The sequence below is a fragment of the Puntigrus tetrazona genome, chromosome 6, assembly GCF_018831695.1.
Source record: "Puntigrus tetrazona isolate hp1 chromosome 6, ASM1883169v1, whole genome shotgun sequence".
In the NCBI taxonomy this organism is placed as follows: domain Eukaryota; kingdom Metazoa; phylum Chordata; class Actinopteri; order Cypriniformes; family Cyprinidae; genus Puntigrus; species Puntigrus tetrazona.
In genome coordinates, this window is record NC_056704.1 from 15,068,256 (window position 1) to 15,140,344 (window position 72,089).

Genomic DNA, 72,089 nt, shown 5'->3' on the forward strand with positions numbered 1-72,089 from the left:
ACATGTCCCTTTGGATCCTAAACAAGGTTCCACTTAAAGATCACACGTGCTTTTCTTCTGACACAGTCTGTGCGTTTCTCACTTCCCTCTCTTTGTCTCTTTCTTTTTCTTCTCACAGCATACTTGTTCCTGATGGACTGCTTGCACCCACTGCTAACTGTGTGGACTTTGATTAAATATTTAAAAGTCCACAGTGGAGAAAGGTCTCTCCCTCGTGTGTACATGGACACACACATAAAGGAAACATGAGGTTGTGGAGGGCCTTTCTTTTCAGCCGTTGAAAATGTTCCTCTTTTTAGTAAAATGTTAAGTGAAAGCAAATATATTTATAATGTTACCAAAAATTCTGCTAGTTAAAAAAATATATATGTTCCATTGTACTCTCGATTTTTTAAAGAATAAAAAATCACAGTTTCTACAAACATTTTTGGTCATAATACTGAAAGTACTGAGTAATATTAATGAACTACATGTACTGAACATATGGTTAGGGTTCGGCTTAGGGTAATAATTACATGTAACGTGTAACGAGGACACCTTAAAATAAAGTGTTACCCATTTTTAATACTGCTATAAGAAATATTTGTCGAGCACAAAATCAGCACATTAGAATGGTCTCTGAAGGATCACTTGACTCTGAAGTATGGAGTAATGGCTTTAAAAAAAATCTGCTTTGTAATCAGAAGAATCATTTACATTTTAGAATATATTATATAGAAAATAGTTATTTTACACTGTATAAAAAAAATTAAGTTTAGGCTTAACTTAAAATTTCAAGGAAACTTGCTGCACGGCTTTTTGGAGTTTACTTAAGTTACTCACTCACTAAGTCACTGAGTAAAGTCACACAGGTTTTTTTTTTTCATCAGCTAATGCACTTTATTATCTTGAATGTTGATGTAACAAACGTTTAATGGGTAAGTAAGTCTAATATGTAGACAATATTGTCTTTGTAAGACAACTTACAAGACATCCATAAAAGGGACATAAATGGATGAACAAAGTCTAGACCAATGTCTAGACACACTAACCTCAAGAACGGCGAAAAAGATCAGCTCTTTACATCAAAGTACAGCAATAATGATAAAGCAACAACAAAAAGTTTAAATGAAAACAGCAAAACAATAATCCTATAACAGTAACTGTCTAATTTATTCCTGCTGCAATGCATGCTGGGAACCCACAAAGCCTTAACATTTCAACAACATGACATTCTTTGTTCAAACAACTGATGGGACAACACTTGTGTTAATTTTGTTGGTTTGATGCATGTTAAAAATAGCATTTTTTAGTATTTCAGACTCGAAAGGTTTTGTTAACTGGAAAACATGCAGTTCCACTTTTTACAGCATAGATTAAATAAATGTAGTGAGCGTAAGGGAAATCTTGCAGGTACAACTACTAATAGCTATTGCTAAATCAAAGCAAAAAAAAAAAAAAAAAAAAAAGTTTTCAAGAACGGCGCAAGTTGTTGATATTTGTCCATCTGCTCTGACTTCAGTGGCACAGCTGGTTCTACTCTCTCACTTTCTCACAGCGACAAGTGAGTACTCTCTCTCTGGCGACTGTTGACACGCATGTCTCACTGAAACACTTCACCTGACACCAGGCTGCCTGAGAACTTACAATCAAGCAGTGGTACATGCAGACGAATAGTGTATAGTTTTCTCATCCTGTTGAAGGAATAAATACTAAGCACATCGCACAAGCACTGCACAGCCTCTCTCAGCTCATGTATTGTACTACTCAGGTCTCATTGTTGAAAAAGGACAACATCGGTCTACTATGTGGTGGGCATCTGTTATCCGAACCACCAATCTAGTGTGTATTTATCTATCCATTATTTCCCCCCTTCCAGCCATCAATCATCCTTAGCATAAAGCATTTATGTTGTTTTCATTGATCTATTAATCAGACCATTTACTTAGTTTCATGAAAAAATGATTGAGGTCTAATTATTGGGATATAACATCTGTCAAAACTACACAAAAATTCTACATTTCTATTACTAGCTAACATTTTTCTGACAAGCCAAAGTCCCGGTGTTCCAGAGGGACAGAGAAGATTTATCTGACTCATCAGAGCCACTCGGTTCCCCATCTTCAGGCGTGGATACATCGGGTCCAGGGGAATTTCCCCAGACAGGTTTGATGAATATCTGTATTCCCCCTCAAATTGTAGACTGGGAGTTTCTCCAAAGTCTTTTTGGGTGGAAATGCAAGAGGTGTATTCAAGAACACCGTGACACAATGACTTTGCTCGTCCCTCTCATTTGGCTTGGCTAACTTTCTCATTGCTTCTGAGTGTTAAAGTTTCTGTAGATCTGAAGTACAGTACAATAAAATTCAATGAAAAATTTATGAACAACAAACGAAACATTTACAGACTTGGATGACCATAGTCAACTAAAAAAATGAAATTAAATAAACATACATACATACATCCATCCATCCATACATACACACACACATACACACACACATATATATATATATATATATATATATATATATATATATATATATATATATATATATATATATATATATATATATATATATTACCAATGTGTCCTGGTGTGACTCCAAAACCAACAAAAATCTGAAACATTGAACATCTTCCCTTCGTGCTTCTTGTAACTCAAAGAATGAAGATACACTTTTTTCATGTTATTCATATGTTAAGTTTTTTATTTTTATTTTATAAACTTCAGTCATTAATATGTGGTATGACACGTAATAAAATCTTTCTGGATAGCATAACATCACTAATTAGATCATAGGGTACAAGTGATGGTGCAAAGATTAGCTAATATGTGACCTGATCTGTAAAAGGACCTGGCATCCGCCCTTAAATGTTAATAAAGGTGGCATGCATATTTCAGAGATGTAAACAGAAGCAGGTGAGGCTGAGCTGAGGAGTTATTTATTTATAAGGGTCTGACTTGTTAAGGTGGGGTTTACAGGGGGCCGTCCTGTTTGTATATGCACATGTGTGTGTTTATGTCAGCTCGGGAGCAAGTGTCAGTGTGTCTTGAGTTTGCTTCTGGAGGCATGCTAAGGGTGCACAACACTCACAGCTACACAGTTTACTCAAACACAATCACACTACATAAACAGCGGCACTCCTGAGTGTGTGTGTGTGTGTGTGTGTGTGTGTGTGCTTATGCGTGATTCCTCTGGGAATGTGTGATTTGATAAGAAAAAGGCAATTTTCTCTTTTCAGAAGAAGCCACAAAAGACTGCTTTTCATTGAGAACAGTCCCACAGGAGCAGCAGCAGCCCTCCTGCACCACATGCTTTACATGCTCGATCATGTTGCCATGAATATATTCACCCTTCTAAAATGGCCTTAGACAAGACAGGTAGGTAAATTGTCTGCCCAGATGGATAAGAAATCAATTGTGCAACGCAAAGGCAAGTTCATGTACTTGACAGCTTCGGGAAGGCTTGACTTTCAGATGCAGGAGAGAACGAAAGGGGGAGAGTGCTAACAAAAAGAAGAGGGAAATGTAGGATTTATGAAAGAATAAAAGAATTGATTAGCATGGAACAGCTCTTGGGTGGGAAATTCAAAATGTCAATGGCTTAAATTAGGGTCATCGCAACAGAGAAAGGACTTAAGTGAGGTGTCTAAGACACACACACACACACACACACTGTACACACATGCAGTGAGGTCCAAAAATCTGAGGTTACCAGTAAATATGCTTCTAAATCTTTGCAAAATTAATCTAATGTAATTTCATTTAATAATTTAATTTCATTTTTAATTAAATGTTTAATTCAATTTAATTTTTTTATTTGCTTTAATTGTGCACATAAATATAAAAAATTTGTGGTCATTTGCCAATAACAAAGTTGCTGATCAATGACTGCCACAGAATTTTTTTCCCCACATTATGTGCATTTTTTGTGTGTATTCAACAGAAAAAGCTCATAGAAGATGAAATAACTCTTTAATAATTTTTAGAATTGGAATTACAATTTAAGTTAAACAATTAGATTTTTCTGTTGTTGTTTGTTAGTTTTTTGTTATTTAAGTTTTTAAAAAGATTTTCTGTTAGCAACACTAAGGCAGCAAAGAAGGACAATATGAATACTGCAGAATTTAATATTAATTAAATATTAATCAATAAATAAATGATCTTACATAAAAAATTGTCCTTGTTACATTTTACATGTACTTACTATTATAATAACAATAAATGATCCATAATTACATGCAAGTAACCAACAGTAAACCAAACCCAATTTATAACTCTAACCATACAGTAAGTACACGTAGTTAATATTCTGCAGTACCTAAAAGTATAATTACACTGTAACTATGAAATCTTAAATGTTTCTAAACGTTAATATATCTAAAATATATTTATTTCCAAATTTTAAATACCAGACATGTTTACCATTCCGTTGGATATAAGTAACATTATCAGCTACCAGTATTAATATTTGTAGACTTAATATCTGATATATGACGGTATTCAAAACAGACATTCTATAAAGTTACAACATATCTGCTTATTCCACTACTAACAGTTAGCTTCCTATGTGAGAAATAGTTGACTATTGAATATTTTCACCCTTTTAAAATGGCCTCAGACAAGACAGGTATGTAAACTTTGTGCCCCAATGGATAGGAAGGGGGTAGAGCGAACAAAAAGACAGAAAACACGAGGAAAACTCAAGATTTATGAAACAAAAAAGAACTTGGGTGGAAGTTCCAAATGTTAATGGCTTAAATTAGGGTCACCGCAACAGGAAATCGCAGACGACTGGGGTGTCATAATTCATCATAGCCGCGCTCAGTAATGCAGTGTAGGAATAGGATATGCAGGAAAGTCAGCCTTTCTTCCACCATGACCTCATACTGCCAATGCGTCTCACCACAAGACATGCTCTCCGCCATTTAGACCAGAGAGATGATTTGTCAGTCTCTCTCGCACGCTAACCAGCAGCTGGTGCTAATACACCTCCTTCTGTCACTATGTGCCGGTTTCATGTCATTTGCGCGACTATTCATACCACAATTTCTGTTTTCTCTCTCCCTCCATCTACAACTGTTCGGCGGGAGCCAAGCTGAGCATGCAGTCTTTAGCGGAAAACTTTCTGCCCCGTTTTGCTCTCTTCTGTATTATTAGGACCTGTAAAGTGGAACAAGGGTAAAGTAGGACATGAACTGGAGGCCTTTCAAATGAGAGGAGAAATTATACATTTTTTATACCAAACATTGTAATTGATTCAGAGTTTCTTCCATTATACGCATCTTTTTAGCTTGTTAGTGGCACTTTCTGTGTCGTGTTATGGAGCGTTTGGCCGCGATCTCCTATAAATCTGTCAGTACGTTCTTAAAAATAGATCGAGGGAGGGAATGCCAACAACTTTTCTCGGTTCATTGACAAGATTACTGAAACAAAAACAATTGAGGGTCTTAAAGGCACATAAACACTGGCGGATAATGCAGTGCATAACGTGTGGCAGTTTGTCAGGGTGTGTTAGAGAGGACCCTCAGGGCTGCAGTATACAACAGAGACTGCCAACATCAAGACAGAGTATCAATCCAAGAGCCTGGATATTGGAGCATTGTCTGTCAGCAGATATCAAGTGCACTAAATCTAAGATTACCAAATTAAGAGGAGGCACTTAAGTGAGATATCTATTAGACACACACACACACACACTGTGAGTCTAAACGTCTGAGAGAACCAGTAGAAATACTTAGAAACCTTTGAATTGTTAATGAATTGTTTTAGAATGGCAATAATCAGCACTTATAGATGCAATAGATCATTATTTTTTTTTTTTTTGGTTGTCTCTAAAATTGAGTGCGAAACCACAGAAATGTAAACATTATTACTTAACATTAAATAACTTTTCACTATTTTAGAGACCTATTATATTACATGAAGCTGAATATCAAACTTTTTTTTTTTGGTCTGTTTGTCAATAAGGGACTTGTGGACGCATTAAAGTTTTTCGATTTATGGAGGAAAAATGTATTTTAGATGTCTTTGCTATTAAAACTATTAAAACCATTCAATTTTTACTCCATATTGTTGCTATTCAAACATATATCCAACTAAAATATAGGCAATAGCATATTTAGAGACCGACAGGTCTGCCATTAGACACTCAATTACTCAAACTAATTTTCAAAAAGCAATTTTTAATAGAATCGTTTATTTTATATTTTTGACATGAACACGAATCTTTCCCCCATTCCACTGCAAACAGAGAACCAAAGCAGATGTGTGTTCAGGAAGAGTTAGAGAGAGCATAAAGACTTGACTTCAGTATGGACGAAATCGTCGTGAATGTAGTTTGAGATGGAGATACAAGAAAGTGAAGACTTGTGAAGGGTTGAGTCGTGTTTCTGTCCACTCACACCAAATCTGTGTAAAAATAATCTGTCAAAACACTGCTCACTCAAACCCCTTCCAGAACGTCATTAACTTGTAATACTAAAGGGATGTTAGGAAAATAATAGCTGTGTTACCCTGGTCCGGTCACTTCCTGGCGTCCTGGACACATTAAGAATTAACGAGCTCCTTGTCATGTCCTTTCTTTCGACTACAGATCCTTTGCATATATTTATAACTATAAGAAAGACACTTTTAGAAAATGCTTTTTATTATTTCACACTTTGAAGTGAATTAAAAAAAAACAACTGCGTGGACGGCGGAGAGTTCCTGCTTTCTGCTGAAGTGCACCACCCGATGGAGAGGCGCATCAGAGGAGTGCAGATGGAGCGTATGATTGTCCTGAGCATCTGTGCTTTAAAGGCAGAGAGAGGGAGAGAGAGAGAGAGAGAGAGAGAGAGAGAGAGAGAGAGAGAGAGAGAGAGAGAGAGAGAGAGAGAGAGAGAGAGAGAGAGAGAGAGAGAGAGAGAGAGAGAGAGAGAGAGAGAGAGAGAGAGAGAGAGAGAGAGAGAGAGAGAGAGAGAGAGAGAGAGAGAGAGAGAGAGAGAGAGAGAGAGAGAGAGAGAGAGAGAGAGAGAGAGAGAGAGAGAGAGAGAGAGAGAGAGAGAGAGAGAGAGAGAGAGAGAGAGAGAGAGAGAGAGAGAGAGAGAGAGAGAGAGAGAGAGAGAGAGAGAGAGAGAGAGAGAGAGAGAGAGAGAGAGAGAGAGAGAGAGAGAGAGAGAGAGAGAGAGAGAGAGAGAGAGAGAGAGAGAGAGAGAGAGAGAGAGAGAGAGAGAGAGAGAGAGAGAGAGAGAGAGAGAGAGAGAGAGAGAGAGAGAGAGAGAGAGAGAGAGAGAGAGAGAGAGAGAGAGAGAGAGAGAGAGAGAGAGAGAGAGAGAGAGAGAGAGAGAGAGAGAGAGAGAGAGAGAGAGAGAGAGAGAGAGAGAGAGAGAGAGAGAGAGAGAGAGAGAGAGAGAGAGAGAGAGAGAGAGAGAGAGAGAGAGAGAGAGAGAGAGAGAGAGAGAGAGAGAGAGAGAGAGAGAGAGAGAGAGAGAGAGAGAGAGAGAGAGAGAGAGAGAGAGAGAGAGAGAGAGAGAGAGAGAGAGAGAGAGAGAGAGAGAGAGAGAGAGAGAGAGAGAGAGAGAGAGAGAGAGAGAGAGAGAGAGAGGGAGACTCTTACAGCAGATGAGCGGTGATCCTGGTCCTTGACTCTGTGTGTGTTCATTCAGGAAAAGCGCTTCTGGCCCACTTACTGACGTACACGAGTAATGATAGTGTCAGTGGACTCGGCTGGTCGCTGGCTTCATTCTGTCTCCATACTTCCCATCTCCTCCTTGCTCTGCATCCAGATAAATTTATTTCGCGCCTCTTCGTGGTGTATTTACACTGCGAAACTAAATTCAGATTCTAATTGTTAAACGCATTTTGGTAAATATTTGTAGTGATATAATAGAGAAATTAACGTTTGGATGTATATTGTGAGAATGAGTGAGTGGTCGGGCAACACAGGAAACCATTTCAATGAAATGCACGATGGTGCCATTCTGAGAAATGAATTGTTGTAGGTCCATACAATGAAGCAAATTCATTAAATATAATGTTATATCTATATGTACACTACAGTTCAAATATGATTTTTTTTTTATGCTTTTAAATGATGTCTCTTATGCTCACCAAAACTGCATTTATTTAGTGGAAAATACAGTAACAACAGTAATGCTGTGCAATATTGCAACAAATTCAAACAACTGCTTTCTATTTTAATATACTTTAAAATGTAATTTGTTCCTGTGATGGCAAAGTTATCCTTTCAGCAGCCATTACCCTTAGAATTCATTTAAATATAATTTAGAGCTCAAGAAACATTTTATTTTATGCTTACACCTATTAGTTGCTTACTAGTATGCACATCACTACAATATTAGCCATTTAATAATGATAATTAAGAATGCATACACACAAAAACAGCTTTGCCACTTAATTTGCATTCATGAACAAAGTTCAAAAGAACTGAATTTTTTACTTTGAAAATTGTTTATGAATGTATCGTGCGTATTAATTTCTAGTTGACATTATAAACAAATCTGTCTTGTTATTCTTCAATAGTTTAATGATCATTTACAAAGCTATCTTGAAGAACCTTCTATTTACTAACTATTAACCATTCTGGTTGAAAATACAATTTCTGCGTCCTGTTTAACAAAGAGAAAGGAAGGGGGGCTGAGATGGAATTAAAAAAGCATTATCTATTCAAACTTGAACTCATTTCTAAGTGACGTAAACATCTCTATTCAGCAAATATGACTGAATCGCGACAATCAAACATTTTAATTACATTTCACTGCTATTAAGTTCGTAATATTTCACAATAGCCAACTCTCAATAACTATTTTTTAATGTACAGCCATTGTTAAAAAAAATACTCAATGTATTCAAAAATCAATTGCAAATGGGATACGCAGCAAAAAATGCCGCCTGTGTAAAACAACGCAAATCTCTTGCTTCTCTCGCGCATGTGGTGTGAAATAGGCCTCAGGGTATAAGAGAGGGGGGGAATTTGTGGTTGAGGAGTCCAAAGTGTGTGTATGTGTTTGATGGCTGTTGGCCAGGTCCAGTAGAGTAATGGAGCAATTGATTGCTGATTGACCCCAGTGTCACTAAGGACACTTCTTCCTGTTCAGCCACTGCATTACTTTTATTTTCATTATGGCCACACAAGCACCACCCGCAGTGTGACAAAGGGAACACAATGAGCGTGCGAGACTAAAGAGGGATGGCGTACCTGTAGTCTTAATGGCAAGAGTCACCGCTTTAACCGACCTGTTCTGAAGAACTACAGCTGGGTGAGAGGGAAAAAAACACGTGTGATCAAGGCTGCAAACACAGCAGACTCGTGTGGAGAACTGAACGATGGATCAGGGTGAATCAGCGAAAACACAACCTCTTTCTGAAGGTCACTGCAGGTCAATTAAAGCCTGTAAAACAAAGAGCGAGACGGATACATGAATCTCAGTCGTTTCATAATTCTGCTGCAATGTGATGGCCACACTTTCTCTCCAAAGTGAGATGCAATAATATAAGCACTTTTTTTAAATTATTTTGAAAAGACACCAGTACCTACAGTACCACTATAAGCCAAAATTTTACAGATGCTTTTTGCCACGTTTTATTAACAAAATGCACCAAAAGAATCAGAGAGCTGACTTTAAGGGTGGATGTTGTATTTATGAATAAAAACAGAGCAGTACATTATAGATGTATAGACTGACATTCAGCCGATGCAAATATGTTTTTATAAAATGTTTCCCACATTCTCAGAAATGAAGGTACAAAAGCCGTCACTGGGGAAGTACCTTTTCAAAACATAACGGTACATATTAATACTTAAATTGTACATATTTGAATCTAATACAAAAGTGTACCCTTTGAAAAGGAAAGGTACCCTTGCACCTTTGTTTCTGAGAGTGAATATAGTAAACTTCAAAGAAATGTGGTGTGATAAATATATGACAGTACAGTTTGCATTCATGCATTAAATATGGTGTCTATCACGACTACAAGAGTCTGTTGGATTTGAACCAACAATGTCTGAATGAGCACCACCACTACTTCTCAAACCATTTTTAATATAAGCATTTTACGGCAACCACCCAGAATTCCCTGTTTAATGTCATTCAGCATGTTCACTAAAATAAACCCCCCTACCCCAGCCCAGGTGAAAACTTTTATGAAACGAGCCATTTAGAGCAGCTGTGTGTGCTTGAGCCCTACAAGAGCGCCAATACCAAAACTTTTCTTTTCTGGCAGGGCTCCACAGGCCGGACGTTCACCCCAGCCCTACACTCTTCAGCTGAAGGCTGTCTGCGTGGCACGTGACTGACAGGAGCTCTTTCCACGCGCTAATTGGCAGGGAGGGACAGTCGGAAAAATGCTAATCTTCTCTCCGTTTTCACAATCAGGCACGGTTTCAACATTAGGAGCCATTTGTTTGTCTGTTTGTTTATTTATTTGTTTATTTTCGGGTGCACGGGAAAAAACCGAGGGGGAAAAAATCGCTTGCGTTGCAGATTTTCTCCCTGTGATAGCATGTTTTTCGCTTTGTCTATTCAGCACACAGCGTGTCAGCGCGAGAGCGTGCGTGCCGGCGCGCGCGTTTGTGTGTGTGTGACAGCCGGTTTGCAGCGGCGAAGGGTCGCTCACTCACCATCTGTAAATTGCTTTTTTTTTTTTTTTTTTTTCTTCCAGCGGGCCGGTGCTGCGCCGTGGCTCCGCTCGCCGCGTGGAGGGGAGCCGTTCCGCAGTAATGAGTTTGTCGGCGTTTGGGGATCGCGCACGGTGCGCGCCCTGGGTCACTAATTCAATCCTGCGAGCGTTCTAAATAATTATTAATACCTGCTAAGCGTTAATAGAGCTTCACAGGCGATTCATCAAGCTGTCGATTTATTTTAGGGGTTGCGACATTTTGTGTCTGTGATTTCGAACACGTCCAATAAACGTGGCCGGCGTACAGACCTCTAGAGGGGACGCTTTTTATTGCAACCTATTGAAAATGACTATTAGGAATCCAGTTGTTAATTTAGCTTTCCATTTGACGGCCAATATAATGTATGATGACCTGGGCCTACGGATTACTTGCTTGATTCTTGTTAGGTTCTTAATTTCAGCGTGTGCAGGCCCGCATGCGAGGTGCAGGCAAGCGCACACACAATGCACACATTTCCAAAGTGCCCTCGTGAGTGTGTGAAGTGCATTGTGTGTGTGTGAGAATGTGCGTCTGCCTCTCTTGTAAGCTGAGCCATAGAGACGCTGACTACAGGGGAATCTCATCGGCAATGCAGCCTAGACGCCAAAGAACACACTACCTCTTCCTCTCACTCTCTCTTCCCACTCGCCTCCGTCTCTTCTCCTCTCTTTCATTAAATGCACCTTGGCCTATGGCTGCCATCGCGCAAGATCAAACGCATCCATCTCGAAAGCACTGTCGCTAAAAAACAGAAAAACATACGAGACAAAAACAGGCAGCATTATTCACACCCTTCAATTTTCACTTGTGCATTAGGAGATGTTAATAGATGAATTCAAATAAATACACACCTGTTATTAAAACAAAAACACTGTGTGTGGGTGTGTGTGTGTGTTAGTCTGGTACACGGTGAAGATGAAGTGACGGCTGTCACACACATTGTCTCCTCTGACACAGCAGAAACGAGAGGAAGTCAGGAGGAAGGGTGGGGGATGGGTTCGAGGGCACTGAGATTGAGCTTCAGTCCGGGCCGCTGCCTAAGCTGAACGAGAACGGACAGCATCTCGATGGCCACCTCTTGCTCTAACCAAACGTGGCCTGTTGTGCGCATAACACGGAAACATGACAAATGTCATGTTTAGCTACTCAGCGAGTGTCACCCAGGCTGAATTTCCGTTTGAGAAAGATACACGCCGGCCTTCCTGTCTTCTAGTCTTAATAGCAAAGAGCATAAAAAAGCATCAGTGTCAGTTATACAGTAGCAACGCCTGCACAAAAAGTCAGCGGCAAACAAAAACGCTCCTCTGGGCTGGTCAGAGGAGAGAAAGATATAAACTCGCGGTATCAGTGGTCAAGTGCCTCTAACCGTGAAGACTTTTAGATGCATGAAGAAAAAAACAAACACTTCTTGAATACTGTAGAGCAGTCCTTTTGTATTTACACACTGCTTAAAAAAATTAGGAAAGAAAATAAAGAAGATAAACCATTCCTGTATTATTTGGGCAAATATTCCAAACAACTCAAGAAACCCCTCCTTTTGTAACTTGTCAGATAGATCTGCTACAGACAAACAAGATGCACTTTAAAACACCGGGATGGTGAACTCTAGTGCATAAGGTCTCATTGTTCCCGAGAAACCTTCAGGTGAAGTATTGATTATTTACGTTGTATTAAAACAGAAATTATTGCGTAAATGACACTGCACTGAGAACAGGGCATTACTGGCCAAAGCAACTCTGATAGAGAGCTATGCTGACATTTTGGCTACAGCGCCGTGTAAAAAAAAAAGTAGAACATTTGTGATTTCCATTCATCTTAATACGCTGAGTGAAGTAGCTTATAGGTTGCAGGTATGATGGAGAGCAAGTAATGCAACATCAAGCCCCACTGGAACATCATGAACGCACTTCAAGTCATGCCAGAGAATTTAATATTAAGACCAAAAAAAAAAAAAAAAACATCTTCTATCTCCTTTTTAAAAGCATTTTCTTTGCTCTTTTCATCATGTGTGAATTGGTGGTCCTTTAAAAGGAGATCAGACATCAATGCTTTGCTGATTATTAGGCATGTGGTGTAAGAGAAAAGAGCCCATGTCATTCCTATAAGTTGATAATTAACAGATGTATGTATTAATAGATTTATGCATTAAACCTAAAATCATCAGTTGCCTAAAATCCAGAAGCAGAAGAGGTCAGGTGAAACACTTAGGGACTGACCGTTCAGGTTTTGCCTTGGACACAACAACAGGTGAAGAGAACACTTCAAAAAAGACTAAAGTTCAGCCACCAACAGGCTGTTTTTATCTTTATACAGAGAGCCAGAACCTGAGAGAGAGGAAAAAAAGAAACTAGATGAGGACTCTCACGTTAATCTTCTCAAACTAATCTTCTACAGACCCGTTCAAGGCATTTAGTATTAAAAAAGCCGTTTATGATGATATAATATTAATAATAATGCACATTAAGGAACATTTGGTGTAACGTAATTAGGAAATAAGTGGAAATGATAGGAAGATTAGTCAATGATCGAAATAGTGTATAGGCTACTGTCGTAAAGTCTGGATAACCTTAAACCGTAAATCGCGGCTCAAACTACTACAAATAATGAGAGTTTAATGTCTGCTATTATAAAAACATAATTCTTTATAATTCTAAGTCTTCGTTTTAATACCCGGGGAAAGTTAAACGCGATCGCGACCTGACACGAAACCCTTTTAGGCTAATTATCAGCGAATAAAAGACAAACATTTAACGTCAATCAAAAATGATTTCTTTGAGACGACTGAGAGCAATAAAAGGAAAAATAATAAGAACAACACGAAGGAGGCAGGAATAAAATCAGCTCGTTCGTGTAGCTAGGCATCTCTCGACTTCATCTAAATCATTTATTTTTAAACATTCGTGTAAACCAAACGCTTTAGAAACGAACGCCACCGCATTTTTATGAACCCGTCCGTTCGTGTGTTCATTTTGCGACGATAAAATAAATCTTTATGCCAAATTAGTAGGCTATTTAACCCCCACAGTTCATACAGTTAAAAAGAATTATTGAAATTCATTTTCGAAAACGTAAAAAACAAACATAACAAGAGACTGAACTTTTGAAAAAGCGCGATTATCGTGCCACGTGCGTGACGAGGCGCTGTTTTTTATAAGATGCAAATAGTTATTGTTTTCACTTTTTATTATTTTCACTTCACCCGTCATTTGAGCATAATAGATGCCACTGGAAAAACTGAATCTTGATTTCCGTGTAACCACAGATCAAATATTTTAGCCGTGAAAAGACACTTGTTGAGTGATTGGGAAAGAGGCTGATGCATTTGACAGGAGTTTTTATTAAACATTATGAAAACAAGATTCTGAACAACATTCCATTTCGAAACATTTTGGTTTGGACTTACGGACACGTAAGGACATTTATAATTTCGATAAATATATAGAAATTATAGGCTATGTACAGTTTTTTTTTTCCTTTTTTCCATTTTATTTATTTCTTTTTTTACATAAGACAGCACGCGTGACAGCACGTGTGGTTATGTAACCCCGAGCCGCTGTGCCTCAAATTAGACCGACAGACAGAGAGATTGCTTCATAACGAACTGTATCATAATTCATCATTTCAACGAAATAAATTAATCAATGTCAACAGTGGTTTTCGGGTGAGAGACATCAAGCAGATACTTGGGAGACCTTATTTTTAGGAGTCTGGCCGATAGATCTGTTAGGAAACTAAGCATACACAGGTCGGAGAGAATTAAAAAAAAAAACTGATTTAAGACAATTTACGTGCATTAGATAATCCACTTTGGCAACTTCTTCATTTAGCCTGAACAAGATGGACTATATTTCAAGCTCAAATGCGCATGATTAGAAAGTTTGCACACAAACCCCCCCGGTGCTGTCGTTTAATCTCGGGACATCTACCTGTAGTGTATTTCGGTATGGTCGGAAGCCTATTATCGTCCCAATGTTGTAATGCAAAACAATAGGCAACTGCTTTATACAGAGTATGCTACAGTTTTATTATGTCATAAAAAGTTAAAACAACCATTCTTGCCCTACGAACGACGGTTGTCATATATCTGAAGTTTTATGTCGTTCATCATCCCGGTTATTAAGACAAATATATATATATATATATATATATATATATATATATATATATATATATATATATATATATATATATATATTTAAAAAAATCTCGAAGAGACGATCTTAGTTATTTTTGATATCCGTATCTAACCGGTATATTACATACCTTTATTTATTTTGAAGTACAAAATTCACATGATCAGAGCTTCTGTTAATTGCTTTCGAATTTGGTGCATAGAATATTAGCAGCAATTAAAAGTCCTTGTGTTTATATGCACTTTAGATCGACTAGCTATGTCCACCGTAACAGCAATTCGATTAACACAGAGGAAAAGAAATGTTATAGAAATCCCAATTCTTCGAATCGTAGTGCAGTAGGCTTCCTTTGAAATCGTACATATTCGATAGGATGAGAGTATCTTTGTCATTTGCATGCTACTACATACAAACATCGTATTAAGACGTTTTAAATAATCAAGCAAAAAGGACTTTTTTTTAAAAAAAAGAACGTTAAATTAACACACCATTTGACCTCTACATATGTACAAGTGGGAATAAATAACTCTGGCTCAGTTCTGTGGTGTTTTTTTTCTTATTCTGTACTTTTAAACGATAGGAAAGAAATGCGAGAACGGCTTTCGTGTGATTTCGCGGGTACGCGCGAGTTCCTTCGCATACACGGTCTGTGTCGAGCAGAAGAAATGAAAAAAAGGGAGGAGAAAGAGTGGTTAAGGGCCATGCTTTTCATCCAAGTGCTGTATGAGGAAGAGAGAGAGAGATAGAGAGAGAGAGAGAGAGAGAGAGAGAGAGAGAGAGACCTGGCGCGTTTGGAGTACCATACATGTCCCGCATGCAGGATTGGTGGGGTAATGCAGACTTGAGCAATGCTCGAGGGCCCTCAAAAGTTCACAAGTCCCCTCAACATCAGTTCACGACCGAGAAAAGTCAAGGGTGTATTGCTGTCTCCCGTTCTCGCTTGTAAGCGTTTTAATATTAGCGTCGTTCCTTGCAAAGTCCCTTCACAGGCTGAAGTTCCGTTTCCCGCGTGTTCTCATCGCCATTAAGACTCGTCGATCCGTTAAGACAAAAAAAAAGAATCAAATGATAAAAATGAAATAAATTAAGAAAGCGGCTGTGTGTCTTTAAACACGTCGGACATTGCAGTTAGCGTGTAACTAAAGAGAGAAAGAAAAAAACCCCACTAATTTACAGAATCCAAAACTGATGGGTCTTTGGAGGCTATGCGTGATCCCATGTTTAGAGCGGAGGTGTTATGAAGTAGAAGGGTCCGTGCAGTATCTGTGGAAGATAATCCTAACATTACACTAACCTTAAGACTTTTATGGTACAGTAATATATGTACACAAATAATGAGTGAAGACTTTAAATATGTCGCTGTAATGTTAGACTACACTCTTAAAAATAAAGGTTCTTCAGTGTTTCTCTGTAGTGCTCCAAAGTAAAGCAAAGGACTTGACTTGCTTGTCAATAATAATTTTGGCGGTAAAAGTGGGTAAAATAAAAAAGTGCTGGATGTTACATTACGGATTCTCTGGATTTGCATATTAGGTTCTTTAAAGCTACATAGAGGTTTCTTTGGAGTCCTTAAAAGCGAAGTATTTATTTGTGGAACTTTTGAAGGTTCTCCTGTCAGACCTTTATTTTCAAGAGTGCACGTTCTAAAGTGGACACTGGGTATTTAAGATAAGAACTGCAAATAAAATTCACACTGAAAATCATAAAAATTAAGTTTTTTAAAAAAACGAATACGTTGGTGCGAAAAAAAAGTCTTTAACAAGAATCACTCTCACATGAAGAATTCCGTGGAAGTGGTTTTGCCGTGAGTGCCGTTGGACGGGTCCCGAGTGTTGCCGCCTCCGTTGCCGCCGCCGTTAAAGGTTCGGCTCGCGAGCTTCTCGTACTTCTCCTTGTACAGGTCCCGCTCTTTGATCAGACGCGCCACGTCTTGCTTGAGTTGCTCCACCTGGCTCTGAAGCGTGCACTTTTCGCTCTCGAGCATGTGGCGCTGCTGCACGCGCTTGTAGCGGCACGACTGAGCGTAGCCGCGGTTCTTCAGGGTTCGCCGTTTCTGCTTGAGACGGATCACCTCTTCTTTGCTGAAGCCTCTTAGCTGCCGGTTGAGCTCGCGCACCGTCATGCTCACCAGCTGCTCGTCCGAGAAGCGGTCCTCGAGGCGCGCGTGCGCGTGGTGGCCGTGGTGGTGATGGTGGTGGTGGTGCACCGGGTGGTGGTGGCCGTTCGTGGCCGTCGAGAGGTCTTCTCCGACGTACTGCTGACCGCGGTATCCCTCGTAGGGCTGGTGGTGGTGGTGGTGGTGGTGCGCGTTGCCGATTAGCGCTTCCACCGCGTCCTCGGGCGTCAGGTTGAGGGCCTCCGGGCTGATGTGATGCTGGTAGTTGGGAATCCAGTAGAGATCTTCCAGCTGCGGCTTGCCCGAGGAGCCTTGGTTGTTGTTGTTGTTGTTGTTGCCGCTGTTGTTGTTGCTGACGCCATTTCCGAGGTTCTGCCCGGGCTGCGATCCGGGACTGGGGGCACAGAAACTGGGCGAGGAAGGCACCGAGGAGCAGGGTGTGCTGATTGGAGTGGAGGATAGCGAGCCCGGGGGCAGGCGGTGGCAATAGCGGTCGGCCTCCGGAGGCTCTTTCTTGACTTCAAACTTCATGAGGTCGAAGTCGTTGACATATTCAATAGCCAGGGGGCTGTTGGGCAAATCTGCGCTCATGGCGAGATCGGTGGCCATGTCAGTCCATGCGACGACACCTACCCTAACAGCCAAAGCGACACGCGTGGGTTTCGCTGGGATTACGATGAAAACGACTGAAGACGAGTGCCCAGGGTTTAATACCTAAGCACGAGCTTCTATTTATAGTGCAGCGAGATATACGTATGCCCATGCATGTAAATGTACTTATACACCTGCCAGTTTGCCTCTTGTTGACAACTTATCCCAGGTCAAATTCACGCGTTAATATCACTGGCCAGGGCGGCAGAAACTCGAGACTCGTGAATTCAAAACCACCAACCTGACTCGTCCTCGCTTCAGCGCGTTAAAGGCGACACGCGGTTTCAGACAAACCGTCCTGCGAGTCAACAGAGATTTCAAATATCCTTCTTCGCCTCCCGAGTCCCGTCTAACCGGAGGCAGCAAAGTTTAAGCTTTCGTGCGAAGAAAGCGAGAACTTTCCTCACGTGTCGCAAGAAGAGTCCTTCGCACAACAAACGCGCGCCGGTCAAGTTCAGGAAACGACAGACTTTACCTCGAAGTCCAAAGGAATGATGCTGCTGCTGCTTCTTCTTCTGCTGCTTTTTACACGGAGACCGCAACAACGTGCTCGACAAATCTCAGCGTAACGTTAAGTTCCTCTGGTGGGACGCTCCGACGCAGCCCGACGAAGAGTGCGGGATTCCGGCTACTAAATTCACCTCCCTCCGCTTTCGCTTTTAAAGTTACATGGGCTGCCGTCACCGTCGCTTTCCGTTTACGGCTAGAGCTTATTTTTGCACCGTTGTCCACCGCTGACACGCAGTATCACTGAAGCGCTGAAAGGGGCAATGTACCACTTTATACACATGGCCCATCTGAGCGTCCCACCCAGAGAACGCGAAGGACCAATGGGAGGAGGCGTAGCGGTAGACATGCATATTCCTATAGCGACGCCTCTATGTGGCAGCTGAGCCGAGCGCGCGGCAGCTGACACGGGCTTAAACAGGTGTTCTTCCCGCCCCCTAGCGACGCCTCCCCTGCAACCGCACGTGGAAGGTGAGCGAGGGGAAAGGCAATAGCCCTGCTTGTCTTACTTAGAAAATGTTTATTTAGAACAGAGCAAACACTTCTTAAACGTTATACGGCACGCAGTGCGAACGCTTTAGGGATAACTTACAAATGTTTAAAACTGATTTCCGCGAGCAGTTGAATTACAGAATTGATAGATGTATGGTAATCAAAATAAAATCACGTATAGGTTCGTTGACTTATTTTTCGCTTCGAAACTAAAAGCCTTATGAGAAATTTCAATAGGTCTACATTGAAAAAAACCGAATTGACTTTTAGGAAGGGAAATTATGACTCAATAACACAATGTTTGCGTTTTTAACACTCTTCTAAGGCGTTTCTCATAAAAAAAATGTAAATGAGATTCAATAAACCCCAGTGCGACGACAATTAAACGAATTAGCCTATGCATCGCGTTTCCTTTCACAACAATTAGGCTGTTTATTAGCAATAAATTATTTGCCATTTATTAATGTATGGAAAGCGAGCCGTCGTTTAGAAACCAGGCGATAGATATGCTGTAGGAGAATTGTTCTACAAAACCCCTACCGGCGTGTTTGGACAGACCGTTTAAAGTTTAAATTGATTAGATAATTATGTATTAAACTGCATATTTCCTCAATGCGCCGTAACCCCGCGAACAGTCATTCAGTGTATTGATCTGATAGCATAACACGCGCGCGCAACTTTCCTCCCCGCTTATGACCTATAGGCGGTGATGAACTCAATAACGCGTGATCCAGCAATAAAATCAATCCACATTTCCGCCGGATAGGGAAAAATGCGCAATTTGTGCGGGTGAGTTAATTATGATCCGCCTCGCCGGTGCCAGCCACGCTCCGGATTTCTTTCGCAATTAACCTCTAATTGCATCTCGACTCATCTGCGCGGATCGACAAATAATTAAGCCCCACGCAGCGCGCGCCTTCATCACCACGGCATATGTCTTAATCAGAGGAGCCAGTCTCGCGCTGAAGGAAGGACCGGAAGATGAGGGTCAGTCCAGCGCCCTATGCGAGGCCGGGACTTACTGCAGCGTAAGGACTCGGAGGAGTGTAGATCAATATAAAAAGAATTATATAAAATATTATTATAAATAAAAGAGACGAAAGACGTAACGATGAGGTCAGATCTGAGGGGTTTATCTCGACATGCCTTGCTCAGCAGTGGATCATCTACGGGTGCCGTCAGAATGAGAGGCAAAGCGGCTAAATCCAGCCCATCAATTAATGTTTTGTGAAGCAAAAGCTGTTAATAAACATTTTTAACATTGATGCGCTAATATATGCACCGTCTGTTCACGATAGACGATACATATATTATGAAAAAGTGGTCTCATCCGATTCAGGAGAGAAAATGCGTGCAGATCAATCCCAAACAGATCTAAACACGCGTTTAGAAAAACAGTGTACTTCATCACTTGATTACTTTTGTTGTTTTTTCACCTTATAAGACATTAATTGATGGACAATTATTGTGATGCTTTGATCAACACTTATTCTGACGGCACCCATTTACTGCAGATGATCCATTTGTCAGCAAGTGATATACTGCTCATTTTTTCCGATTAAGAAATGATCTGTTCTGATGAAACTCATTACATCCTGGATTTTTGAGAGAACTATTCCCTTAATGCGTTTGAGGTCTTTACATTCCTATGCAATACTCGGTCGGTAATTGGTTCAGACGCTTGCCAGTTTGCAGTAATGTTCATCATAATTAATTATCAACCTAAAATCTGCCGTACAACTTACTTCTTACTACATCCGAGACCTCTACTAAGTTTATGTAACATGCTAAGACTTTCTTTCCAGGTGCCAATGAGTGAAATACAGACACGCTTGAGGCTCAAATCTGCCAACGGAGGGGAAAAAAGAAAAGCCTAAGAGGACGGGACAAATCATATCAAGGTATTTGAAGTTGAAGGTGCGCTAAGTCATTATGGGGGTTTTATCAAATAAGCACGAGTGGACCCTAAAGTCCAAGCTAAGCAGTCCGCTTTGAAAATGCCACATTTAAGAAGATCTGCCATCGTCCATTCAGTGAGCGGAGGTAGGTGGGTGTGGATGTGGCCGAGGGCTTGAGACATAAATTTTGAAGTCAGGGCTTTCATTGTGCCTTTGCATATTGGGAGTTAGCTGCTGGTGCATTTCTACCGATTTAAGCAAAATGGACATCAGCACGTCCAAGGAGAAAAAGAGTATGATAGTGTGAAAGAGAGAAGGAAGGGGGGGGGTGGTTCGGACCAGACATCTGTGGAAACGACTGAGGCGGATTTGGCCAGTTAACCCCTCTTTAGCCAAAATAGTTGAGAGGTGCGAGAGGTGGAGTAGGGGGTTATCGGGAGATGGTTTTTGTGGGCCTCAGAATCTCACAAATGCCCGTTCAAAGACTCAGCAGTAACCGTTCCGACTACATTCAAACTAACAAGTACACAAAGTTCTGTGAGGTTCTCAGCGGAAAAAAAAAAAGTGAAAGTGAAAGAGCGAGACGACAGAAAAGAGAATGTTGGAGAGAAAGAGAAACCGATCACTTCAAGAGAACCATGAAAAAAAAAGTGAAAGTGAAAGAGCGAGACGACAGAAAAGAGAATGTTGGAGAGAAAGAGAAACCGATCACTTCAAGAGAACCATGAAAAAAAAAGTTGAAAGTGTGCTAAAACCGAAAGCTTTAAAAACGGCAGGCCAAAAAAAAGATAAACAGCAATAAAGCACAAACTGGAAAAACGAGAGCAGGAGTAAAAGTAAAAAAAAAAGGACAGAGGAGAGATATACTAATGACTAACTACTTGCAGTGGAAGTATGATCTTTATTGATGGGCTGGAGTCTTTGCTGAGCTGTAACAAGTTTGTCTTTTTTATGCCTAGGCGATCTATCGAGGTAGAGAAAAATTACACTTGACCTTTCATTCTTTCCTTTTCTCATTCAAGTGAGATTGTCCTGGAAAAAATGTGAATGTGTTTTCTTCCTTTCTCTCTCGCTCTCTTCCTCCGTTCTCTTTCACATGCGCTTTTACTAAAAATTGAAATATTGATCTTAATTAGAGTTTGCCGAGCTCAGCAGCCTGCGTTGAGCTTTGAGACAAGCGGCAGCAGACATCTGTCTAAGGCACTTACATCCTCGCCGTCAGAGCGAGAGAACGAGAGGGAAGGGGAGGGTGAGAAAAGAAAGAGTGATTGCTCCATGAATTTCTCTTTTTCTTCCCATGCAGATAGCAGAGACTGGTGAGTGACCGTCGTTAAATAGTGAGCAAGCGTCACCCCGCTTTACTGTACAACTCAAAGGTTATGACTGGAGTTCTATAGTAATTCATTTAGAGGTTTTAGCATTGAATATTGACTGTTAAATGAGAGTTACCTAAACATATACAGAATGAAGGATGAAGAACAAAAGCCTTTTGCCTGACGTTGTACCTGAATGAAAACAAAAACAACTTCAGTGGATCTTAAATGGGGGAAAAGGCAGGTGTTTACACTTTGTTTTATTAAAACAAAAGAAAAAGAAATCAAAATGAGGTAACGGTGACGCACTAGGGAAGTAAACTGAGCAATATTTGTAGAAGAGACAAGAAGCTGAAAATAAAAAAAAATGCATCATTTGAACTGTAAAGTTGATTCAATTAGGCTTTACATTTACTTTACACATCAAAGATTATTAAGTGAGTAATAAAATAGATTTTTAAAATAGAATTATGCATATTTAACTTGGGTATATTATTTGAGTAGTAAGGTTGTAGGAAATGTCATTTTTAGGCAAGAAAATTGTAAAACTGGACATAACTTTACAGAGCAAAGGTTAGTAAGTTATGGTAAAAATCATATTAATATTGCTAAACAATGCCCTGTGGCTATATATTTGAAACTGTATTTATCAAAGGTTGCAAAAGTCATTTTATTTGAATTTTTACTCATGGACTTCATATCTTCGTATCTTGTGGTAAACAAAATTACGCAGAATATTTTTTCAGTTGACTCATGTTAAAACTTGTGTATTGTTTCAAATTTAAATAGTTATTTTATTATTTTAGGGTTATTTTTATCAATATTATTATACTGATTAATTTTATTATTTTAATTTCAGCAACAACATTGCAAAACCGGACATAACCAAGTGATTTTGTCAAAATAAAACCACGATAACTTGCACATTGTTTGTCTTGCGGCTATATAACTGAATCCACTGAAATGCTTAAGGATACAAGCACCTCAACAAAACGATGGACAAATCAAATCTACCTATTTTTTCAATGAATATTATCATTTTGATAATCAACATTAAGTCACAAGTTGCTTGAGCTAAACTACGAACTCCGGCATTCCTTTAAAACAAAAAGAAAATCTAAAAGCAAGAGGCGCAATGCAAAAAAAAAGACAAATAATCCAAGAGGGGTTAGGTGATGTATGACAACTTTAGTTGATTTTATCAACACGCTTTCTTGTGAAGTATTCCTTCCTGCATGAACGATTAAATAGAGAAGAAAGATAGACAGAGAAGTCAGATGAGGGAGTGTTTTCCTTCCCTCCATCCCTCTATGTCATCGTAAACGTGGTTCGCATCATGGGCACGGCCTTTATCTCGTTAACACGGCGGCAGGCTTGTCAGTGCCAGCGAGCGTGTGCTGTTCCGCAGCGAGACCCTCGCCACGGTGTATTAATGCCCCCTGTCGTTGCTGCCGGCGACGGTTAACCAGGTTTCCCGCCGCGACCGGCAGTCGTTTGTCACAGAGCAAGGAGCACGAGGCCTTGGTTCAGCGGAGCATTAATAGTCTGAATATCAGCAGTCTCCGCACAGTGAGGGGCGTTCAAGGGATTACAACTCCCATCATCCTCTCTGTACCACTGTTTAACACTCAACATACTAATTACATTACCCGGCGGAGAAGAGCGAGAGGAGGAGGAGGAGGAGGAGGGGGAGGAGGAGGGGGAACCAACGGATCCTCAATCAAATGTGCATTTTAGGAAAAGACAGGGAGAAGAAAAGGAAAATGACATTGTCAGAAATTAGTTGTGATGGATTTGGTCAGACAGCAGTTAGAGAGGAAAAAGTGAGAGGAGAAGAAAAATGAGTTTTGAGGAGTGTGAGGGAGACGTAACGTTTTCTATAGATTCCTTAAGACTCAATTACAGTGACAGACATGCAGCCGTGAGCGATGTTCTCCACATCCACCTGCCTCACAACGCGTGTAGAGAGATGTCGATACTTTTCACGTTAAACTATGGTATTCGGAAATCAGTTTGGGAGTGAGGCGGTCTGCGACGGTATACGGTGAAATAACAGAAAGATCGCTTAAAGGACTGAAATGTTTTGTCTTCCGTATGTGCAAAACGCGCTCAGAAACAAAGACGAAGTCGTGCAAATCACAAAGCAATTTTATTGAGTTATTTCCACATTTGAAAATAGATTTTCACAAGTTTGCATTTGAAATAATACAATTTCTCTGCATAACAAACCACTACAGAAAAGCCTTTTTTAAAATCCCTGAGAAATACGTATACATTTTTAAACTAACTCTAAGAACTCGATGCGAACGTTTGCATTTTGTCAGTATAGCATTTGATTATAATGCAGAAACTGAGTTCTGTAATGAACGTATTCTGAGAAATGTTTAATAAAATCTTAGAATTGCATTGCAAAATTCCTGAAACCAAACATGTGACTTCACACCAGAAAGTAGCTGTGAATGTCTCATGTAAAAACGTCTTTGTAAACCATTTGGTAACAGCAGAATTTATGCTGTATATATTACTAAAGTAAAAAATCAAGTTAAAATGATTTTTGTTAACGATTAAAACACCCACCATCAGCCCTCCTTCGGCAAGCTTTCTGTCTGTGTTGTAGATAAGAATCGTGGCTTGATATGTAGCGGCTTTCCTGTAACAGAGACGAAAGGAGAGGAAAAATTCCAGAAGGAAGAAGTGTTTTGTTCATGTTTTGGAGAAAGTGAATTATTATTTGGTTACACAGCAGTAACTGAAGGCAAAAGTGAAAGTAGTGGAAACTTTGATTTGTAAAAACAAGACAGAAAATAAATAGCACCTGCTATATAATGACAGGAGTAGCTATCGCTCTGTTTTTACTGATAGAGGAGTGACACAGGAGTGTGTGATTGTCTCGGGGTGAGTGATAGCGCAGGAGAGACCGAGGGAGAAAGAGAAGATGCAGCCAGTGATGCATAGAGTCTGGGCTAATTTATGCAAAGCAGAGAGAAGTTCGTCACAATCTTTACAGTGAGAGTTAAACTGTCATTAGTAACAATTAACTGCTCTCGGTGTGAGTGCCATTGTACCATGAGGAGGCAACAGTTTAACCTCACAAGGGTGGGAAATCCACAAAAAAGAGAGAGGAGATTTTTAGATATATTATATATTAGTTTGAAAACATCAATCAATAAATGCAACCTACATGTGTTTGTTTATTGTCCTTTTGCTGAAATCTAAAGTGACATCATACTTCTAAAAGATAATGAATGCAGTAAAAATGTTTTCAAAACGTTACCACAGTGTCCTCCTCCAAATAACTAAAATGATAATTAATAGAGGAGTTAAGGAATCCAAAATAAACCAGAATTTCAGGCAACAGGATGAGAAAGTGACATGTGAAAAGCCATGGTGGTCCGGTGGGCACCTGTGCTATTCTAAGACACTGGGCTGCCATCAATGATCCCAAAGAGGAACTGTCCTGGAACTTGGCACGAGAGAAATAGGAAGTTGGCAGAGTGATGCGTGCGTATGTATAACAAGCATAAAATTGTATAAATATGCAGACGCGATACTTGCCATCACTCATGAAAGATTTAGAAATAGAAGGAAACCCTACATGCATGAACATGAGCTAAAACTGATCAGAGACACGGAGGAATTCATTTTTAAATATTTGTGTACGGAGAACAAGTGTATGCCATGCTTCGGTACGACCAAATAAGTGTGAAAAGCCACTGTGTCAGGGTGTGAAGTCAGATTTTAATGACAGCAGTTTCTGTTCTGCAGAAACTAATTTAAGAAAGGAAGTATGAAAGCATGAGAAAGGACAAGACTAAAGCGTTCAGATGAATACCATAAAATGTAAACCAGTTTCTCAGAATCTTTAAGAGAAGTTATTGTCATTTTTGTTAAAAAAAAAGGTCATGCGCGTGAGGGAAGTATATCAGGTTTGTCTTATTGAGTGTGGAGAGAGAAAAACACTGTTCCATAGGGTGCGGCTGGTGGGGTGTGTGTGTGTGTGTGTGTGTGAGGATATAGGGGCCCCTCTCCACTAATCCTCTATCAGTCAGAAAGACATGCCAGCTTCAGCTGTGCCTGTCCTTAACAACAAACCTAAATATTAGTAACCCCTCAGTAAGTATTATATACCTCATGTAGCCCCTCTCTTAAATAATACCAACCCCCTCGATATTATTAACCCCATCACTGCGTATTAAGTAGCCCAACTTCGAACTCCATAAATATTTATTACCTCCTTACTCTTTATATATACAGTGACCCTAAAAGTATTTGGACTCTTAAGCCACACTTAACAAGCCTATTTTCAATTTATATGAATATAGTTTTGCAATATATTGGATGCAAAACAAGTGGCTTCTGCAAACAGGTTTCGCAAGACCTTTTCTTAGAGCTAAGTTTATTTTTACTCCAATTTGTGTTTTATCCAAATTTCTCAATTTTTTTACACAGACGTCCCAGCAGAGCAACAACAGGTGTAGTTGTCATCACATTAACTATGGACATTTTATCTTAATTTTGGTCCGACTTTATATTAGGTGGCCTTAACCACTATGTACATGCAATCATTTGATACAATGCAATTATTGTGTACATACACAATAAAAGTTTTTACATTGTACTTTTATGTTTAAAAATACCAATATGTAGTTGCGTCTGTAATTAATTTCTGTAATTACATTTATATTTACACTGTTGACCCATCCCTTACGCAATACTAGCAGCAAAATTTTAGGTTTTTAAGTTATTAGTACATAAGTATTATAGTATTTATAGTACATTACACTTATTTTTTAATGTAAGTACATAGCAGGCAACATAATATGAAGTGTACACTTAATCGTTAATAACATAATCATCATTTATGTTAACAGATGATGTGCAATTTTTGTAAGCATTCTTTAAATTAGCACCTGGTTTCATATTTATATAGCATTGATTCATTAAGTGTAGCTTTAGAGTTCATATGCTTTGGCCAATGTATATATTGTATGTAATCCTGTGGACATATAAATACACACCTTTGGCCTGTGGGCCTGCTGCAGGAGGGACCTTTGGGGTATCAGGGTTCTCTGGCATGTCAGGAGAGCTAGACAAGGAGATGAAGGAAGGTAGCTTCTCAGGACCCGAGCAGGATGAGCCCTCATCTGCCTCTGTGGACTCTGTAGATTGTGTCTGAACTACCTCTGAACTGAAAAGGCAAAACACCAAATAACATAAGAATTTTATAAAAATTAAAAAAAAAAAAAAAAAAAAATTCAAAGGAGTTTTCTTTGCTTATGAAGATTTACATGGTTATTCAGTTTGCTTCCCTATAACAATTAATAATAATAATAATAATAATAATAATAATATATATTTTTTAACAGTACAGAAAAGAAAAAGAGATTAGTCCCTGATCTGGACCTCTTTAAAATGTCTGTAGTGCGTGCTTTCCTGGCCGGTCCAAAGCTTGCGTTAGAGGCGGATCGTTTTGAGCTCTGTCTGTGGTGCAGTTTGCATTTGGATCCACGTGGACACGCACCGGTACTTGAGAAGTCTGGACACACCAGTGTGTGTTTCTTCTTGCACTGTGAAGAGAGCAGAACGTTCGTTTTATGGGTTGGTTATGAACATGTGGGGCGCTGTCAGGTTAATAGGAAATAGAGATTTCATGAGTGCCACACTCTGTGGGAGTGCACTGAAGTTAGCAAAAGTAAGTGTTTGCGTGTGATCACACATCGGTAGGTGCATGTATCTGATATGTGAGAGAAGGTGAGCATGTGTTTGTGTGTGTAAGTGAGAGTAGGTGAGAGTGTCTGTGTGCCTGTGTAATTTGGGCGTAAATTGGTAGCTTCATTCTTCGGGAGACCCGATCCCTCCCACCTGTCAGAGGAGCTAATTATACCTCACTATGGGGTGAGGAGCGAGAGACGCGTGTATAAGTGAAAGAGAGAGAGAGAGAGAGAGAGAGAGAGAGAGAGAGAGAGACTGGCCAAGTGTGGGGCATGTTTCTCCAGAAATAAACAGAGAGAGAGAGAGAGAAAAGAGAGAGAGAGAGAGTGTGTGTGAGAGTGTCTGTATGTGTGTGTTAGAGGGATCGTGTGTCCGGGAACACTGTGGACTCCCTGTCACCCCTTGAGGCAGACCGCCCAGAGACACTTTACCCAACAGGGATCAGGTCATAGCCACAAGCGGCCTAAAATTACCAAATTTACAGTTATTAGGTTTTATCTTGTGGTGCTTAAAATTGAGATGCAGAAAGCTGAAAGATTTTGTTAAATTAAACCCCCAGCGATCGTTCACACAGGTTATGTTTGTAGTAATCCCGCTGCGCTACTTTTTTAATTGTCACACGTGTATCGGATTGCTACTTTTTTCAGTGTCTAGCACCAGAGAGGTCACATTTTTAGTTAACCAAAATGCTTACCAAGATCCCTTACTAAAGCCTCAAGGAGGTCAAAAGTACAAGACAGATATGATGCAAAAAAAAAAAAAAAAAAAAAAATCAACACAACAAAAATAAGTGGAAAAAAACAAAACAAAAAGAAAACGAAAAAATTAAGAAAACAAAAAAAGTCAAATCACCAAAAAAAAAACACATTTAAGTGTATGCCATAGACTCTGTCACTACAAAAAGACATCTATAGTGTAGCTATGGAGTCTGTAAGTCCAAGGTGACAGCTTTTGCTTTATTTAATGTTAAACAAAAAATATATACTTTTTTTTTTTTTATCTATACACACACAGTCTAGTGTAACTGGATTATTGTACCCAATGAATCTGGGACTCTAATGCCCCCTAAATCATCCTATAGACAACATCATCACTCACCACACTCATGGCTAATTGGCCCAATTTGCTAAATCCCTTGCCACTTGAATTCAGTCGATTCCAATTCCACCCCATTTCAGAAGAGCATTTGGGACCTTTCTTTTTTTAAACACCCATTTGTTTCTTGTTTGACTGATAACATCCATGTCGAGCTTTAATCATTCAAAGGTCCGGTGGAGACAGATAGAACCAATGTGTAAATTGTGAGAAATTACAAGCGATGTGAAGTGGGATAATCTGATCACAATTAATTATATGTCTGACTATTGTTGTTATCAATTAAATAATTACATTTGTGAGGAAAATGGCAACTTATAATAATTTTTTTCCCCATTAAATGTATTTATGTAATTATAGGGGACTTGAAAGAGATGCTAACTATCCAGCCAACCATGCACAATATAAACCAAATTCCTGATCTTATCCAAACTGATAAAGTCAGAACAGTGAACAGTGATCATTAACTCAATGCATTCAGTGTTGGCTTACAAAATGGGGCCAATATGGCGTCTAGGATGGGACAGTGCTGCTTTGCAGTACAATTTAACTACTGTACTATCACACTGGCTTCTCTGTGGCATTTATAATTCAACAACATTGACTGCATCCACCTAGTCTACTCTCAGCCGCCATCAGACCATTTGATGGATATTGACCACTAAGATGGCCATAGCTGGTCGAAACCCCCCAATTTGAGACTTCGTTGGCGGCTATGCTACATCCTGAATTCAGGGTGCAAATGTTTAAATCAGTCTTTAAGGAGATAAAAGGTTTTGTCTATTTGTTGACAAGCTCCTAAAGCGGCCTATTATGATAACTATTTTCACAAATTTGCAGGTCATCTTTTTTAGGTCTTTTTCAGGAGCTCTGTCTAATACAAATTACATTTTAGGTCCCACTTTATATTAGATGGCCTTAACTACTATGTAGTTACATTTAAATTAATAGTTTGGTACAATGCACGCGTTGTGTACATATTTTACAGTGTACTTCCATGTTTAAAACTACCCATTACATCTGTAATACATTTTTGTACTTACATTTATAATTGACCCATCCATTACACTTTCACCAACCCTTAAACCTACCCATACCACCAAACCTGTCCCAAACCTTACCCGTATCCACCTCAATAGCAGCAGTAGTGTTTTGCAGAACAATATGAACACAATAAGTACATTGGTACTTATTTTTGCATTTATAATTTTTACTCATGCGTTAGGAGCCACCCTAATATAGATAGGTTAAATTTGGATTTCCATATTGTTGTCTGAGTCTGCATCTCTATTATTTGAGAAAGGCGATATTTTTGTTTGAATGACGTGCACTGTGCTTACTATTAAAGTACTGACAGAAAAACCTGCCTCTTTCATCCCCTTTCCAAGTGGGACAATTCTTGGCTGATAAAATCAAAATCCTAATACTCATACTGTATATATATATATAATATATAATATATATATATATATATATATATCTATATTATATCTTATATTTTTTTTTTTTTTTTTCTCTGACATTATTCGTTTTCAATATATTACAAATATTTTTTTCCTCTATGACATTTTACTGATTAAATTGATCAATAATAAAGTCTAAACACTTTTACCTACATTTAACATGTGTGATGAGCAAGCAAATAGTCCTAAACCTATTCCTTTCATTCCTACCAACATTCAATTCCTACAAATTATCGGAAGCTCCAATGTGAAAAGTATGGGCGATATAAATCTTACCTAACTTATAAGCTGATTGGCTATTTGAAATCATATCTAATTAGAAGAAAAACCCGTTGATGGGAGGTGGACGCAATACTGAGAAGGCTCATTAACTTTGATGTTCACGGCTGTGATCTGGGCAAAGAAAACACAAAAGCCTGAGTCCTCCCCAACCACGCTCTCTCATACATTTTAATTTACATTAAAGCAGCAAAATAGAGGGAAAAGAGAAGAGTGTGAGGGAAAAAAAGAGAAGTGGATGGAACATCTTTATATCAGTGCAAGTTAACAATTTTCCACTTGATTTAAGAAAGGCTGGGAAGTCTCTGGGGCCTATTAGAAGAGCTTTCTACTGGCCACAAAGCAGAAAGAGTCAGCACATTTTACATTACTGAGACAGAAAGCAAGAAAGAGAGAGAGACAGAAAGAATGTATGGTGGTGTGAGCTATGATAAAGAGCTAGGAAATGAGAATAGTGACAGAGTGATAGAGGGATGAGAATAAGAGAAGGGGAATCAAAAGGAGAGTGATCAGGATGAGGTGTGAATTGTGTGACCAGCAAACAAAAGAAGAAATGGGACAGAAAAAAAAAACATGTGAAATGAGAGCTAGAGGGGAAAGAACAGAGAGGAAAATGCTGAAAGGGATCTGAGAGTCATTTAACCTTGCTCCATGGTGACTATCCAAATGCTGGCCTCTGCCTGTACTGCTATCACTTGCACTTTCAAATCCACACTGTTAGTCCTTCCATCATATCTAAGACAGTGCTTTTGGGACGGCGCAAAATTACAGACCTAAGCACTTCAGCTAATAGAATAAATATTAATATCTCTCTTCTTATATATTCTCATTCTCACCCCAAATATTTAAATGAGCCCTGACAGAGAGAGAATGCATTTGTTACGATGAAGGGAAAGCAAAGACGAACAAATGGAGGGAAAAAAAAAAACTGACGAAGACAGGCAGAGACAAAAGAAGGCAGGGCTTAGCTTTCTGGAGAAACAATTCATTAAGATATGAACAAATCAAGGAAGAAACTGATAGGGGCGGCGATGAAAGTTTCTGCGGAAAAACAATGAAGGGAAGCATACTGTCAGTTTAAAATAATAAATCACTTTTGTTCTGGCATATATGAATTATGTTATCAAGCCTCCCGCTTTAAAATCTAGCGCAAAATGGCTTTACAGTTTAAAAAAAAAAAAGAGGCGCTCAGTAATTTTTTGGATTGGAGGACGTGGCAGTTGTCTTGGACTTAGAACTGTTTGATCACAAGACTTAGAGAATATCTTTGGATTTAATTTTGTGTGATCTCAATATGGATACATCCACAGGTGCCCAATTCCATGAGAAATTCAATTGTTCAATTATTTTGCTAAAAACATGACTGTTTTTTCTTCACATGAAATCAACTGATGAACCGGACTGGAGTTGTCAATTACTCGAAGATTATATTTTTTCAGCCGTTTGGACTGACGGCACCCATTCACAGGATCCTTTGTTCAGCAAGTGATGCTAAATTTCTTCAAATCCAAATCTTGGACGGCCTGATGGTGGTGAGCTGTATTTTAGGTGAAGCATTCCAGCACAGCTAACACTCCTAACACTCAACACAAATGATCAATGTCATGTATTAAAACCAGACAAAAACAAGAATGTAATAGGTACTACAACATGATGATGTTTCACATATGCAGCTAAGGTTGACTACAACAATGAACTGAGGACAGGTGTGATGGGGGACAAATGAAGTGTGTGTGGGAGAGCTGGGGTGAAAATAGAGGTCACGGATGGGTTAGAACCTGCTAGATTAAGCTCATACGAGGACACTTGGTAAATGAATTATATTGTCTCTCTCTTATTACTACTTTCAGTATATAGCCACTCTACAAAATACGGAAGAGTGGAAGCAAGGCATATAACATCATAAGCACACCGATGAAGGTTCAGATTAACATTAGTTTCAAGTCAACACCAGGCTCTATTTAAACCTCTTGCAAAAAGTCATCACCAATAAACGGCATTCATTCATTAAGACCTATAAAACTGTCATCAACTGAAAAGCATTTTAATCCAACAAATGTTATGAATGTCAAACTACATGTACACTTCAATAAAGAGGACCTATGAGGATGCAAGTAAAAGTGAAAATAATTTTGTTGACATTGTTAACCTGAAAGTTGAACCACATGTGTTATGTGACAAATGCAAGACCTCTCACCATATAAAATTACAATTTCCTTTGGATGCTTTTTCCAGTGTTAAAGAGCTACATTTACTAATTTGTATATTTAGTTACTAAATGTATATAATACTATATGCTTACCTATAATGAGTGTAATACATTTTAATTTAAAAAAGAATATATATTAAAATAAGAAAACATATTCTTTATAATTTCTTTCAAAATTATTATTTGAAAGTTTATTTTATCTGAGGTTCATTTACCTACATGTTTTATCTGTAAAAATCTGCAAATCAGCAAAAAAGCAAATGCAACATAAAAATATCAATTATAATACATTTGAAAATGTCCCATTCAAGACTTTCCAAATAAAACAAACTATAAATAAAAAATTATTTATAATTAATAAAAAAATTATATATATATATATATATATATATATATATATATATATGCTATATATATGTATATATATATAAACTAAGTTATATACCTAAACAGGATGATCAAGGTAGGAAACCGTTAGAAAAGACTCCATGCTCAAGCGTTCAAGTTTAATCAACATGTTTTTGCGTAGACACTATCAAACTGTCTTACCTTATCTCCCTGAGGGCAGTAGCCTCGGACAAAGTCTTTGCACACATCAGCTTTGCGAGACACATAAACATGGCTGTAGGGACAGCTACTGTTATTACATATCCCCTTCAGAAAATATGAGCACACAGGCATCTATAAAGAAAGACAAACAGCGATGCAAACAATTTAAAACACCAGATATCCACAGACATTTAACCAATCTCCAGCGCTAAACAACAAAGTAAGTGTGAATGAATACGGTTCAGAACTTCTGAAATGATAAAAGCAGTTACAATACAGCTTAGCTTTTAAACTCCTTTTCTACCAGATGTGTGTCAATACAAAGTAAGTGATGGAAAACATAAATGAGTTATACATATACGGCAGCGGTATTGTCTCACGTATCAATTGAAGTCCCTGTCAAAACATACATTTATCACACATTGTCTAATCAGTAATTATGTGCATGTGTCATGGCACAGATTTACAACTCCTCGTGAATATAATCTGCATGTATGAATAATCTGAACGTGACGGAGAGCTCTCTGGTCTTAAAATAGAATGTGAGGATCGCGCACACGATGAGCGAGAGGGGTGACGCTGACCTCTTAAGTGGAATCTCATTTCCATAGAAGAGGTCATGTTCTAACAATGCTACAACTAATAATAATAGTGGGAAATATTTTCTCATGATGTTTCATTTGTGGGGAGAGATATTATTTTGCTGTATACTGGGCAGATGAATGTTCATGAGTTGGGATTGAGATGTTATTCTCAGTTGTTTGAATTAGTTTTAGTTGTAACATGTTTGACTATATTCATTTTAGGTGACTTGTAAGTTATGAGATCTGTTGTTGAGCTGTGAAAGTGGAGAACCATGAGGTGGTTTCGTGGGTGGGCATGCTGGGTGGTGTTCTTTCTTTGGCTGTGGTTGCTCTGGATATGTGCAGTGAGCCTGGAAGATGTGAGGGTAGCGACTCTGTGCGGAGTGGCTGAAATTACAATGTGTTTGAGATGGCATGAGAGGCCTTAATGTGTTGAGTGTTGGGCGGGTGGGAATCAGCGGGTGGAGTGGCGTATGTTTACACAAGTAACCGCTCTCTGAGAACTTTGTGTCCCGAATAACCATGAGCAAAGTGTGTACTGCACAGAAGGAAGTGTGGTGAAAGGTTCTTTACAGAACACAGAAAACAGTTCTATTCTACTATTATGGAAGCAACACTTTCTTGAACACTTTTGCAGCATTAATTGTGATGACGTGTTGACACTAACAAACTTTTTTATACTATTTTACTGAGAGGATTTGAGGATATTACAATATTATTATAAAATGTTAGAAAATGTGTTAAACTTGTTGTGTGTGTGTTTGATGATAAATGTTGATGATATTCATATATATATATATATATATAATATTATTATTAACAACAATATATATATATATGACACACATACATTTTTATCAGATATTTTTCAGGTATTAACACAATCAAATTGTGGTGGGAACAATTAATATTTAAATTTAACATTTTGTTTATATATTCATTGTTGATGCATTTGCAGTTGTGTGTTTAGTCGTTGTAGTAACGCGGACTGATTTTCTCCATTCTTGATATTTGAAAAAAGGTCTATAGAAAAAGATTGCTATATATCCTCTTCAAACCTTAGGTCTCTTTAATACACTCTCTGTATGCAATACCCCATACCCCTACTGCAAAATGGTCATGTGTACGATAATTAATCGAATGCATGCTAAGTTCAATGCTTTCTCATTTGACGATCATGAAGAATTGCTAAACAGCTGTGAAAACTATGTAGTATGATAAATTTATTTTCATTACATTTTTAACTTTTCTATTATATATAAAAAAAAATATATATATATATATATATATACTATATGTTTTATTTTATTATTATTTTATATGCTGCTATAGAAATAATATGTAATAATAAATGGGGAGCAAATGTCTAGAATGCTAATATATTTCCTTACTTCCAAATCATGTAAGACAGTAAGCCAAACATTAAAAACACAACAATTCTACTATATGCATAATATATTGATTTTCATGTATTTACTTGCTGCGGTCTGACCTTAACAGATGCAATGAAAAACATGTTTTTTTATGTCAAAGAAGGCAGAGCCCCAATAGTATTTTGAAGGTGATGAAAGTTCAGTTTTAGGAAAGTTCACTCTGGCAAGCCATTTTAAATTCCTAAAACAAGGCCTGATTTTCATTGAAATTATTATATTTAGTTAAACCAGATTCCCACTTTGCACGACCACCAGATAATTCTTCCTCTTAGACTTATTTCAGTCAATTGCAAGTGGTTGTAGTGTGATCTGAAGCTGAATCATTTAAGTCACTATGAATCGGATAGACCAATTCTGAAAAACTTTGACTCAAAGAATCATTTGCCCATAAATCACACCACTTTGACTCGCAAGCAAGCTTAACTTTACATAAGAGCCACATTAGCAAATATAGCTACTACACTGTTTAAAAATTCTTATATTAGTATAGAGTATTTACTGGCTTTTAAGGCATATTCTTACATTATTAAGTATAGTTTAGAAAAACTAATATTTCAGTTTCCGCATTCCAAACTTAGCAAAGCCCAGTGGGCTATGTTATTTTTTTTTCTGCAAAATAGCAAATACTGATTATGACATATATTTAAGATAATGGATAGTTGCACGAGATTCATAAATATGAGTAAATATTTGATTATTGTAATTTTATATAATGATCCCCCCCTTTATGATGGCTGCCATATTGAGCCTAATATTACTCACTTTATCTCAGCAACCCTGCAATTATCAGATATTTTTTTGCTAACTTGCCCAGAACTTCAATGCATTTTGTAACCAAAGTATCCGACAACAGTTCTGCACATATTTCTATAATGGCATCGAAAACTAAACGGGTTAACAAGGTGAGGAGGCAGACTTTGAGACCCAAGAATTATGACTATGAAAAATATGACAGTGCACATATGTGTGTGTCTGTCTGAGAGGGGTAGGTAAGTAACGAATCGTAATGTTCACTTCGGGAGAATCTGGACTATATGATGGGTCACATGTTGCGTCAATACTGATCCTATCTCCACCTGTCTCCATGACGGCAATGCTAAGCGAACCTCAGTAATAGCAACTCTGGAATCTAGTGGGATTGCCACAGATATTGAGACACACCATCATAACCTGAGAGAGGAAGCTAAGAACCTGACATAGTATCTTTAATTATCACCCCACAGGCCATCAAGGCCTGACAGTAACCTGATACTACCACATACGGCCAGTCATGACTTATGCTAAGATTCTTATGGCTTTATGCATAAATCCAACTGTCAATACTGTCCTACAAAGATAAAATACAGTCTTAATACAGTAGCTGCACATTTTATGTTTGAGTTAGGACCGCAATTGTTTCATTTAGTTTATGATATGCCCTCTGACAAAGAAGAATTTAGTCAAAGACATACTTAGCGATTCATTATATTAAAACTTAAAAACTAAACTTTGAAGAAGCATTTTGCATGGAGTTTCTAAACATGCGCTAATGGTTGTTTTTTTGCAATGTCCTTAATGTTGTCCATTTTTTGAACAAGAATGCTTTATTATTTATTAGAATGCTTTTATTAGAATGCTTGGTCCCATGTTATATTAAGCGTCCTACTTGCGTAGTAACTAAATGTGCATATAGTATGTAACCACAGTCTACCAAGTACACATTGGTGTATATATACACTGTATATACAGGTATAATGTTACAACTACACATACTTAACAACTCACTGAATGGTATGTATGTGTTAGTGACGTTTGACATACGTTGTGATGTTACACAGTAGTGGCCTTTTCGGCTTTACAAATTGTTGTTGGTGTCCAGAATGTTACACTTTATATTAAGTGGACACTTCCTGAGAAGTTACAAAGTAAGTACACTATTATTACAATGGTCCAGCAACTGCAGCTCCAACGCTTTAAACTTTACATGTCCCCAAACATATCACCCCTGGATCAAACTGTTCCAATTACTCTTATACATGTACAAGATGTAGTTATGTTAGTCCAGTTAGTGAGTGTAAAGTAGTTAGAGAAATTCTACAGCTGTAGATACTCTGTAGATACTCTCTAGTTAAGTACACAGGTATTAGGGACACTTAATATAGAGTGGGATCGAATACTTAAATCAAGTCATTTTATGCTTTGAAGAAAGTACCTTTAAAAGGGCCCCTAAAACGTACCTTCTCTTTGGCTACTTTATGCGAGAAAGGACAAGTCCCATCTGTCTGTTTGCATGTGCCTCGGAGAAACCTGCCAACCAATCAAGATTTTAATTTGAAGCCGGCTTAGAAATTGTTAAATGTTTTGTATAATGTGAGAGTGTGCAGATACTCCGTACCTGGTGCAGACGGCCACTTTGTCAGGGTCATGGATGTAGGGACAGGCATCACCATGGTTGCACTTGCCGAAACGGTTATAGTACATGCAGTACTGCTTGGCCTTCTGTTTCTTCTGTCGGGCCTGTCGTATTATAGCTAAACTCTTCTGCACAGCACGACTGATACGTAGGAAAAAAAATGTTCACAAAAACAGTAAACAAATTAAAAGTCATATGTTACGTACTGTTATGCTATGAAACAACCTATTATAAAACTAACCTGGCTACGTAACGTGTGGCTGATGTTCTTCCCTGGTTACCAGCCGAGGAAGCATATGGATTGTACCATTCTCCTATAGCATGGAAAGAAAAAGAATCTTGAATCATGAATTGTATCACCGCTATGGAAGAGTATGACTCCATCAAACACAAAAGGGGGTAAATAACAATGGAAATTTAACAGACAAAACTCATATTTTTCCAAGTCTGATGATTTTTTTTCATTATGGTTTTGTAATACTTTTATAGTGTTTGTATGGCATTTTTGGTACTTTATATCCACTTGTCACTTTCAATCTATGTGAATAGAAAAAAAATGCATGAGCATTACTAAATCTGTTTTTTGTTTTAATGAAAAAAAAATAAATAAATTATATATATATATATATATATATATATATATATATATATATTTATTGTGTGTGTGTGTATGTGTGTGTGTGTGTGTGTTTTTAATTGGTTTGGGGAGCTGAACTAAGGTGAAGCAATAATAACCTAATTATTGTTGGATGAACTATTCCTTTTTAAAAAAATAAAGCAGCTCTAGCAAATATAAAGTAAAATATTATTTCTTTGTGAAAGTAATGTAGAGTGTATAGCTTCAAGTGAGCTGTAGGCCAGTGCTTGTTTGTTCCTCCTGTCTCATCCCAGCTTGTGCACAAGCAAATTTATTTTTAACAAGCCAGACTAATAGCATGTAATTAAGGTCATCACGTTCATTGGTAGTGACGGAGGCCAGCAAGTACAACTAAGACAAGATACCATGCTGTTTATTTATATGTCTAGGTCCATCAACTACAGCCAAATGGCAATCTCTGAGAGAAGTGATGCTGCATACTCTATGCTGCACTGAGTGATGAACAAGTGGGCCAGGCGCAGGTGCGGATCAGTGCATGTGAGAAATATTTCGCTGATTTATGTGGGATTCAATTGTGAAGTCTATGTGAAAAAGTGAATGAGGGAATGAGTCTGTGTCTATTAACTGTACTGGACTTGAGTGTGGTGAGACTACAGTTTGTTGAGGAGATCATAAATTGAGGAAATGTGTTTGTGTGAAGTTATCCCAGAGCAGAAGCCGTCTTTAATTTGCTGACTAGGCTTTGGAGTTTAATCTAGGCCATTCACCATCTCTCTCGTTCTCTCTGTGTCTCTCTCTCAACCTGTAGCTAGTGACAGATGACAGCTTTATTATTTCAGAAGGCGACCTGTGGCCCCCTTTTCCTCTCTCGCTGAATGGGTTGATAATCGGGACTGTGTTCTCATAGACAACCGATATATACTGACCCAGTAAAACCTACAAAATCAAACACTGCCATATTCATACCAAACAAAAAGTGTTCTAAATACAAATGAATTTAAGCATTTCAAATTCATTTTTGCAGAAATAAATATTGCTAACTCAAGCAATGATCTCACAATGGTTACCTAGTCTGCTGTTAGGTGTGCAGGTGGTTTGAGTGCGAGAGAGCTTGTTGGCTGAGACTCTGTACAATGCTCCACCGATCCATCTCATGCTTCGACCCCTCCACTGCCTTTCTGAAGCTGTCCTTAGTCGATTCTGCAGGAGGATTCTGAATTAAAAAAAAAAAAAAAAAAGAAACAAAAACAAATTATTGCAACATTTAAACACCAATTATAATCCAATTCATATCCAATCAAATCTTAACCAATGAACTCATTTTATTTTATTTACTATATTATATATAAATATAGGTCCAACTCATTGGCTACAAATCAGTATAAGCTGACAATTATTTTGAAATTAGTCAACGTTTTCTTCTTTGTCTGTCATGAGTTTTTGTGTTGCGCACACACACACACACACACACACACACACACACACACACACACACACACTTTAGCACCATTTTGGAAAATATCTACTGGATGCAAACAGTGTCATAATGGTGTGAATTATTCTCAAAATGGTGTTGAGTACAAGTGAATTAATTGTTTAATAAATGTTATTTTTATTTTCTTTGCGTACGAAAAATATCTGCCTTCTTTAAGAAACTTACTTCAGATGTGTTTAGTGCGCATCATGCCCCATCATTTCTGATTAATAGCAGGCACACCTTCTTTCCTCTCTTACTGTCCCTTCTTCAACACCCCTTTCTAATCTCATCCTCACCTTCCCAAATGTACCCATACTCTCACGCTCTCTCTATCTCCCTCTCTTTCTCCTGGCTCCTGTGTCACAGCACTCTGGTAAATTGATCCTTTAATGGAGGGGACGGCCGTGTGGAAATGGAGAGAATTGAAAAGAGGAGGAAATCATTGAGATAATTGCCAGGGCATGAGGCCAGAGCAGAGAGACTGCCCCAAACATACTCTTTGATGCTCCCTCTTCCTCTTAAGCATTCTCACACACACACGCACACACACACACACACACACACAAGGACACATCTCTTACGTTCTCATTTATTAGAAAATGTACGTGCAAAATAGACAGAATGCACTTAAATGCTTAAAACCATATAAATGTTAATTTCTTCTAAAAATAACTGAACGTGTATTTTCTTGCACAATAAAAATTCAATAAGACATATTCACTGCTACTCATGGAGAACAAGAATTCCATTAATGCTACCTGCTTATTATCATACTCGACATTATAGACTCAATGCCATAAAGCATATCCACCTTTCAAAGTATATATTTAAGACTGATTGTGGGGGAAGTTGTGTGTGAAGGTGTGTTTGAGAGTGTAAGTGTAGCTGCTCTGTATTAGGAGACATGAACTTTAGTACAAAACGTTTCAAGAGCCCAACAACCGTCACACTCAACATCAAATCTCACTTTAATACAGAGCTTCAACTACACAATCTATTGCCTCGGCCAATATGTCCAACCCCAGCCCACACATACAGCACAGCATCAACATTGAGCCTGAGCACTCCTACACACACAGAAAGTAACACAGGCTTCTATACAAACACAAACTAATAACCACAAGGCCCCATTAACTGCCATATAATAGCACTCTTAATAGAAGAAAAATATAAATAACCTCTTAATACTACTAATTAGATTTTGTGTTATATAAATTAATCAATAATAAAAAAAACAACAACTTCCACATAAGTGAAAATCATGTTATTGTGTAATGCAGCAAGATGGTTTAGGAACCAATGTATGTAAACCTATGGGATGTTTGCATGTTTTACAGTGTGTCAGGCAATGAGTCTGATGGTTTAATAATTGCTGATTAATAATTTACCAAACCAACTTTCATAACAAACCATGATTTGACATATTGGTTGACAAGTATTTTGACCAATTCTCATTGTGCTTTGTTGCTTATTAGCATGCATATTCTGTACAAGCATATTGTACATCCTTAATCCTCTATATAAAAACTTAACAACTACCTTACTAATTCTTAAAATGCAGTAATTAGGAGTACACTGAGAGAAAAGTATAGTTAATAGTAAGAACTGTACCTTAAATTAAAGTGCAACCTATGTTTCATTCAATCTAGTGAGATGAGAAGCCAAAATTTTATATTTTACAGGGATAATTCACCCAAATATAAAAATTACCACCAATTATTCACAATTGTGTTTCTCTAAAACCCTTAAGACTTTTGAAACACAGATGAAGACAACTGCCATTCCGGTCATTTAACCCATTCCATCAAAACTTTGCACAACAAAAGCAACTTGACTTGACTAATACAGCTAAGCTCCTGTTTATCCCATTTGAGAACAGAATTTTTTGGGTGAACTAACAAAATGAAAGAAAAGATCAGTAGATTCTTCAGTTTTACTGCGACTACAACAACTTCCCAGAGAAGACCGACCTGTAGTGCATCTACATGCAAAGTTGTGGCAAACATATGTCACTTTATACATCTGCTCACAGGTGCAACGTCTCAGGTGGCAGCAGCCATGGGAGCCATAATGAGGCATAATGGGAGAACAGTTGCTGCCCTCACTGCACTTAGCTAAACAGGCACCCAAGAGCCTCGCATGGAGGGCCCCTAATGCAGCCACGACATGGACATGGAACATGTGAGGCAGTTAACTTGGATCTCACGAACCACGTGTGACAAATGGATAAAATATATGAAGCCTACACTACGAAGCAGAGTACATGTAATAGCATGCAAATGTTCTACCACTGGGTTATGTCTAAGAATAAGCGAGAGGAAAGCTGTAAACACAAGATGCCTTGCGACCTCTTGGGTCTCTCGTTTTAACTCTAGAAAACATGGAAATAAAAGTAAGACAGAAAGCAGAGACGAGAGCTCCATTATCCTTAGAGCTCCGGCGAATGCGTCCTTGGCCAGCAAACACTGATACCTTATCTTCAGCCAACCGGCACTCTTTAAATCACAGGTCGCCACGATATACGTACTTTTAGTTGCTGTTCTGGTATCAGTTATGTTTGCTTTTCTTGTTACTGCAGTAACTCAGGCTGGAAGGCGTAAGAGCTGATCCGATATCAGGCAGAGGGAAACGGCAGTGCTAATACGTGGAGTCTGGAGGGACATATCACGTCGTCCCATGCTGTCGCGAATGGCAGTGGAATTATTTTATAGGACACACGATGGAGTTTGTATTTTCTTAAAGTGGACATGAATTTGCATTTAGGGCTCTGTTGCAGGACATGTTTATAAAAGGTCTTTGTGCTCTTCCTGAGGGTCTGTTGGGGGATATGAGAGAGGAGAAGTTTTCACTGGAATCATTCGGATGAAACTTTGAGCACAAGTGCACTATAAAAAAAAAAACCTACTAAACAAAAACCTTACACATTTTAAAGGAGATGATAATACTAAGAATCAATAATAAATATGTTTTATTTGGGAAAGAAAGAAAAGAAAGTCTACATAAAAAGACAACACAGAATTCCTGCAAAATGTTTATGATCAGTTTAACAGTTTACTTGCGAACAAAGAATTTTAAGTGGATTCCCAAGCATTCACTGTAGCATGAAAAAATTATATGGTTATGGTAACTGTTTGATGACTTTGATTGTTGGAGCTCTGTGTTTTAGATAATTTTTTTGAATTGTGGTTGTTTTATGATGTTAAGAGATCACCGTTCTAGAGGTTTGTATTTGTAGTTATAACTTTCTAAAATATCTTTGCTTTAATATCAAAAATATAATTGTTCTCTTTAAATATTAACTATCTTATAAACATATATACATTATGCATGTGCTTCTATGTGAGCGTAAAAATGAACACTGTAGCTAATCACAGTCATATTTGCTGAGCATGTGAACAGGATAACCAATCAGCTGTGTTTAAAGGCCCGTTCACACCAAGCACTATAATGATAAAGGTACAGTTCTAAAAATTATTGGTCCACACCACAACGATAACTATAAAGGCACAGAGAAGCGTTATAGTTGGAATTATTTTCAGATTTTTTCCAGCTGGTAAACGATAGAAACATTGGCAGCCAATCAGGATCCAATCCAGTTCTCTGCCATGAGCTGGAGAAATGAAAGCGGCAGAGCTGAGAATAAACAGACGATATTGTTTCTGGTGTTGACGCTGATATCATTATCTTTATGGTTATCTTTATTGCTCGTGCATATGCATGAGCAGACACCATTTTTGAGAAATTTAAATTTTTTACATTTTACAAAGGACTGGTATTGCAGGGCTGTAATTTTGACAAAACTAAGATATATACACTATACTTTTTAAGACAAGTGTACTATACACAAAAATTGCCCTAAAATGTTCATTTATGACATCAAAAGTTATTTTCTGCACAAGAAATTCCTATTTAAATTGATAAACGATATTGTGAATGTTTTAAAAATGTAATTTTTTTTTGTTTTCTTAGTTATATTGCGCTTATGTTAAGTATGCTCGAAATGCAAATGCAAAGAAGTACTGAATATGCTGATGATTATCCATCCCTCGAGGGGCTGGAGCGAATCTGTGTTTTTTATCTCTTTAATTCATTCTGTCAAAATAAACGCTTTTACAGCAAACATCTCTGAGGCATCATGATTTTTATCACTCCCACTAGACACAAATCTCTTTTTTTGCTAGTATGTGGCATATTTAGGGGGCACGGTAAGCAACCATCAGCAAGGATGAGAACGGGGGACTTACACCTGTGTCAAGACAAAAACACATCAGTGCTGGTGCATGTGATGGTCAGGGAAGAATGCATATGCCAGACAAACAATTAGTAAGAGTTAAAACCCCCTAATCGTTAAAAGAAACAAAAGTTCTACTCAGAAAAGTTTGCCCCAGTCTGACTGCTTCGATCGTAAACTAATGCATTCTCCACATAGTGCGCATGTATATATGTGTTTCTGTGTGTTTACGACCGCAGAGACGGCGCGGAGAATGAAGGAGGCGAATCAGCACTCCGGCAGGGTGATTAACGATGTGACTTTTGTTTGGTGGCGAGAGGAGGTCACAGGCCGCTTGCGGGCATTCACAATAATCTTTTGTCTTGTCTGTTGTTTTACCCAGAAAAGCATTAGTAAACTCATCACACAGAAGAATGAAGCGAAAGAGTTACCTTGGGAAATGAGCTAGCTGGTTTCACTTAACCAGTTTTCCTTGTGTAAATGAGTTTTGCTTGTAACAAAGTAGATAATGAAGGAAACTTAAGTGATAAGACAATTAGAGAGGGAAAACATTTAAAATATGGGGGCAAGCAAGTGGGCAAAAGATGAAAAACAATGAATGGGGAAAGTTGAGAGGACAGATAGGCATGAAATTAAATTAGACACATGTCATAGTGGTGGGAAATGACCACTTGCCACCAGTCAAATGTTATGTTATACATAACCATTTTTTTTTTTTTTTTTGCAGTGGCATGTATTTTCGATAATTAGACATATGTGTATGTATATGTGTATATATGTGTGTGTGTGTATTTTATATGTATTATAAATAAATAAATAATAACATAACCATATAAAATAATACCTGTTAATAACACCTGAACTAATGGCTCTACCTTGTCCTTCAGCATTCTCATTTCACCTCTCTTGTTCCTCCTGTTCTCCCTTGTGCTCCCCTCCCTTCTCTCCCAGGATGGGTGGATGAGATGAATGGAGAGGTGGTGAAGAGGGGAGCAGTGCTGCAGCATATCCTGTGCTGATCAATACAAGAGCACTAAACCTGATGAGGGCCACGCGGGCCGCTCCACCCACACAGAGAGAGTGCATGACCCATGCGATGTGAGGTGAATGACCAAAAGAAAATAAAAGGTGAAGATCATGATTGTTTTTTTGTTGTTTCTCAGACATGAACAGTGTTAGAGTTCAAGGAAACAGATGCAAGAAATCTGGATTCATATTCAGTACTACCAGAGTAAATGTATGAATGTGTGTCCTAAAATAAAAGCTAGAGTGAAAAAATAATCAATAATATAATTTATGGCTGTTTGATTAGAAGTCTATTGCTCAGTTTCTGTGTATTATAATTAAAAAACATTATTTATATATATATATATATATATATATATATATATATATATATATATATATAACTAACTTATATATAGCATAATAATATAACAACAAATTCATTTTGAGTTTTTGAGTTTATTTTGGAGCCAATTAAACAAATAATATTATCAAGTATTTCTTTGTGCTTCGTATTAACTAATAAGAAAATGAAATGACATTGCCAATATTATATGAAGAATCATTACTATTAACAATATCAATATTAATAAAACGAGTATTATAACTGTGATTGAGATATATTATGATGATGATGATTATTATGATTATGATTATTATTATTATTATTATTGTGTGTAGTGTGTGGATTGTATATTATTTAAATGTTTATTTTAATTGGTTTAAATTATATCAAATTAATTATAAATAATGTAGAAATAATTACAATAGAAATATTCCTTTTACTTAATTGAATGCAGCCAGGGTGATAGATTTTATTATGTATTTTAATACATAGCTTTGCTAATACTACGGAGTTATGACTTAATAGTACTTATATTGAAAATATTATTAAAATTATTATTAATACACAAAATGAATATGATAACATTCCGTCATATTTATGATGATAAAAAATATTAAACATAAAAATATTTTTACTGCAAAGGTTATTAATTTAAATAATAAATAATAATAATATAACATAATATAATATAAAATAATAAATGATTATTAATATCAATATAAACAATTTTAAAATATCAAGGAATAACAGATGATAAGTAAAAAAAGGAGTGGTCTGGCGAGAGTCAAAAAGAACAAAAATAAAAACAAACTCTACATTCCCGATAATAAATGAGAAAATCTAGAAAAGAAAGAAACAAAAAACGGAGAAACACGCAGTAGGAGGAGAGCAGATTTGTATCGTGTATGCATTGTATGTGTGTCTTGCTGGTTTATTGTAATTTATGCCCAGGCGTCCATGCTTTACGGCTTTCTTAATTCAACTCCTGCTACTATTAATGTAGTTAATGTTGAGATTATATCTATTTTCTGGTGGCTGCGAGAGTTTGCGAACCTTTCCTCACCACGGTCCCCTCGAACACTCAATCACCAGACACAGGCGCACTGCTGACTACACACTCCCACCGCTCCAGCTCGCTGCGCCGGACGCCGGGTCACTGCACGGAAGGGTGAGGGGCTAAAGAGCCCCGCGTCTGTCTGCTCAAGTGTGAGACGGAGAGGGGCTCTGCGCTTCTTCTGCTTGAGCTCTTGGGTGGTGGACTGTGATCGGCCATCTGTGTGTGTTTCCTAACTAACCAATATGAAGATGTGGCATTATTGAGCATTACTCCATTCTTTACTGTACCAATTGGCTTGCTCACAGGTTCGATTCCCAAGAAGTGCATGCACTGGAAAAAAGCATATCTTGAATGCAAAGTCGCCAGATAAAAGCTTAAATGTAATGTCTGCCAAATGTGTAAATATAATAAGATGTGGCAGATGGCCATACTCTAAAATACTCAAAAAATAAGCAGCACCAACAAATGAACAAATGAAAGAAAGAGATGGATCGTTAAAAATCTTCTCTTATCTCCTCTCCCCCCACGCTATCTCTCACTCTTTCTCATTTCCCTCTCTCTTGTAATATTTCACAATGCGTCACAGAGGTTCAAATTGAAAATCCCTTGATGAATCAATATTTATTGCAGGCAGCTAAATGAATGGCGGTAAGTCACCACAGCTCAAAGGCAGTCTGAAGCCAAGCACGCGTCTCACAAAATCTGCATTACACAAATGAAGCCCCACAAACACACACTCGCTTACCCATTAAAAATCAGAGAGCACTGCCCTAGCAAATCTAAATTACATGAATCAAGCATCCTCGACCTGCGCATAAACTTGCAAAAAATCAGTACCACTTTAGATGACTATGCCCATGTTGCATATTCAATATTTTAGTTGGTGACAAATTATATTTGAGATTTTAGGGCAAAATCTGGATGTGTGCAGTGTACAGTGTATTTTTTAATCGCCTTTTAGAGAAAGAATACACAATCATTTGTACATTTGAAAATAAATTAAACTGAATCTAGTCCTCAAGAGTCAAAATTTTATTTCCAAAAGTACAAATGTTGAAAGATAGACTACTTCTGGAAATGTGTTTTTATGGGGGTATAAAAGTCTGCTTTCATGATAATTACTAATGTAGTATAAAATAGACATGTACATACATCTATCAACCTATTTATATACAATTAATATATGTATTCATTATATATATGTATTCATTACATATAAGACAGTAAGACAAATAGTTTACAGATGAAGTTGAAAAGAGCTGGAAACTCAACTTTACACGTATAGCACGAATCTAACCAAACTATACATAAACAGTGTTGAATACTTGTGTGCAGGCCACTGAGGTCAAAATGTCAGCATCTCTTCAGTAATGGGACCAGATGAGAGTCTGACCTGTAGGCCTGTTAATCATCTATTCCAAGAGCAGCTGTTACATGTCTGTCGACTAAAATGTTCACAACCGCAATGTGATGACTACATACACCAGCGGTTTTACTAAATCAGGCATAGCATTATGTTTCCTTGCCATGTAAAAGGAAACAAAAACATACGTTTCCTATATAAAAATATGCATATATACATATCTTCATGATTCTCTCTAAGCAAACATGTCCATCCTAGAAGAGGACAGTGTGCAGAGGTTTTGCTAGGCTAAGATGAACACATGATGAACTTATCCTCAAGAAACCACTATTGGCTCATATGATATGAACAGGGATAACTAACTATAGATTTAAAACCAATGGACATAAACAGACGGCTCCCCCAACTTCCTCTCTCTCCACTAAAGTTACGGCTGCTTAAGCAGCCAATCAGATAGTCAGAGTGATATCATGGGCTGAACCCACTTGAAAGATCCAAAAAAAGAAGTGATTTTAAGCAGCGTTATCCACTCAAAGCAGTATAAAGCAATCCTCACTAGGCAGAAAAGATCAGAAAGACAGTAGAAGAGAGCAAGAGAGATAAAAGAGAAGGTTATTTTGTTTAATGTGGAACCCTTCTTAACATAACACCTATAATCCACTCTCTTTTTTTATACATGGCTAAGCCAGGCCCACACAGCAGGGGGATTTATGAAGATCATTTTAACTCTGTAGATAAGAGGGGGAATAAAAAATTTACACCCATACGCATGAGTGCTTCATTTACACCCTTAAGTGAATAGGATTTCTCAGTGGCCTCCTATCAGACTAAAGCTAATGCCAGATACAGCAGTGAACCCTCTTCCTTCTCTCTGTCTTTCTATATGCATTAGAATGTGAGCAGCTTTCCAACTATATGTAGATTCTGTGTGAACAGAACCACTGGAAGACAACCACCTCTGTATTGTGCAACAGCCATTCTCTTTTATACACAAACTGCTAGACTGCACATACCGGGAGAAAAAAAAAGTAGTTTTTCATTTCAATCTGAACCTCTCTCTTGCATTAACTCAGTTTTATCAACATTGACTGGTGCATGTATGCTAGGCCACGACTTTAACAGGAAGATCTTGTTAACCATCACTGAAGCATAAATACAACCTTTTGTTGGTATGTTTTGCATATCTTAAGATGATTCAATGTTATGTTGATACTATTTCACATCATAGCATTCATGCATCTATATTAATGTGTATAGATCTTTAATCATTGTGCCCATGTCTTGCATATGCAAAGTGATCTAATGAGAATTTGCATGTATTTTAAGTAAAATGTATGTTTTCACAGACTGAAACATGCAATACTGAAATATTTATAGCATCTAAACATATACTGCTTGTTTAAATGTTTTAAATGTCCAAATAGTAAATTTCAGCATCCAAAACTTACAAACATACAAAAATGTCGATTTTGTCTTTGTAAACATTGCTTACTAATACTTAAACAATGAGACCAGTGTTCATGTGACAGCGTTCTAAAAACACTGTACTCAATTCAAAAGTACAACTTATTCTCATTCCATGTGTCTCAAGGTTTTAAATGCAAAAACAAGGTGTGTGTGAATTGCTTGTTACCCTTACAAAAAATCCATTTCAAGGCACCATTAAAAGCTGTGTCAGTGACTACCCTCATGTTCACGTAAGCATGTGGGCCATCCCCTAGAACATCTTTATGGTGTAATATTATGCTTCTAGTAATAGATTACCATGACGAGTGGCACCTTCTCCATGTCATTATCAGTGGTGATGAGGCAGTTAGTTATGGTTCTATGTGGCGTTATTAAGGGCCAGGCGGTTATTTAATGTTTTATTAGGCACTGAGACACTGATAAAAACACTGAATGTCAACAGAGAGGTTTTAATCAGGCTGGTAATTGGTTGTGCGGGGTAAGATTGTGAGCAGGATGCACGCACACATGCAAATGCACAATTTATGATAGAATAAAGCAATTGAAATTAGCTTTGTTGAGATGGAGACAAACAGGAAGTGGATTAACTGCTGGTTATTTCCACCTAAACTAGAAAAGCACCCATCACTTACCTGGCAGAATGCACTCTCTTGACCCTGTAGGAAAGAGTTGGGTTGTGGTGGATTGTATGGGCTCTGCGTGTGTCAATCTTGTAGCGTGTTTTGATGACCCTATGGGATGCGGGCTTATGTGTGGCGGAGATAGGGTCACCTGGAACACACAAATCACGAGTGAGATTGTGGTTGACCGTCCTTCGCTGATCAATAAAGCTTAATCACCTAATGATGCCTGCTTGAGTTATAACCAAGTCATTAGTTGGTTTGCATAAACTCTAGAGATAGATACTGTGTTACTGTTTCACAGTACACACACACACACACACACACACACACACACACACACACACACACACACACAAATCATCTAGCACTTTTACACTTAGTAAAAAATCTGTTTTGTATCTTGCATTTGCAAAATAGACAATGGTGTTTACATAAATTACACTGTTGATGGGATTTTTTTTTCCATCATTTTGACAGATTCAAAAATATTTTGTGGTTTTAGTGATTCAATCACAGTGTGTCATGGTACAGCCATAACTTATTCATGGTTAAGTGATAGCAGGTGGCGAGTTGTCACTTTGAAAACTCATGATATTAATGCCAGGTCTAAAGGGAACCATTGCTAGACAAGAAAATACAGCACTAAACACAGAGGGTGTCATCCAAACTGGCTCTGTGAGGTCTGAGTCTTCCTACTCCACAGGACACACGCATTTAGACATACACCCACTGGCGCACACAAACTCTTCCTCTGGCAGGTGCGCTCCTTAATAAGCTGCACATGGAAAAATGACTGAATAACAAAGGCTGAATTTTTATCAGCCTAATAAATCATATCGTCTCTACCCCAGCCTTCTTCGCTCTCCCCTCCCAAATTATTCGCCTGTCATTTCACAGATCCATCAGAGAGGCGGAGGAAAGGATGTGCGGGAGAAAAATAGATGTAACTTTATTACATTTTTTTTTTTTTACTTTCTGTATTCATTTATCCATCATGTTGCTTTATGAGTGGCTGGGCTGAAGTGACATGCATGCATGCGGGCTGAAAGTAAAAGATGGACTCGGCATGGCGGCTTTCGCTCGTTGCCGCTGTACAGCAGAGCTAAAAACCCCAAAGATTTATTCCCAGCAGCTACAATTTAGCATACTGGAGCAAATGACGGAGAATGGAGTGCCAGATCAGAAAATCAGAGAGAGGGTTAGTGGAGAGAAAATGCAGAGCAGAAAAGCTTTGGCTGGAAGTTTTAATAAACCATACACAGCGGTTTATGAAAAGGTTGTATTTGTAAGCATATGGTAGTTCTGTTTGTATAGGCGTGCGATCTGGCAGAGTAAATTCTCAGTTATTGCTTCTCTGGCATCCTCAGCCATAATCCTCAATTTGTGACAGACAAAGAAAAGGAAAAAAAAATGAGTAATTGCAAAAAAGAAATGAAGGAAGGAAAAAAAATGACAGGAATGAATAAATAAATTAGGAAAGGAAAGAATAGAAGGAAGGAAAATACAAACAAAAGTGAAGCAGAAGGGAAGGAATAAAAAAATGTCATGAATGAATGAATACATGGGGAATGGAAAAATTTTATAAAAGAAGAAAGAAAGGAGAGAAAATACAAACAAACGTGAATTAAAATAGAAGGAGGCCATGAATGAATAAATGCATGAAGGAAGAAAAAAAACAACAAATAAAACTAAAGTATGAGGTAAAGAAAGAAAGAAAGAAAAATACAAACAAAAGGAATAAAAAAGGATATGAATGAATGATTGAGGAAAAGAAAAATTAAAGGAAGAAAACTGAAGTAGGAAAAAAAAGAAAGAAAAGACAGAAAAAAATGAGAAAAGTACATGGAAGCAAGCAGTGTTTGCTTTGTATCGCCTCTCCCTGAATTTATTTGAGCTATTCTTTCAGAATTTTTGACTAATGGTTATTCCATAATGTTATAAAAGAAACTCACATTTCCTGTCGCAATAGAAAACCTTCCTCCTCCTATTTTTCCCTGTCTTCTCAGTTTCCAACTATCCATTTATCACTGGGGCGTACCGCACACTTCGAAGTATCGGCAGAATTCTGTATTCGACAAGCATTTACCAACGATTAAATCTCATTTAGTATGGCACAGCGGAGGGATGTGTCCGACTGTACGACTGTGTGTAATACAGAGGACCCTTTATGAGGGTTTATGTGTGCTTTATGTGATGGAGTGTTTGAGCTGCGGTGTTGAGGCATAAGCTGAAGAGCAAACACTGTGGGCCTGCACCAAGGGGTTGAGTATGTGAGGCTATGAGATTAGTTGTCTGGCTCAAAGTCACTTTTTCACACACCTCTCATCTGTACCGCAGACGTCGGACCTGCCTGCGTCCCAGCAGATGACAAATATGGCTTATCGGGGGCTTTGTGCTTACACAGCCGGCGTATACTCTGCTTGCCGTATATGTTCCACCTATTGTTTAGTAGTGGCAGCACAGGGTGATGCCTACCGTGTCTTGTGTGCGTGTGTGCGCTAACTCCAGTTTAATTAGTACTTTGCGTGCTAGGTACCAAAGCTGAGGCTGTGGTCCCTGTCAGGACACTTTTATTGATGTGTGTACTCGCAAGTGTGTGTATATGTGTGTGGTAAAGGCCTGTCAGTGGCCTATTAGAGGGAAGAGTGAGACTCCACTCGGCAGACTGCTCCAGCAACTTACAGCTGCTGGGCTTTACAATCAGGCCTGGGGACTCATCCATCGCCTGCTGACACTGGCCCCAACCCGCACCAGCGATCCTCAGGCGACCGATTATTTACTCCCAACTCACTTGGCTTCCGGCGCTGCGGCTCACGCAACATCTCCTCTCTCTGTCACACACACAGACTAATTTTTCTGACAGGTTCCCATGTTATTTTTCTGTCTACTCTCTGAACTTTATGTTGGGGTGCTTGGGATGACGTTTTGGTGACGTTAATGTTAAAAAGAAAAGCTTCTTTTGGAAAAGCAAAACCACACAAACAGTTATTGGAAATCTTGGACATTATATGATTACCAATTTACGAACTACCAATTTAGTGGCCAGCTGGTCTAGTTCAGCTTCTCAGATGTTTTTAAGATGCTTTGTACATGATATACAATAAAACTACAAAGCTGAATAAAAATAAACAAATGACATACAGGTTAGATTACATGGTCTGAAAAATGATTAAGGAGGGAAGAAAGGAAGGTAGTTAGGAAGAAAGGAAAGACAGACGACTAAGTAATTAAGGTAGGTTAATATGCAAGAGGAAATAGTAAAGTAGGTAGACAGGTAGGAAAGAATGAAGCCAAGGAAGGAAGGAAGAATTGAAAGGTAAGGTCTCCAGATAGGTTGGAAGGAAAGAAGGCAAAGTAATGTAGATAGGTAAAGGTAAGGAATATAAAAAGGTAGGAAGGAAGAAAGAAAGGCTGGAAGATAAAGTAAGCTATGTAGATCGGTAGGAAGGAATCAGGGAGCGGAAGGAATAAAAGCAAAGGAAAGTTTGTAAGGTAAATAGAAATGGATAGATATACAACCTGGAAACATTGAGGGGAAAGAAAAGAGGGAAAGTAATGAATGAAGAGAAAATTAAGGTAAGCATGCAAGTAGGTAGGAAGAAGGGAAGAAACTATTTAAGGAATGAAAATAAGAGAGGAAAGGAAAGAGGATAGGAAGGAATAAAGGTGTTTAAAGTAATCTGCTAAACCGCTGGCCCCCGGACCTTCAGGACGTGGGTTCAAATCCAGTGTGGCACATTATTCAGGGGCAGTCGTTGCCTAATGATTAGGGAGTAACAAGGTTTGAGTCTTAGTACAGTACATACTGGAATTGCAGGCAAGAATTTAAAGGGCTCTCTTCTCTCCACCTTCAGTACAAACACTGAGGTAAGAGGTAAGACCCCCAAAGTGCTCATTGGATGCTACAGCATAAATGGTTGCCCATTGCTCTGGGTGTGGGTTTTTCCAAATACTTACAAATACTGTGTGTACTTGTAAGGGAAGAAATACAAACTAAATTACATTATAGGACAACTTATTTAATGACACCATTTCCTTTCATGGAAACTTCATGACTGCATCAACAGGTATGACAATTCATGTTCTGTTTGACTCCTGATTTGTGGTCCTTTTCAATCCGTCCTTCCTCTTTCACTTTCCTCTGACCCTCTAAACCAATGTGGATTCTTTTCTTGTTTAGGCACTTATGAAGAAAACCTCAAAATCTGACACCCATATAAGAGAAATAGATATTTAAAATCTCGTAGCTTTTTATTATTTATTTATTTGTTTCATTTCGAGAGTTTGCATGCAACAGCACATATACCTAGTCCTAGATGATGAATACTGTTTACACCAGTGGTTCAACTTTTTCTTGTTTGAGGCACCTTGAATTTTTCCCCCGAAATTAGTGGCACCATAAGATATACGGCACTTATAGATGGCGGCACACCAGTTTGGAACCATATTCCTTCTCCTGCATGTCCAAATAAAATAACTTGATGTTAAAAAGGACATGAGGAGAAAAGCTGGGAAAAGAAGAGAACAGAACCATGAGAAGAACAAGAAGAAGATTAAGCTACCACTTGTCCTGTTTGTGTTCTCTACAAACTGAAATGAATGCTCATAGTGTGACTGCTGCGTGTTGTGGCTACACTTTCTAGAATGTTCCCTGCACTCCTCATCAATGTTATGACAGGGCAGCAGTGACACCCTGCATCCTCTTAGGGATTATCAAGCCGTGTCATCTCATGTTCTCTGATCCTGTCTCCAAATTTGACAACTAATTCCGTTTAACAGCAGTCCGATTCTCCACCGTTCCATCTCTGTCACATCATTAATCTCACATTGACAATGGATCACCTCCTGCTTCTGCAGCAATCCCCCAAGGGCTCATCCTCTGATTCCCAGTGGGACGGCACAGCTGCCATTAAATGCTTCTCCGGTAAACCAGCAACACTTAACACCGCCATCAAACTAGTGTTAAGGCAGCGTAGAATCTCATGGGACAAAACACGTGTGGCAGAGATGGAGTGTGGCACAGCTCCGGGAATGCTCTCTTTGCAGGGACTGGATCAAATGAAATTGTGAGTTGTGGACTATTGTCTGGTTGTACTCTGCATGTCTGTCTTTCTCAAAACAGTTCCGTCAATGATTCTAAGTGCCAGTGCTATCGGCCAGCTGTTTAACAGGCATTCCTGAAACCATATGTGAAGGCAGAGCAATCATTTCATAGTTGGCAACAAACACAAGGCCAAATGGAGACAAGGGGATGCAGTTTAACTCCCCAGTTGAAGGCCCTGCAAAGAAGATACTGTTAATAACAAGTGCGCCTTTACAGCTGGGCCTGTGAATATCAAACTCATCTAAATATGGCAGAGACCCACTGTCTGGATGCAACTCCACTTTAATTTAATTGTGCATAAATACATAAGGGGCATAGGCATAGGTGAGTGAATTGAGAGCTTGAAAACAGAGCTGTTTATAGCTTTTTAAAACTATTTTTATGGCAATCGCATCGGCGTTCATGGCCATGTTTTAAACAACAAGTGTTTTCCATACGTGTAATTATTAACTCACTGGGAAGCAGTGGAAATGCTAGTACGGATGAGGCTTGTTTTCATTTAATGCACACTAGTGGCTTTAAATCTACATAGCTTTCTTGCTTACACATTTTAGCCTCACATGTGAGCCATTTCTCTAGGCTTAACTGAAGTTAGCTAGTGTTTTATTTTTGACACCTCACCAGAGCCAATTACAAAGCACTTGATTCCAGCACATCAAGCATGCTGCAAGCTTATTGGCTCACATTTTTTGATACTCAACAGTATTGAGGCAAACCGGTCTGTGCCTAAATGGTATATAATTTGATACCCAGCACTAGCCAGACTAAAATGTCCCCAGATCTGCTATGCAAGTTAACAAAGCTGTGTAATACAGTGACATTTGACCCCTTAAGTTGAATCAAGAGGAACAGTCAGAGTATGACTGAAGGGAAGCCACTGAACCCTGACTCAAAATACCAAGATGTCTCTTGCTTTACACTCAAATCACCAACTGCGCTTCTAAACTGAACGTACGTGTCTGTGGCTCTTATATGAAGTGTGCCAACAAAGATCTCTGCCTACCTCTGAGACCTGTTGTTCAGCCAAGTGTTTGTGCCGAGATGGGATGTGACCTTGGGAAGTTTTAAAGTGCGGAAATATAAGAAGAGCCCTCTGAGGCTCAGAGGATCTGCTAGTGTAGACAGACACATAGCAAGATGGACAGCAAGACTGTTGATGTACTTTGGAGAGATCCGATGAGAGACAGGATACAAGAAGAACCTCCTTACCATGAACCATGGACCAGTGAACATTCCCTAACGGTACCATACCAGTCAAAATCAGGAGAAAGAAGGCTCAAATTGTAGCCCGACCATGCCTCATCAGTCATTGGTGTGATGCTATCGTCACGGAAACAAACACCACATTAACACACATAAATACTCACCCTACTTCTACATCAACTGATGACTTGACCCAAGATGGCCGGGACTAATAAGAGCAACACAATCTGCACTGAGCATCCCTGACTGCTTATAAAGCCAGAAATGGAGGTTGACAGTCGTAATTCATACGTCTGCTGCAATTTTACTGTGTGTTAACATATAAGTTACTTTTGGATTCATGCTAGAAGCCTTTCACAGGCCGTCAACACCATAGAACCTACATCATGGAAATGTTTCCATATAGCTAATGTTTAGTCCTTTGGGATTCCAGCATTGCTTTCTCTCCACATGCATGATGTTGTGTGTCACTGTTGGTTAGAGACCAAACAGTAAAAACTTGAATGATGTGTAACTTCGACTTCGCCCCATTCAGTGCTGTTTTCATCCGGTTATGGCATTAAAGGTATGAATAAGGCATGAGATAAAAGCATTATGACCTTGCCCTTAGCTTGAGCGCACTGGACTCCTATCGAAACCAAACTGTGCAATAAACCATACATTTGACAGGATACTGTACTTATTCAAGGGGCACTGCATGGTGATAAGTTTTGATAATAAATAATTTCTGAGAGTTCACTTTTTGTTTAAGGGTCAGTGATAAACAAGAATGTCCATATTAATAATCTATTTCTTTATTTTAATTTATATATATATATAAGTCGTATACTTAAATGTAATACAATGTTAAAACCTTGTATTTAAGAATGTGCTATTTGAATATACATTGGTTTGATGTTTTTTTTTTTTGATTATGCAACATCTTTAAAAAAAGCTCACTGTAACAAAAGAAAGTAATTACATTTTCTTGAAGCCCATACAAATGTGCACAAACTTTTTAAATGTACACATTTAACAAATTTTAACAGCATATTCATTAATATCATTAAGTTTGGAGAAACACAACTAGAGCCTGACTGATATTAATTATTATACTGATTATTGAAGTCAATTCATAATTTATTAACTAACGGCAACAGAAGAAACTTGTATGTAAAATGTATTGGTGATAGTAAATGTTTGAAACAAGGAACAATACTTTTACAGCTTCTATTAATCGTAATGTTACAAATGGGCTCTCAGTGTAAAGTGGTACCATTTCATTTCAACAGTCATGCTTAAAGATGGTCAACTACATCTTTATTTCAAGAATTAACAGTGTGGCATAAATGAGTTTGAAGTTCAGTATTTAAAGAAACAGAGCCAACAGAAAGAAAAAGTGCAAGCTATATTATATGCAACATTTTCGGACATAATATAATGGATAATTTAATGGAAAATTATGTGAACGGCGCTTTGTGGTTTCTGTCGCTGCATTTAATTTGCATCTGAAATTTCCTGCCCTCATGTCAAAAGGCCGCTCTCAGCAGAGGATGCAACCCGGAGAACTACTAGCATGGATTTTTGCAGATAGACCCAGTTTCAGCAATCAACTATGGGTGCCGGTTAATCAGCAAAACTCAACCTCTAGACACAACACAACTATTTACGTCTGAACCTTGCAATTTCATAAAATAAGTAAATGAATGAACGACTACATGCTGGTTCATAGAACACTAATGTACAATATGCTGACCAAAGGTGACAATCTTGGGCGAAAAAAAACATACTGACGAACCGGATTGCAGATGATTGTATGAATTTTAAAATGACTTTTTATAGATTTTTAAACATGAACAGATCCAGATGAAGAAAAATAGCAATTTGTCACTGACCTATAACCTTATTTAATAAAATCACATACATCCCATGATATTCACATTCCAAGGAAGTGCCTCAGGGTTGTGACTAAGGTCAGAAGTAACAAATGCTTGTCAGTTAGCCTAAAGATTCAAAAAGGTACACCTTTCTGGCATGTAATCTATGCTGGGGACATTTATGATTAAGTGCCGGGCCCAGCTTTAATACAGCACTGGGGATCCGAGACCATGCCCATCACAGCTGAGAGCTGTATATCTTTTGAGATTGAGGCATGTTCATGAAAACATGGCAGCATGACAGTCTTAAAGACATGCAAAAATAGGGATAACACATTTAGCAGACAGAAGGTTATACTAGATATCCAAGGGTGTGATTATGCCATGTGTTGACAACAGAACTACATCTATTCACAGAATGAACATGGGTACTGTACATGTGTGCATTTGTGTCGCATACACGTCCTGTGTGGTGACAGAGCGAATAAACTTGACTGATGCATTCTGGGTTAAGTGAGTATGTCCACTGAGAGCAAAAAACGCTCTCACAAACTCTAACATACACTTCACCTGTCAGCCACCTGTCCACCACCAAGGGCACCTAAGAGCCTGGACAAAACCCTGGGCGGCATTCTTCTTGCAGGGCATCATTAATCACTGGGTGTGAATAAGCATGTTGCTAAAAGGAGTTGGTGTTTGGCTGTCCATGCTCAATCGAGTTGACTGGCTAAAAAACTTGGGTTCCACTCACTGAATGAGACATTGAGCGCGACCGAGCAGTCACTAACCCTGTGCTTGTGAGTGTCGATGGCTCCCTGAGTGACTTATGGAGGTCATGAAAGTGTCATTGTGGTAAACACTCACCTAGTAGGAGGGGCAGAAGCTTGAGATAGTCTTGTCGAGGGCTGCGTTTCAACTAAGCAGGATCGTAAATTATGGCAATTGAACTCAATGAGATATGTAATGCAATAATGCCTGTCCTTCTTTGGAGTGTGAAATATTCACTCTGCGTTGCACCAAGTTTGACATTAGTTGCATCAAGCATCAGTAGTTCTTAAAATAATGCATTCTTGCTGTGTTTTAAGCACACACATATGCACATATACATACATACATATACATACACACACATTAGTGCTGTCAATTTTATACATATAATACTAAAAGCCTATAGAGATTTACATGTAAATATTTTCAAGATATATAATGTATGTGTCTTTTTATATACATTAAAAATATACAGTACTGTCCTTACACACAAACACACACTCGCTCACTCACATGCATATATACGTATACATGTATGCAAATATTGTGTGTGTGTATTCTGTTTGCCCCCTTGATAACCCACATCCCCCATTAGTTCAAAAATGAAATGCTAAAATAATTTTAATTTGGGGGAAAATTATTTATTTTAATACATGTGTATACAACAGTACCAGAATTATCATTAAATCAGCAAAAAGGTACAAAAATCTAAATTCACATTCTGCTGACCAAAGGTCAGGGTTCACAGGGGAAAGGGGCAGTGGTGGACTGCCAGGTTTAGTGATTGCAAGAACCCTTCTTCACACTTAGACCTTTGAGTGTCAAGCAGGTGTTAAAGAGGACAGACAGTACAAGACACTGTAGTGTCCCTCATGTCTCAAGTCCCTTCACATCTCTTCATCACTTCACACTCCTCCTTCCGCTCTGACTGGCACTGATGCCAGCAGCTGCTGCAAGCTTAATTGGTCCCTCTGGGTAAAGCTGGCACGAAAGGGAACAGGCATCTGTTCAGAATGGGCAAGGAGGCACCCTAAGCATGGAGCAGCTGCCTCAATGTCTGGGACAACTGCAGGGTGTTGAAAAGGGTCAATGTTGACCTTCAGATTATTCTGCAGTAGCCTCAAACGTGTCATTCGGGAGGGGTTGCTACCAGATTTCTCACCATGGCACCTGCCAAGCATGGGATCCGTGCCAGGCAATGACAAATCTACCACCTTTTCATAACGGCAAAGGGAGGGAACAAGAAAGAGTGACAGTGTCCCGTCACTGTTATAAGCTAGGAGGCTTCACTTCAAGTTGGTCATTAATATCTACACGACTCGTTAGTCTGAAGAGAATGCCATGAAAGTATGGGACTTGACAAGAGAAATTGCTCACAACGAGGCAGAAAGGAACAAATCACTGGCGCTTAAAATAGCCCAGCTGGTATTCACTAACCCTAACCGCAGAGCTGCATTAAGGAACACTATCATTTAGACCATAAAAAGATCTTATTACATCCTGATGTTAACAAATTACATTTAACACTTTAACTCAATATGCAGCATTAAACAAAATAGACATTTATATTTTTTATCCCATCTTACACTCTTACCTGCACAGTCAAGTCCTGTTATAAAAGGCGACCACAAAATGTGTTTCTCTCAATGGTTTCTTATAATCTGTGGTCAGTGCTCCATTTGAAAAGGCCATGCAACATTAGATTAGGTGTCTGTTGCATGCCATAGGACTTACGATGAGACAGCCTGACTATATTTGTAAAACAAAATATAAATATTAACTATTAACACATACATCAAATCAACAACTACAAAAAATGTTCAAGACTCAAATTAAGTTTTATGCACAACAAAGTATACAAACAGTAATTGGGCAGTGACGATTCTAACAATAAAACGTATACAAGGGGTGTGTGTAAGTGAAATGCAAAACATTTAAACACAGCGTTTAAGACCGATTGACCACTGCACAATCAATACTACGCTGTCCACTGTCCCTAAAACCAAGACTCTTCTGCCTCAGTGCTTCACACATGGGAAGCAGCATTAATGTTAACATGGGATCTGCTGTCACACTTTAAACATACAGATGGCCCTAAAATATTGAACAAATGCTTTAGCCAGCCTGACTATCAGTCTGTGTCAGGAAAAAAAAAGCACCGTACTGAACTGATCGACGGTGTACCATTTGCTAGCACGATAGCAGATTCATGTCACATGGTACCACATACAATTTATATAAAACGTAGTTATTAGATTATTTTAATGAATATTTCTGACTAAATGTTAACCTAGAGAACGGTTTCTACACAAATTTCAAAGTTCTTGATTAAGTTTCACATAGAGTTGATTTCCTTCCTAAAATGTATAATGGTTTATATTACTGTCAAGAGACAGTAGGAGGAGGAGACTGTATAGAAAGTATATTTGCAAAGCCTGACCAGATAAGTGACTATCACTAACCAGAATGGAACCCAGGTTGCTCTACAACCACCGTGACAGGAGACAAACTAGCTATTTCCCACAGAGCAACTCACCGGGGACAACAGAAAATGAACTGGCCCTGATCAATACCATCCAGCGCCACTCTCTCTCTCTCTATCTCTGACTCTCTCTTTGATTACCCACCTCTTTGAAACTTAAAAAACAAATGCACAAATATTGTAATATACAGCATGATGTGCAAAACCATATGTGACCTTGAACCACAAAACCAATCATACGTGTAAATGTTTTCTAAATTGAGCTTTTTACATCATACGAAAGCTGAATAAATACACTTTCCATTGATGTTTGTTAGGATAATATCTGGCCGAGGTACAACTATTGGAATATCTGGAATATGATGGTGCAAAAAAACTCAAAATAATGAGAAAAATCGCTTTAAAGACAATTGTCCACATGAAGTTCTTAGCAATGCATATTACTAACCAAAAAATTCAGCTTTGATATATTTTCTGATGAAGTCACTTAATTTCTAGCAATTATTGTCGATTTGATTGCACAGATATTCTTTAAACTAAACTAAGCTAGACAATGATGTCTCTAATTTCAACAATGAAAATGTCTTTAAAGATGACATATTATGCCCCTTCCCTGTACGCTGGACAAGTCTCTGGTGTCCTCAGAATGTGTTTGAAGTTTTAGCACAAAATACTAATGATTAATTATTTTATCATTTTGAAAATGCCTATTTTGAGTGGAAACACTCTTATTTTGGTGCCTGTTTCTTTAAATGCAAATGACTCCACATCCCCTTTTCCAGAATAGAGCCGTGCCATTACAGCTTGTACCTGCTAAAACATCCGTTTTGATTATGTTTATTAGGTTGAAGTCATGCATTTTAAACCATACTAGTTTAAACTTCTGATAATGTTTTTCTGAATGGATGCACCTGAAGCCGAAGGACAAAACATTTTTGACATAAAAGAAAAATCTCTGATTTTGACCCATACAATGTATTTTTAGCTATTTCTACAAATATACCCCAAAAACTTATGACTTTAAGGTTCTTTGGTCCATATTACTATGTCATGTCAGAGCTGCACAGTGGGGAAAACAAAGAGTTGCTTTCTTTTAATGTATAAATGTTGTGGAATTCCCTCTCATAACAAATTAGACATGAGATTTTATTACATGAGAGACAGCAGTATGCATATTGTGTAAAAAAACAAACAAAAAAAAACTGACTTTCTACTTGTCTTCTTGCGTCATTGTCTCGAACCTTCTTGATTCACTTGAAATGTTGACTCATTTACTGCAGAAGTCCATAGGTAGAAAATACGGGGCAGAAAGGCTACTTGAGGGTAATTAACAAACGACAGGATTTTGTTGTACGTCTGAAATATCACTTGAATAGTTCTTTGTAATTATTTGTATAATTGCAATTGCTGAGTGAAGATCGTCTCAACATTAGGGCTGCACGGGTATGACAAATCATAACTGTCGATTTTTCCCTTGAAACTGTAACTGTAATTCTTAATTAAAATCATCACAGTTTACTGAATGATGTTATATCATTGCTTGAAGTTACCACATGCCCTATTTTAGATGAAAATAAACAAGATAAAAACAAATATAGTAAAAACCAAAAAAATGTTTTTACTATAGTATTAAGCATCAAATGTGAACTATATTTATTGACGCTTTGAATGATTATGTAATTGTCTCATCAGTAATTGTAATTGCGATTAGAAATTCAATTGATCGTGCAGCCCTATTTCTACATAAATATATTTTCAATGTATTTTAAAAGATGACATCTTTCTTTCTATTTTTAGATCACAGTCTCTAAATTCCCAAGTGTGTATGCGTGCTTCAGTAGTGTCTTCCTCTAATTACTGAGAATCTTTGTTTAGATGCATAAATTATTATTGGGATATGAGTGCTGTCAACAGAGAGGAACGCTGTTAGTCCACAGGTGTGGGAAAGACCCTCGGCACAATTCTCAGGCAGAGACAGGTGCGTTTACGACACGCTATTGCCAGTCACACCACCACTCTGAGACATGTTTGTCCTGAGTCTCACTGTAAAGAAAGTTGTCTGCTGACAATTAAGTTGTTACTCTGGAAGACAAATCTACTAAAGGATACAACAGATGAAGCTTTCGATCTTTGTACTGACTAAATCATCAAGTGGTTTAAATGATGAATGGGCCCCTTGTAAAAGGGCTCCCTCTGCAGGTGATGATCAGCAATGAACAAAAAAGATCTCTTGCACATTACAACCTAGGCAAAAATACAGATATATTGTGTTTTCCCCCCTTAAAAATTGATAACAATGTTTGCCACAACTAAGCCTTGATATACAATATATCATACTTGGTAATACTAAATATAGCATAACTGCACAATACTGTGAATACTTTTAAAAGTATTCTCATACGTGCAGTAAAAGAATAGAAAAGATGACAGAATGGAGAAAATCAACACCTACAATGAAGCTGCACTGTATTAGATTATTTCAGATACAGCATCATTGACAGTGGCTTGCATAAGTAAATGGATAACCAATCAACTCAGAGACACCCAGACAAATTATGACGACCCGGAATTGTTTTGGCAAATTTCCCTGACCTAGTGTGTGCTGATGTGTACATGCTGTGCAGCAAACTGATACAGGTGTAGAAATAGCAGCAGGAAGCATGCTTAACACTGTCCTGAGACAGGTGCGGTGTTTTTGCCAATGAGAATAAAACCAATAGATGAGCCACATTAGTGGCAATCCACTAGTATGCTCCAGTAATACCATTTTTAAAAATGTATTGAAAGCAATATGAAACTTAATGGAATCGGACATGATATATGTCACAACTCAGCCTCATCCCCTGAATTCTTATGTGCAGAAGTCCCAGGATACCAGTGCAATGCAAAAATGTACACAAGCCCATACTGTAACACCAGAACTGCTCCCCCTCTTCTAGACTGGACTCAATTACTCTCTTAGTTCAGAGCAAATCTTACTAATTAAATCATAAAGCATTAAATTGCTGCAACCTGAGTGAGGCCTATGAAACTACCCGCAATCCCAGCCGATCGATACTCCAGGAGTGGAATTAGCAGTTATCTTAAAGTCCTTTAACAACAGTGCAGGCTGACAGACCAACACAAACAATCATCCATAATTACACGGACAAACACACACACACACACACACACACACACACACACACACACACACACACACACTATAGTGCATTTAAGTAAGCTAGCAATATACTAATACTATTTTTTATGAATGTCATACATACAGTATACTGTTCTTTTCCATTAAATGCTCAAATAGTGGAGCTTCATTTATACTAGATGTGGTTTACTAACACTAATATACACCAAAAATATTTAGGAAATAGGAAAAACTTATAAAGGTAAGAAGAGCTGACAAGAAGCAAATTGGGGTTCAACATTTTGAACTTCAGGTGATAGATTACTACAATGTTTGATTTTAAAGTGCCCTTTTTATGTCATATTTAAGGTTCCCAATATTGTCTCCTATAATGGGTTTACGTGCATTTAAGGTCTCAAGCGCTTTGTTTGAAACAGTTCTAATATTCGGTCTCTAAACCTCTTTTTCTTAATTTCTGTCTCTGATTGGTCAGATGGCAAAGTCTGTTTACCGCATATAGCATGTATCAGAAAAAAAAAGTACTTTACATACATTTTATTTAGGTATATTGCTGTTACTGTGCCATGAGAGCATCTGAATGGACGTTAGAATCCATCAAGGTGGCAGCTCATGAGTTATTCAGGAAAAAGGTAGATGGGGCACATTAAGAAATATATTTGGCTAACTCTGTTGACTGGATAAAGAGAAAGTGAAAGAGAAAGCTGGGACCTTTCCATTGACAACACTCGCTTCCCAGAGCTCATCTGTCCATCAGTCTGTGAGCTTTGTGTGTTAAACAAGCTCCCACACATTTCCCAGGATAACACACACAGCCTGCCTTTTTAAATTTGGACAGCCACCTGTGAGGATGACTAAGATAGCTTGTGTGTGTGTCCGTCCGTGTGAGTGTGTGCATGCAGGGTTTATGGAGCTTACTTGGATAGGGGGTGTTGAGCTGGGGAACTTGCATGCCAATCGTGACCAGGAGTCTCTGAGAGGCCTGAAGGTACTTAACTGCTCCCTTGAGAGCAAAATAAAGATTGAGTCCAAGTGAGAGAGAGGGAAGACATAGGAAAGGGATATGATGGAGCGAAACATTGGGCTGTGCCAAAAAAGCCCATCACGAACAAAAAAGCAGACAGAAAAGGGGCCGGGTGAGAGATTAAAAAATAGGGAAAGGGAAAGGAGAATGAAGGGACGCCTGCATGGTTTGCTGGCTTACTTCTTAGGCTCAGAATAGAGCATGAGCTCCAATGTCTGGGCCACTTCGACAGAAATGGAAAGTTGAGTGATTAGGACAGGTTTCCAGTTCACCTGTTCATGTGGGCTGTGGGCCAGGTGGAGCGGACTGTGGGTTTGGGAGTTATGTGTGTACTCTAGCCCCTGGATGGCCTCTCTGGCCAGCGTACAGCTACAGCCAGCCAGTTAATTAGGAGAATTTCATCACTCCGTCATAGAGAAGGAAAGATAGAGGGAGAGGAAGGGACAGAAATATACCATTAGTCTATGGTCACAGAAGTTGATTCAAGCCCATATGGATGGTGATGAGAGTAACACAAGCTCTGCTTGAACTGAACTGTAGTTGTTTTATTGACATCCACCTATTGATTGTTTAGATTTTCCTTTTTCTTTTCCACAAGCTGTGTAATTCATACATGCAGCGAAATGAAGCAATTCTAGAATAATTAGGGCCAAAGGGTCAAGTTTGTTTATCGTAAACAAGTCAATCATCTCTGCACATGCAAAGTGGATTGGAGATTTACAATATTTTGCATATAGGAACATAAACCTATATGTACACTACCAAGTCTCTTAATCTCACTAACAATGCATTTATACTATTATTATTACTAAAAAAAAAAAAAAAAAAAGCCAAGAACAAGAAGGTGGTTGCTTTTTTTTTTAATACTAATCCGTTTGGTCACTAGTGGCACAGAAAATGGCGCTTCAGCTTTAAGAGTCAGAGTTTCATGTGCTTCTGGGTTTGTAATTAGCAACTTGGAAAGTAACTTGGCAACTTGGTAACTAGCAGCTTGGACAGAGAGAACAAGGCAGATCAAAGCCAAAAAACCAAATAAGACTGCACCAGTGAAGGTGGTGTAAATGGCTATACTATGCCTGCAAGACCTGTAATTGACTGCAATGTGTTGAAACATTCTTGGGTAACAGTTTACTTTAAAAATGATATGCGTTTGCTCTTGGAAGCCACATAACAGCCAAAAATAAAAATGGATATTAATCAGTCTACTTAATTCTTACACTTCATCTTCTTACTTCATACACCTGTCTTTCAACAGGCTTCGGGATATTCTCTCATGTCCTATAAATGAACCAGTGATTTTATTGTATTTATTGTAATGTTGTAGCATGTGAGATTAGAATAAATATGTCCCAAATAAAGAATGTTTAAAAAAAAAAAAAAAAGTCCCAGTATGGTCTATTTCAGGCCGATTTTTGAAGTGTGGATCTATGCACACTCTAGTTAAAACAGCCCACAATCCATTGTTCTTTGGTGAAGGATTCGGTCCAGAACTACAAACACAAATAAAATGTGTTACAAAAACTACAAACGTGGCAGACATGTGTGACTGGCAGCTGGGTAGAGAGGTTTACAAAAACGGGTTTGAGTTACTAATAATCGACATTTAACCTGGTAAAAAAAAATATCTATTTATTGTTATCTGTGTTTTATTTCATATGCAACAGCAATGTGAATTTTTATACATATATTTTGTCATTAACTTTTAAATGCACCATTATGTCGAAAATATGAGAAGTTATCAACATGAAAGACCGACTGGAAAATAAACAAGCTACTACTTTTCTCTCCAATATAGTAGGAAGTTAAATGAAATTGGATGATATTAACGGTGACAAGATGACTGACAGACCAGTTTACAGTGACAGGGTGCGTGTAACAGGTGCGACAGAGTGCTCAGTTAAAGACGCAGTTGTTTGACGTGATAGTAGGTCCCAAAGCTTGCCCAAAGTGCCGTGCACTTTTTCTTCACCAAAAGGTTACATACTTTAAGTGTGCAGTGTAAGTAGGCACACTGAGATGCAGCAATAATCTCCAGGCCCTCTTTTTGCTCCCTCCCAGTCGAAAACCTTTAACCCCATGAACCTGTCCTACTCCAATCCACTCTAAAACAGAGGGCCAAAAAAGCCTCATTATGGATGTGTTTGGCTGTCTTTAGACCGCATAGTCTGCTTCCCACGCAATGCCAATTTACTGTGATTATTATGGTAACACTTCACGCCGTGTGGACAGATGAAGGGTGCGTGGGAGGGGCTGCTAAGATCAGATTACTGGAAAAGGGAAACTTAAAGGGCTTGGGCAAGAGGTAATATTATAACGTGCCATTTGTAGGAACCTAGCCATGGTCTTAAAACAACTAAGTGAACTTTATGTTGTGCTACATAAGACTGACGCAAAAGGAACAGTGTTTGGTGTCCAAAAAGTACACTTGAATAACAGTCACACAAGGGAAGCAGTGTGCTCTTGAAAGTTCTTAAACATTATTACTTTTATTATTGTTGTTGTTGTTGTTGTTGGTGGTGGTTATTATGAATAAATAATTTATTATTTTTATTTATTTATTTTGTATTATTATTTTATTATTTAAATGAATATTATGTGATAAATAAATTATAATTAAATTATTTATTCATTTACATTTGCAAATAACAATATTATTATTGTTGTTGTTGTTGTTACTATATGCAAATATAAATAAATATAAATGAACAGTTTAATTACCATTTATTTCCAACACAATATTAATTATTAATATTAATAGTATACAATAAATACAGCATGTATTTATAACAAACACAACAACAATAATAATATGTATGTATTTTTGGTGATCACTGGTAATTATCCATCACTACAGAAACTAGATGATGACAATCACACGTCGTCATTAATTGCTCAAGTAAAGCTATAACTGGATGGACAAAATACCAATAAATCATAAAGACACGGACAAACACAACTACACAATGCATGTGTTGGAGGTGATAAATGATGTGTATGTTCTTAAATAATTAGCAGGTGTGTCCTGTTTAAGGTTTCTGATTTATTCTGTCCCTTGGGTTACCGGAGACCCCTCGGGATACCAAGAAAACATTTACCCCCAAAACGGGGAAGGAAAGAGTGTAAGTGCAGTGTCCCGTTTCATTGGCGTTTGGATTACACTTTTCATCACTTAGCCTTCAACTGCTGGCACAAACACTCAACAAATGATCTCACACATCAACCCTTTACCGCACAAACTCAAAACTAGCTCCAATGTGAAAATGTGTGCAAACCGTTTGCCAATAAACACATTTTCTATTTCTGCTCGTTTCCCTGCAAGCATGTATAAGTCGCACATCTCAAACTTCATAGAAAGGCTTCATCTCCTTCCACTTAATCTGCAGGTGTTCTCATGCAGTTTACACATAAGCGCAGGGGACGGGTGTGCCTGGCAGGTGGCTGTTAGTTGCGTTGCTGCTTGGGTGTGTCACGCAAGGCCGAGCAATGAGAAGCTTTAATTATGGCCAGCTGACAGTTTGACAAGGAAGCAGCCAGAGGCCCGGGCGAGAGAAGCAAGGCACAAGAGCATTAGATAATGTCTCTCTATGTCTGTCAGTGACTGTACACAAATTACACTCAGGGAATCCATGTCGAGCACAGGGGTCTTTTCGTAAAAGAGTTTGAGGTTGATCAGTTGTCTTGTGGTTGTATACTGGGTGTTACCATAGTATGCTACTACATTCTAACTAAATGATTTGCAGAAGCTGCCTTGCTAAAAAAGATTTTTGTGTTCTATGATGTCCCTGGCCAAAATTCACTGGTAAAAGAATTTAAAAAATAATATTATATAATTATTGTAAGTGATTGTGTAAACATACAGTAGTAATGCTAGATCTATGAGATGCCTTATTTGATTATTTACAAAAATGTGAAGATTACATTAAATAATTGATCAATCAATCAAATGAATATATAAAATAGTATCTACAAATTTCATTAAAAGGTATTGAGTAAGATTTTTATATATATAAAAATATATATATATATAAATAATAACAACAATAATAATTATAACTATTTATAATTTTTGTAATTCACATGATAAACAAGATGCTTCATAGGACATTATAACATGCTGTTATAAATGTATTATTTATTACTATTATTTAATGTGGATTTTTTTTTTGATGAATAGGAATTTTAAACTAACAGCCGGAAATTGGCCACAAGATGCTTCAGAAATCAGGCTGATTTAGTTATACCTATTAGTTTTATAATGTTGAATTTTTTTTTTTAACAGAATTATTAACATTATGAATGGCTTTAATTTTGACCCATTTAAATGTTGTCCTTGCTGAATAAAAGTATTTATTTTTATATGCCTTACTGACCACAAAATATAAAAATAAGCTAAAAATAAGCACAATTTTTTTTATTTTCAACATCAAACTACATTAGTTTTTGCAAAATCTCGGACTATAGATGACACCTTTTGAGGTAAAGTAAAACAAATGGAGCTGGACGGGACATGGTGAAAGTTATTAACAGTCGTACCGACAACAAACTGACAACAGACAGCTGAAGGACAGACGAGTTGAGATAAACTGAACATACACACACAATAGCTGTTAACAGGTGGTGGGTGGTCCTCCCAAAAGACAGGACTGCTGGACACATTATGAACAAGTTGGCGTGTGTGTGTGTGTGTGTGTGTGTGTGTGTGTGCGCACCATACACAGCACAAATCTGAGCAGTTGAATGTTTATCCAGTGGACACTGGTGGAAGGGAGAGATTACACCCCATTAAAGTGCGAGTTGGCCCATCTGCTTGACATGCAGGGCCTGAGAAAGTGATGTGGAATGAGCAGAATGTTCGTCCCAGAGACTGAGGGTCGACGGTGTGTGTGTACAAGCGTGACTGACGCAGTCGATGAAACCATTGTGGCATTGTGGTATTTAGAGCAAATATATCTCGGGTGACAGTTAAGAGAAGCAAAGACACCACGTTGGCCCTCGTAAATATCTCCCATTTCTTCTGCGTTCAAATTTATCTAACCTTCATATACTGTGCTCGACTTTCCTTTTTATAATTTCTACCTTTACATATAAACTTGTGCTGTATTCATGTAAATAAATTATAATATCGTATGTCCATAACTACCAAGATTTCACGCAACGCTAACCTAGGATCAGGAGGACATGAGGATCAAGTAAAGCAGGGCCGGCCGACACACATTTGTCATAAACAGGATATTTATTACCGGACTGGAGCTGGGATGCTTACTCAATATGGCAGAGGCATATCTAAGAACGAGACTAGTGGGGGAGGAGCTGGGAATGAGATCCGGCAGATGAGGGAGCAGCGGTGGTGTGAAAAAAAGTGGCAGAAACTAAAGAAAGTGTGAACTAGCGAGTGATGCAAAAAAACAAACTAAAATAAACAAACAAACCACATAAGGAACGAACACTCAAGAGCAGGAGGAGACTGACGCGTTGGCTAAAATTTACAATGAGTGTATGGTTGCCAGTAAGGCGGGGGGTTGTGAATGCGCACTTGAAAACAAAGCCCCAAGCCAGTGACCGTGTAAAAGGAGTATACTTTAAAGACTTGCTCACTCGGCTGTTTGTGAAATGGAGCTTTGTGCTCATGTATCCCACCACTCTCGTTCGGCACAAATCCAAATGTTTCATAATATTTTTATATTTGCGATCTAACACATCTTAATACTAAACTATTATTTATTGTGTAAATTAAAGACTTTGTTCTCACATTTCAACGGTGACACAGAGGCAGCAAGCTGATGTTTGCTTTGCTGTGTTTTATTTTGATAGAGAACAAACTGCGCTGATGTGTATCCTTACCAGCAGAATCAACTTTAAATAAATATTGTCTTAATAATAATGCACAACGGTATAAAAGGTCAGATTTGATACATTGTGCTTTAATAAAACGAGCAAAACAGATGAGGCTTTCTGTCATTTGAGCTTCCTTTCTGTGAACAAATTAAGCATAGCATAAAAATGAAACTCAGCATAAAGGCCAAGTTACCTGTTGCGCAGTTTTTTCCTCTTATGTGTTAACTAAATCAAATATTTTTAAAGAATTTATTCCTTGTACGTACTATATGTACATTCTAATATAATATCATATTTAGTATTTTCACATCTAGGTGGGAAAAGAAAGCACTACTGTCTGTTCAAAATAAACTAAAAGAAACTGAGCATAGTATTTGCTGTTTTTTTTCTCTGTTGTACCAAAATCATATTGAACCGTGACCCCCATACCGAGGTGCGAACCAATCTGTGTATCGTGCCCCTAATACATACATAATTACATTCAAAAATATTTATATTTATATATATTTTGCAATAACCGATAAGCGTCACTTGAAAATATAGTGCAAGTAATGTAATCTAAACCCTAAACGCATTTTGTGAAAAAGCCGGTATTGTGCGCTTCCAAGTCATTGTGGGTTCACGTTATATTGCAGAAACCAACAAGCAACCTTGTTGTTTTTTCACAGAAGTCGATAAGTCCATTTTAGCAAATCAGCAAGCTGTATTCAGGTCAGGTGACAAAGCTATTTTCACTTTGAAAAGAATCAGTAGCTGAGAGGAGTTTTTTCAAAATAATTTCGACAAACTTAAACCTGTAATATCATCTTTATGGTGTAAGAGGAAAATAAAAGCTGAAATGAATTCACGGAATGTTGCTAAAGCAGCACATTACAATGCTGAGGAAAAAGCTCAGTGTATTGCAGCTAATCACAGCTAAACAATTGTCAAGCATCTACACTGTCATCTGAGGAGGTTACAACGACTAAACAAGTGTTTTTTTTGTTTTTTAGAACTATAAAAGTTTAAATGTGAAGTTATTTGCTTTTGCTAAAAAATGCCT

General features: G+C 38.1%; 2 protein-coding genes across 2 annotated transcripts; both read right to left on the reverse strand.

Moving 5' to 3' along the window:
- Positions 1-13,962: 13,962 nt before the first annotated feature.
- mafaa (v-maf avian musculoaponeurotic fibrosarcoma oncogene homolog Aa) lies at positions 13,963-18,311 on the reverse strand. The gene is made up of 2 exons (XM_043241229.1): positions 16,552-18,311; positions 13,963-16,039 (listed from the first exon to the last, which is right to left on the reverse strand). The coding sequence occupies exons 1-2, from the start codon at positions 17,499-17,501 to the stop codon at positions 16,012-16,014; spliced, it is 978 nt and encodes a 325-aa protein (XP_043097164.1). The 5' UTR covers positions 17,502-18,311; the 3' UTR covers positions 13,963-16,011.
- Positions 18,312-23,883: 5,572 nt separating this feature from the next.
- On the reverse strand, positions 23,884-52,358 carry LOC122346854 (zinc finger CCCH domain-containing protein 3-like). The gene is made up of 10 exons (XM_043241713.1): positions 52,319-52,358; positions 49,646-49,784; positions 39,135-39,280; positions 37,711-37,783; positions 37,452-37,610; positions 37,294-37,363; positions 33,061-33,192; positions 27,157-27,320; positions 26,772-26,941; positions 23,884-24,403 (listed from the first exon to the last, which is right to left on the reverse strand). Exons 1-10 carry the CDS (start codon positions 52,356-52,358, stop codon positions 24,333-24,335), a joined length of 1,164 nt encoding a protein of 387 aa, XP_043097648.1. The 3' UTR covers positions 23,884-24,332.
- Positions 52,359-72,089: the final 19,731 nt, after the last annotated feature.

Bases quoted from the DNA above. Each gene is read 5' to 3' on its own strand.
- LOC122346854 (XM_043241713.1), bottom strand. From the start codon at position 52,358: ATGGATGAGTCCCCAGGCCTGATTGTAAAGCCCAGCAGCT. The intron at 39,281-49,645 runs GTAAGTGATGGG...TTTTTAATTCAG, and splicing joins AAGAGAGTGCATTCTGCCAG to AATCCTCCTGCAGAATCGAC. The intron at 37,784-39,134 runs GTAACCATTGTG...TCCATGCTATAG, and splicing joins CACACCTAACAGCAGACTAG to GAGAATGGTACAATCCATAT.
- mafaa (XM_043241229.1), bottom strand. From the start codon at position 17,501: ATGGCCACCGATCTCGCCATGAGCGCAGATTTGCCCAACAGCCCCCTG. The intron at 16,040-16,551 runs GTGAGAGTGATT...TATCTTCCACAG, and splicing joins ACTTCCACGGAATTCTTCAT to ATACTGCACGGACCCTTCTA.